This window comes from Camelina sativa, chromosome 8 (genome assembly GCF_000633955.1).
Source record: "Camelina sativa cultivar DH55 chromosome 8, Cs, whole genome shotgun sequence".
Classification (NCBI taxonomy): Eukaryota; Viridiplantae; Streptophyta; class Magnoliopsida; order Brassicales; family Brassicaceae; genus Camelina; species Camelina sativa.
In genome coordinates, this window is record NC_025692.1 from 17,125,265 (window position 1) to 17,197,353 (window position 72,089).

The window sequence follows — 72,089 nt, forward strand, 5'->3', positions numbered from 1 at the left end:
TGCCATGTCGAATATCCTCAGTAGCTTGAGAAATACACACAAATATATCAATAGGTCAATCAAGATCGAACTCTTCACCCTAACATTGAAACTCTTTCATAAAATCCTAGAAGACACCCAGCTCGTCTTAGATAGTTTTGTTCCCTTGATAACATCACTGGAAAAAAAATACAAGGAGAAAACATAATCATCAATGGCTAATCCTAATCCAATTCGATTGTAGATACACATAGAAACTGGGTTTAATTGAATCCAAAATCTCTAAGAAAGAACATTCAACTTACCGCGAAGGGTAAGCAGCGCCATCATTATGGAGAGACAACGAGCTTTAGAGGAAAGAAAACCACCACCCTCGTAGAGAAGAATTATAAGAATGACTTTAATTTATAGATCCAAATTGAGAAGAATAAGAAGAAGAAAGAAGCAAATCTACCTTGTATCAATGAAACGATGAGGTTGAGACCTAAGATCTGAGATCCACGAGAAAGTGCTATGGTACCAGATCTAACAACTTGAGAGGATGAAAACAACAACACAAATGAAGATGAAATTGATTGAAGCAACAAGAGGAGGAGACAAAAGAGAATCACCACACATAAAAATAAAAAAAAAAATAAAAAAAATAAAAAAAAAAAAAAAGGAAGGAGACGAGAAGAAGAGAAAGTCTCATCGGCCAAGGAGAGGGAAAACGACGAAGAGACGGGGAGAAAAAGAAAGAAGGTATTTTGTCCGTTGGATTAAATCAATCAACGGTTGATAGGGTTAATCCTTGTGTTTACATATCATCCAATGAAAACGCTTCATTATTTAAAGAATAATTAATTGCATCAAAACTTTATAATTGGGGTTTTAGATGTAGAAAAATATTATATTTGATTTTAATTTTAAAAATGATTGGTTTTAGGTTTTAAAATGACTATATCAAATAAATTATAAGTAAATAGTTTTGGAAATATTGAATTATAAGTAAATAATAAATAGTTTTACACATTGCTTTTATACATATATAATGGTTATATCTTGGTTGAATGGTTTATGCTTTAATTTCTATATAAAAATTATAAAAGTTTAAATTTTGAAGATTTAGGGTTCAATGTATAGGGTTTGATGAACAAGTTTAAGATTTAGGGTTAAGTTTTGATAAAAAAAAAATAAGATTTAGAAAACTATAAATTTTTTATCAGTGTTAGATTTCATTTTTTGGATGTATTATATTAACTAGACTTTCTTATAAGTATTAAAGCTTGGTTTTATGTACATATATCATAGTGGTTAAGTTTTGGTTTTATGGTTTATGAATTAATTTCTAAGATTAAGAATTGAAAGTTTAAGATTTAAAGTTTTTTTTTTTTGGTAAGGCAGCGGGGAGAGCTCTCCCCGATTTTATTAATTAAAGAAACTTGACCCGGTTACAACAGAAACACTGCGGGACACGCAGGACCCAAAACGTCATGGTGCAACAAAGATGCAACATCACTCGGAACCGAACTAAAGGAATGAAAACCTAAAGCCAAAGTAAAAGCATAGTTCACTAATCCATCGGCAAGACAATTAGCTTCCCTATACACATGTTTCACACGGACTATCCAGTCCCTTGATAACAAGTCATGGCACAACTGCACCAGGAAGGACAGCGGATGAGTCTCTCTGATCCCTGTCTGAAGAAACCCCACCACCATCTCTGAATCAACCTCCAACTCAACCTGCTTGATCCTATGCTCCCAAGCAATAAGAAGTCCGTAGTATACACCCCATAATTCCGCCAAAGGAGCTGAACATCTTCCAATATGTAAAGCAAAACCGCCAGACCATCCCCCGTTCGCATCCCATATAATCCCACCGGCAGCCGCTAATCCTGGATTACCACGAGAAGCACCATCAGTATTTAGCTTACACCACCCTTCCGGCAGAACCATCCACTTTACTTGGATCTCCCGTCGCTCCCTACAGACTCCCTCACTCACCCGTCGAGCTTCAACAGCCTCTCTTGCAGCCTCCTTGATAAACTTCACTCTGTCTCGCCATACCTTGTTTTCCCCAAACACGTTACCGCAACACCACTTCCAAGCCCATCAGACAGCCAGAGAAAACAACACAGAAGAGTGCAAATCCTCAATACTACCCCCACCACCAAGATTCGCAAACAGCCATTCAAGTAATGTCTGAGAAAAAAATAACCTCCGTTTTCGCGTTGGGACAACTCGCTGCCAACCCCGCCATGGCTGGACAATCCCGAAGAACATGGATAATAGTCTCGACCCCCCCCCCTTTGCACACTGATCACACCGCTGAATCAGTCAGATGTCGCCGAGATCTCTCTGCATTCGTCATAATCACCTGCCGTGCAACAAGCCAAAGAAAAATTCTCACCCTCTCCGGCACAGCAGCTCTCCAAATCCGATCATAAAACGTCCCCATATCTTGCTCTAGCACCCCTCTCCTTGTTAACAACGCATAAGCAGATTTAACGGAAAACCGACCATCAACGGTCTCCCCCCACACCATACAATCCTTTGCACCCGTCACCTTGTCAAGGACTACTGCAGATAGTTCAAGCCGACGATCCTCTTCCAAAAGAGGTGTTATCCGGGACCAATCCCACCCCACTCCATCTGACCAGAGATCACCAGCCACAACGTCCGCATTTCCAACATGCAAATTACCTGTACTTGCCTCAAGAAACGAACGATTGATGACCCACCTATTCGTCCAGAAACGTATCTGTCTACCATCTCCAACTGCCCAACTGAGTCGCTTCAAGATTACTTCCCGCAACCCCACACACACACTCCTCCTGGTAGACGACCAGTGGCTCTTCGGCAAAATCCAGTGAGGCTCTCGGATGGTGTCAACTCTGTACTTAGCTCTTACCACCTTAGCCCACAGACTAGTCGTGTCATGAAGTAATCGCCACCCTATCTTAGCGATCATAGCTTTGTTCATCTCACACGCTGTTTTAACGCCCAATCCACCCTCTCGCTTAGGTAAACAAACCTTATCCCAAGCTACCAGATGCACCTTACGCCTATCCAGAGTAGAACCCCATAAGAAGTCCCGAGATACTCTATCCAACTTCTCCAATGTAGATACCGGCAATTTAATCACACTCATTGTGTGTATAGGGATTGACGAAAGTACTGACTTAGTTAACGTAAGCCGGCCTGCGAAACTTAACATCTGACTTTTCCAACCTGCAAGACGGGTTGACACCTTAGCCAGAACATCCCCAAAGGTATCCTTATTGATCCTTTTCTGCAGAACTGGCATACCAAGATACTTCCCCAACATTTTTGTAGATTGAATGCCACTCTCCACACTGATTTGTTGCCCCAAGTCGCGAGAGACATTATCTGAGAAAAATATTTTAGACTTCTCTAAGCTCACCTTCTGCCCCGACGCCAAACAGAATAGCTCCAAAACCTTACGTACCACCCAAACTTGTGTTACAGAAGCTTCAGCGAACAATATCAGATCATCCGCAAACAAAATGTGCGAGAGATAAGGACCACCATTCAACAGTCTGATCGGTTTCCACTTTTTGAGGGCAATCTCCTTCTCAATCAAGTGGCACAACCGCTCCATACATAACACAAACAAATATGGTGAGAGAGGATCACCTTGCCTCAACCCTCGCAGCGGTTTAAAGGATTCAGTCTTCTCACCATTCCAAAGTAAGCTCATATCCGGTCCGGAAACACAACTCATTATCCACCCAACCCATGTGTCATTTAAACCGGCTGCCTTAAGTGTTTCTGCTAAGAAATCCCATCTTATTCTATCATAAGCTTTCTCCAAATCTAGCTTCAAGAGCATCCACCCTTTGCGACCCTTCTTCATCCTCATCGAATGTACAGCCTCTTGCACAACCACAATATTATCCGTGCTATGTCTGCCTGGAATAAAGCTTGATTGCACGGGCCCTACTAATTTAGCAATTACACTCTTCAACCTGCCCACCATGGTTTTAGTAATGATCTTAAACAAAACATTACACAGTCTTATAGGCCGAAACTGTGTGATCCTTTCAGGACGTGCCACCTTGGGTATAAGAACCACAAGCGCATCATTTGTCTCAGGAAGTAGGTCCCCTGTACGAAAAAACTCCAAGACAAACTGAATCACAGACTCACCAACAATTTCCTAGCAATGATGATAGAATACTGGTTGAAAACCATCCGGTCCCGATGCTTTAAACTTTCCCAAACTCTTAACAGTTGTCTCCACTTCCAGATTCGTAAACGGTTTGTTTAAAGTAACCTTCTCCTCCCACGACAAGCTAAAGAAGCCCTCACTCGGTAGATGCACTTCAGTTTACACCACATCATCCAGGTTGTATAGTTTACTAAAGTATGCAATCGCAAGCTGTTCCAGATCCTCCCTCTCTGTAATCCACCTACCTGTATCATCTTTCAGCATATCAATTCTATTTCTCCTCCTTCTAATCCACCTACCTGTAATTCCGGTCACCCTGCACTATCCACTTCTCCCTTGATTTCTGCAGCCATAACACCTCCTCCTGTTCCAAGACAGCGTCAAATTCCTTCAACAAAGAATCCTCACGCATCAACAAAGCATCTTTTTAAATAACCTCAAGACATTCTTGCACTTCTGTAATCTCCTTCATTATCTTCTCCTTACGTAAGTTGATATCTCCAAACACAGCTTTATTCCACTCTCCCAACGTCTTCCTCAACCTTTGTAATGGATCACGAGTATTAAGGTTCCTGTGCCAGGACGCCATCAACAGATCCTTAAAAACCTCATGATGGAGCCAGGCAGCTTCGAACGAAATTGTCGCCTCCTTGCATTGCCAACAACCCCCGGAGTAAGCTGTAGATACAACGGGACGTGATCAGAAGCTAGAAACGGAAGGTGAGTGACCACCGCTTCATGCCATTTTAGCCTCGAGTGAGCACAACAAAGCACACGATCAAGCCGCTTAGCCACAAACGATCTCTCAACCCTGCCTCACTTCCAGGTATAATGATTCCCTCGGAACCCCATATCTATCAAGGAGGTGTCATTGATCCACTCGCCAAAAGCTAGTGAGTCCGGCGACAACAAGCCATTCCCTCCAGTCTTCTCATCCAGAGGTACAATGGTTTTGAAGTCCCCCCGATCACCACCGGTCCCGTAGCCAAACGAACTACATCTCGTAAGCGATCCCACAGTCCACTTCTTCTACTTACTGTGGGAGCAGCGTACACCACGATGAGATTCAGCATTTCACTTCCATTTAACACCAGAGCATGGATAAACTGATCTGAGGATTCGACAATAGTCAAATCCCCAATCTCCGACCGACATAACAACCATAACCCTCTGCTTTGCCCTACAACATCAACACGAAACATATTCTCAAAACCCAAACCCCGACATATCCTTCCTACCCTCTCCCCTCCGGCATGTGTTTCGAAAATAGCTAGAACATTCGTAAAATACCTCTTCAACACATAACGAATTGATCGCCTAAAATTGGGTTTATTTGCCCCCCCCCCTGGCAATTCCACAATAGTGCATTAATCATTTGAGACAACAGAGAAATAGGAAAAACTGGGGCGAGCCATTATTGAGACCCAATACCTCCACCCTCCTCCGACGATGCACACCGCAACACCATCTCCATACAACCTTGCTTCTCAGGTGAATCCACAGTAGGATACTGCGGCAAACCACTATCAGCACCTGGATTCGTTGTCTCATATAGCTCTTTTGCAAACGCATCGCCTGACCTCCCAACCGACTCTGGCTCAACCCGCAAGCGTTTCCCAGTCGAAGTCAGCATCGTATTATCTTCCATCGGACCAAAGATTAAACCCGGCAAAGGCTTTGAAACCTTAAAGCTTTTGGGCCGATTTGTATTTCTTGAGAACCCCTTCCCATGGGCCCCTTTCGGGCCATCATTCTCCTTACGAGGTCCACTATCACGATAATTCGCACTCGAACCAAACACCAATTCCTTCCCGCTCACGCAATTCTTTTCCCCAACTGATTGATTCGAAAAATCAATGTTTTCCTAATTTGCCCCATTTCGCGTTAACCCTTCCTTCTCATGCGGAGATGCCAGATCCACTGCTACCCTTCCAAAACTGTTGGAAATTGCAATATTCGAGGAATTTCTTTCCTTCCTTGAATCTCGAATATTGCTTCCCCGACTTCCAACCACCGACAAAGGAAGGTTTTTCCGTGGAGGATCCACTTTCTGGCCACGCTGCTTGACGGTAACAAAACCATCCACCACCGACGTTTCTTCCCTTACCGCCTCCCGAGCAACCATCATCGCCACCCTGGGCACCACTTACTGAGACTGCACCCTATGGGGGAAAGTATGAAGAAGATGGCCATACAACCCACAACCCGAACAGATTGTATTCAACCCCTCATACGCCACAAAGTATCTTTCGCCATTCACCATAATAGTACCCTTAAGTGATTTCTTTAAGTTAACTTCCACGCAAACTCTAGCAAAACGAGCCCTCTCGAAGTTCAAAGTAGTAATATCCACTTTAATCAGATTTCCCAATCCCCGAGCCATCGCTGCCAGTATCTCACTATGGTAAAAATTCAACGGAAGATTCGAAAAGCGCACCCACACCGGAGTCGTGTCAATATCATCTTTGAGTGGATCAAACCCTGGCGACCATGCTTGAACTAAAAGATAATTCCCGAAAACCCTCCACGGTCCTCCAGTCAAAGCTGCCATGTATATTCCTCATTCCCAAACCGAATCATGAAAAACTGTCGTGGTAGATCCAGGACAGTCATTGCACCACTCGGTTTCCACAACGCTCTCAACTTCCGACTCAGAACCAATATCGGAAAATGGCGCCCTAACACCTTCACCACTATACAGTTTTTCCACAAACCATTCATAGCCTCCAACACCTCTGTTCCTATGGTTACCACTGGCTCACCATCCTCACCATCTGGAAAAGCTAATGATACTCTCTCCGCCACAAAAGTTGCATCCACCACAATATCAGGCACCAACCTACCGCCCGCAGAACTCCCAACTACTTTCTTCACCCACGACCCTTGAGCATCCGGCGGATCCCCAGGAGGTCGAGCCTTTACTCCAATATCCTCCATCGTGCATCCTGGTCCCCTCCGTTCAAAACCCTAGTATCGCCCCCAGAGTCGCCCATCTCGTGCTGCTTTGCTTTTATTTCCTAATTCTTTTTATAGTTTAACATTTTAAAGTTTAAGATCTAAGTTCAAGAGTTTGAGGTTAAATTTTGAAAATTTTAATTTTCTTAAATAGTGACTGATATGCGACTTTTTGGCGACTTTTCACTATGAGTCGCATATTAGTCGCTAAACTGGCGACTTTTACCATGAATCGTATATTAGTCACTAAATTAGTGACTATTTAGCAACTATTTGTTCCGATATGCGATATAGTCATTAAATAATCGCTAAAATACGACTAAAACACCGAATACTATATGTAGTCGCAAAAAAACGAGTAATATACGACCAAATATTTGTAGTCGTAAAATTGTTGGCTATTAGTCGTTACGTAGTCACAAAAAATGGCGACTACAAATATAGTCGTCATTTGTAGTTGTAAAAACCATGTTTTCTTGTAGTGAAATTTAATTCGAAATTTTATATCATATTTTAATGTTAAAGGATCATTGATGTGTAGGGTTCTTATTTTTTTGATCTTTTTGATGATAAGACTTGAAATATTGTATTAACAAAACTAAAATAAGAACCCTTCTCAAACAATTCTGAGGATTTTATAGTTTTGTAAATACAATATTTCAAGTCTTTATCATCAAAAAGATCACAAAGATAAGAACCCTTCTCAAACAATCCTAAGGATTTAAGTTTTGAAATCTTTTTTTTTTCTAACTTTGTATGTAGTATTTTTTCTCTTTCTAAAAGTGATGTTACTTTTGAAAGTGAAACGACCCGACCTGTTTTTTTTTTAAATAATAAATAATAATAATAATAAATAATCTACAGCTAGTGGTCCCATACCCACTAGCGACCTAACCACAATCACAAACAACAGCAGAAATAACCAATATCAATATCCAATAAATAAGCAATTATAATCCAATAATTAAACATAACAATATCCAATATCCAACCAACAAGGAACATAGAACCAGCAACCTAGAAATTTTTCTAATGACTCAACTCTAGCAATCTAGCAATGCCAGATAGCAACCAATCGAGTCCCTAGAACATTCTCCTCTTCATTGCCTTGATTCCACGATCACACTTTGCCTTTACTTGCACCACAACCACAAATTGCAATGCATGAGTATTTTATAAACACTCAGTAAGGCGATCCTCCCATCTACTGGGCTATACACACAAGCAATAGAGACATCTCTAACCATCAATAAACAACCAATAATCAACAATAACAAACCAGGACTCAGCATCGACCGACACCAGTTGAGGGTTGTGTCGACCTACGCAAGATCTGAATCGACCGATGCAAAGTTAACTTGCATCGACCGATGCTCCCATTGCATCGATCGACGCATGCTCGACATAGCACGAAAACCCTAGATTTTATGCATCGTCCTCGCGTTTGCATCGACCGATGCAATGCCGAGCATCGTTTTCTCCCAAAGCTTCTCACCGGATCTTCGTTCCTACAACCACAAAACTCGATCCCAAGCCGCAAGAAAACTTCCCAAAATCCCAAATATAAATCTAACAAGCCTAACAACACATAACAAGCAAATCAAAGATATCTCCAGCTTAGATTAGCCATGGTCATGCACTTACCTTTGTCAAGAAGAATCTGAACCTCAAACAAGCAAGAAGACACTTCCAAGAAGCTCCTACAACGATCCCAACTATAGATCTCTACAGGAACAGTCTCAAATCTCCCAAAATACTCAAGAATACTCAAGAACCTTTTCTCTCTTCTCTTTTCTCTCAAAAACGGCTCAACACGCCTAATGAGACGAAACTCGAGTTTAAGGGTTTTTCCCTAACCCAAAACGCAGCGTTTTGCTTAAACTCGCGCGCCCAGAAACGACCTTGCATCGACCGATACACATAGTGCATCGACCGATGCAATCCCTAAACCGGGATTCCGGTTCGCGGATGTTACAGAAAGGATATAAAATTTTACTATATAGGTTTTTTTTTGTTCACATATTAAAGGTTTTGGTTTATTATTTTACCCCACGTATTTTTTTTTATTATTCTTTTTTCAAATAAGTTTTGCCTTATAAACATAAAAATTGATTTCAGGGGTTTGGAATATACTTTTTTAGGGTTGGGATAAATATTTAAGATTTAGAGCATAGTTTTTAGAGGATTGGTCTTAGTGTTTATGATATAGTTTTTAGTTTTTTATGTTGAATATTTAGTTTTCGTTTTGTGGTATTTTTTGGAAAATAAATCTAATCATTGTATTTTTGGAGAAAATAGATAAGAATAAATTTATGTACAATAGTAAATGAGCAAATAGATAAGAAGTAAAAATCTGTTTCAACTTCAATCTTTCTTTTGTTAACCTAATTAGGTTTACTACATATATATAACAATAACTTATATTCTAACAAAAATGTCAATACAAAAAATTGAATATTTGTGCAAACAATTACCAAAGATGAAGAGCCATTTGTGCTTAGTATAACTGAATAAATGTAAACCATATGTGGAAAATAGGACAGAAAGATCTGAAGCAAAACTTTCTGAACCAGCATTGTAGTATAAAATCAAAACCAAACATAAATAAACCAAATATTAACCAAAAACAAACTATAAATCATGTTTGCTAAAGTAATTACCCTATACACTTAACCGTGAGGCAGTATATGCAAGGTTCAAATCCACAAGGACCAATGGTACACTAAAGATTTGCAAGACTTATAAATAGCTAAAGCGAACAAATGTTTGTTGTTTGGTTTCAGAAATTGTAAATAAAAATGCAAGAAATTAAACAATTGACATATGAGATTAAAACATTAGGCTATAGAGTATTTCAGAGATCAATAATCGATGGGAAAATGAAACAAAAAAATTCAATAGTTAACAACCGTTCTAGAACATGAACACAAGATTTGACTAACCATCTTTCAAGGTATTAATCACTAAATTTTCATTTGTAATCTCCTAATCAAATTTTCATTATCAAACAAGTTTACTAAGTTCACAATATCTACTAACATCAACTTTTGCATGTTAGAGAAATATTGCTCAATTCATATTGGTTCTGGCATTCTATCGAACACTTTTGATGCATAGAAAAACCTAGAATCTAGAACAAGGTGATCAGTCCTATTTTATCATTAAGAGCATATGAATTAAAGAACCACAAAGAAAATAGAATACGTAAGCAACAATTAAATCATTAAATCATTTGATCCCCTACTTAGAACCCTAAAACTCAATTTGGTGACTACTCACACATATTGAAAGCAACAACACAAAGAGATGAAGAAGACATAATTAAATTGATGAAATAAAATGAGAAAAGAGTTTAGAAATCTTCTCCAAATTGTGAAAGATGATGGATCTCTTATCTCCAAAAATGGCTTACAAAAGTCTCAAGGTGCAAAAATCTCAAAAAAAAATAGAATGTGTTGCTCATTAGGTCTTTGGGATATTTAAACCCTTATTAAAATAAAAGTGAAAATAGAAAAATTTAGGAAAATGAAATAAGTGTCTGGAGCATAGGGAGGACGACAATAGACTTCATTAGAGTTCTCTAGATTTTAGCAGATTTGTCTACAGACTTCACCAGACTTGTCTACAAACTTCACGAGACTTCTCCAGAATTCTCTAGACTTCAGCATACTTGTCCATAAACTTCACCAGACTTCTCTAAACTTGTCTACAAACTTCATCAGACTTCTCTAGACTTTCCCATACTTGTCTACAGACTTCACCAGACCACTCTAGACTTCTCCAAACTTGTCTAGACTTCATGATTCAGTTCAACTTGAAGATGTCCAGAAGTCATGTCCTGCTTCTTTATTCCGGTTAAGCTTGAATCCAACCAAAAGACTCCAAATCTAGCACATCGTCTCCACACCTAATCACAACTGAAGAAAAGACCAAAAAGACACAAAACGGGGACAAAGATGCGACAAATGACTCAAAACAAATACTAAATGAAGGAAAAAAGACACCAAAAACATAATACATCAACTCCCCCTGACTTAGATCTTTGTTTATCCTCAACCAAAACAAAATCTTTGCCAAAGAAAGAGGTTTGAAAACGTGAGAACTCACATATCCTTCTGGGGTCATGCTCTCAAACAATTGCCTGGAAACCACTACCACAAAGCTCATATCAAACCGTACTAAATCGTACTTCGCCATGACCATAACAACTTCATTAAATCCCAAGAACACAAAGCTTTACAGAGTCATATAACTTAACCTTTTAACATTCATTAGTAAATGTGTGCACTCTCACAAAGGGGATATCGAACACGCTATGGTCTAGGTTGTAGGGCAATTTCAGGGTGGCTCAAGTGTTTAAAGGTTTCCAGTAACGAAAAAGGATGCATGTTATTATGCAAAATCACAATGAGACACAGACCAACTTGGAGGTACACAACTTCCCTCTAACTCTATCAAACCAACTAATGCAAAATCCCTAACAAAATATAAGTGTCTTAAATGCTTTTATAACCAATACTACATTGACTTTTCAGGTTCCATTATTTCTCCTTTCCTATTTTCTGTTTTTTTTTGTTTTTTTTTTTTAGAATGAGGGAGTGGAACCGGTTCTCGTCTCACTAAAACTGCATCAAAAGAACTGATCATGAAAGCTCGATACATGCTTATCAACATAACTATACAACCACAACTCAATATCAACCACCCAAATAAACTACAACCACAATCCTAACTAGAGGAAAGTTATGTCGGTATTTATACTCCGTAGTTTTTGCACATGAATGCACATGATGATGATGACATAAGAATGCAAGTGGTATGAAGCATGGATATGGTTAAAGGTGTGGTACTAGACTAAAAATGAGTCTAGCCATTCAGAGTTTACTAAGAATGGTAAAACTAATGTGTAGTAAACTCTGAATGTATGATCCATTACTTGATTACCAATCTTCTCAGTGAGATATATAAGTCCATATTAAGTCCAAATAAATAAGGTCAAGCTTAAATCATCCAAATTTCAAAGTGACAGGAATTATAAGAAGTGATCAAGTCATGATTTTTTTTCTAAACTTCCAAGTCATCCTTAAACAATGCGAAATAGTCTCAAGGCAATGAATCAAGAATGGTGCAATTCCCTAAGTAAAGCTCATAGTTCTCAATTAGCAATTTGACTCAATAAAACACACTTTTGACTCGATAAAACAAATTGACTGACTCAAAAGAAAGCAACAAAAGAAAAACAACCAAAGTAAACAAGATTAGTAGACATATGACACCCTCCCACAGACTCGCTTCAAACCGTCTCAATGTTAAAACTAATCCAAAAAAAAATGTCAAACAGATTCAAAAGAAACTAGAAAGAAAAATAAATAGTAAAAGATAAAAATACCTGGTGGGTTACTACCCAAAGCGCTTGTTTTATGTCACTAACTTGACCATTAGATTCATTTTGGTTTTATCTATAATATGAGTCTAAAGTCTAAACCGTTGTCTAAAAGTTTTAACAGATGTATGAGGCTGAACATAATTTTTTGGATTGTTTTGGTTATACATGTACATTTTTGGAAATCTGAATCACGATAAATGCAGAAAAAAAATCTAGAATTTGTTCATTTTATATATGATATGATGAGTCAATACAACTGAAAACTGTTAAAAAAAGATGATTGAGAGTAATCATAATCTTAAATCCAAATTTTTTTTTCTAAATATCTATTATATTAATGGTAGAAACTTATTTGAATATTTTAGATTTTATAATAAAAAGATAAGTTATTTTAATTGTCTATGGTTATATGGATGGTAGAGAATTAATTGTAGATGTTGTCTAGATACATGTATAAGTATTTTCATATTTCATGTTTACCCTAAATGAGCTTACTAATTTGTTAAAAAAAAATGTTATTTTCCGACCTCTATAAAACTATTCTTAATTATCTCAATTTAATTAAGCTTTAATCTTTTTTATAACTCGATTCCAACTAAACAAGGAATTAAAAAAACTGGAATGAATATAGTATTTATGTCAACATGTTTGATAATTAGTTACTTGTTTCATACCGGAACGTTAGTCTATAAACAAACAGAAATACAGGAATATGATCTCAAAAATGAATGCGAGAAAGGATAATCAGGACAAATAAACAATGAAATTATAAAATACAAATAAAAAAGTTGCACAGTTAGAATTCTAATATCTACAAATTGTATAAACATCCATGTCAAAAGCAACGATGTCCTTGACAAGGATCAAGAACAGCAAAGAAACATACCCAATATGAATAAACCGAGAGCGAAAGCTCCATATATAGACTGAAAGGAGAGGGCTTGAGGAACATATAAACATAATGAGGGTTTTGCTCAACCAAGTATCTTGCTTCCTGATCAATGTGCTCGAGACTTTAAGATCAATCAAGAAAACTGAAACTAGTTCAAGAATCAATAATAGTGACGCTAAGCAACATACTTCTTTCTAAGATTTATGTAGAAATCAATACACATACAGCGAATTTAATAAAATATCTTACAACCGGTCTATCAGCATACATCTCATTCTCTCTTGCGTGAACCTTCTCTACAAACTATGGAACAAAATATTGATCCTGATCCAGACATCTGCAAAACTATCTTGTGTGGACAGCGCTTTTTGCAAAAGAAACAAAAAGGACGAGTCATATGATGATTGTTGGGTACTATGCTGACATGTTCCTCTAAAACCCTCCAAGATGAACCAGGCTTCATGTATAAGTCCCGCCCAAGCAGACATTCGACGTGTAGGGTAACACAACAGTACTCATCACACACGTAAAACCGTTGCCCCGGATATATTTTTCCCTCGCAAACTTCACACCAGTTCTTCATTGTACTTATTTCCTGCCCATAAGAAAGAGTCAGCACAGGCTCATCATGCGTATACCTCACCTTTTGAGGCAATGTAGCACATCCAAAACAAAATGCAAAGTCACACTCAAAGCAATTGAATGTTTCATTTGTCGAATAAAAATTTATTTGCTTTTCTTTGCAGACCGAACATATTCTTTGCTCCTCTTTTGGTTTGGATGTTAGAAATAAAGGATGCTTGTGACTTTCATGAACTAACGGCTCGGAAACTGTGGCACACTTGACGTGCAGGTTGAAAGTGCTTCCTTTGTTACTACACCCATAGAAGAATCCAGTCATGCGCAAATGGGTATAGGCGATAAGTACATATCAATAGAACCTAGGGATCTACTTGTAAATATTATTAAACCCTAGACTTTCCTTGTACTATATATATGTTTATAACTCATTCTTAATAAGATAAGAAATATTCATAACATATATGGTATCAGTGCAAACGATCAAAATAACCCTAAAACTTTTCTAAACACAACGTCACCACCATGTCTACCTCTGATCATGTCTCTCCCTCGACAGGTGAAGTCATCACGAACTGAACCACTCCACTCTTCATTGTCAACACTAGCAATGTCACTAAACTCAACGATACCAACTACTTGATGTGGAGTCTTCAGATCCACGCTTTGGTTGATGGTTATGAACTTGTTGGATACCTTGATGGATCTACTACTGTGCCGCCAGTCACAACTGGCACTATCACCGTCCCAAATCCAGATTTCACCGTCTGGAATTGCCAAGATCGTCTCCTATTTAGCGCTTTGCTTGGCGCTATGTCTCCCTCTGTTCAACATTTGGTCTCACGTGCCACCACTGCTGTTGCAGTCTGGGAAACACTTGCTTCTACCTTTGCCAAACCAAGTTGTGGCCATGTACAAGGTATCCGCACTCAACTCAAGGTATGGACCAAGGGCAATAAAACCATTGATGAATATGTTCGTGGCCTTGTTATATGTTTTGATGAACTAGCTGCTCTTGGTAAACCTATGGATCATGAGGATCAAATTGAAAAGATCCTTGAAGGTCTTCCGGAAGACTTCAAACCTGTTGTTGACCAGATCGAGAGTAAGGTCTCTTCCCCGACTATCGCTGCCACTCCAACTCCATTTCCTGTGTCTGCGAATATCGTTCAACACCGTCCAAACAACAACTTCAACAACACGAACAACAACAACCGCTTTCGATCTCAACCACAATGCTTCTCCAACAACAACAACAACCCCCAACTGGCAGTCCTACACCAGCAACAATAACAACACCAACAATCGGTCTTCAAGACCGTACTTGGGCAAGTGTCAACTGTGCCACACACAAGGACATAGCGCTCGACGTTGTCCTCAACTTCTCTCCATGAAGTCTGGTTCCTCGAGCAACTCCAGTCCGTTCACGCGTTGGAAACCCTGCGCCAATGTGGTTGTTGTTGTCGACTCTGGTGTCACCCATCATATCACTTCAGACCTCAACAATCTCTCCTTGCACCAATCCTACAATGGTGGTGAAGACCTGACCATCGCTGATGGTTCTACTATGCATATTACTCATACTGGTTCCATGCTTCTTCCCACTCAAGCTTGATCTTTAAAGTTGGATAAAGTCTTATGCGTTCCTGATAAACATCGGAATCTTATCTCTGTGTATCGTCTTTGTAACGCTAACCAAGTGTCTGTTCATTTCTTTCCTACCTTCTTTCAGGTGAAAGATCTGACTACGGGAGTCCCATTACTCCAAGGCAACACTGAAAATGAACTGTATGTGTGGTCGCTGACACAACCGATGGCTATGGCCATGTTATCTTCATCTGGTCCAAGAACAAGTCTCCTCTCGTGGCATTCACGATTGGGTCACCCCTCTCCCCCAATTCTAAACACTATTATTTCTACTTTTTCTCTTCCTGTTGCTTCTTCTACTTCCAAACATTTATCTTGCTCGGATTGTTTTATTAATAAAAGTCACAAATTACCTTTTACACAATCTTCTATCATCTCCACACACCCTCTTGAATATGTTTTCTCCGACGTTTGGACCTCTCCCATTCTCTCTACTCAAAACTACAAATATTATCTTGTTCTTGTTGACCACTACACTCGATACACATGGTTGTATCCTCTCCAACGCAAATCTGATGTCAAACCTGTGTTCTCTACCTTCAAGTCCCTCGTTGAAAATCGATTTCAAACACGGATTGGGACATTGTTTTCTAACAATGGGGGTGAATCCTTTCTACTCATGGTGTCACTCATCTCACATCGCCACATTATGGAGACCAGTCTCACACTCATGTCGACGGCAAACTTACCTACAGTCCACTGGCCATATGCGTTTGCCACCGCGGTATATCTTATAAACAGGATGCCCACCCCTGTTCTTGGCAACCAATCACCATTTCAGAAACTCTTTCAGACATCTCCCAACTATGAGAAGCTTCGGGTCTTTGGTTGTTTATGTTTCCCATAGCTAAGACCCTATACAACTCATAAACTCGATGCTCGATCTTTTGGTTGTGTCTTCCTTGGTTACTCACTCACGCAGAGTACATACTACTGTCTTCACATTCTGTCAGGTCGCATCTATACCTCTCGTCACGTCCAATTTGTGGGACACACACTCCCGTTTTGTCAATCAATGTCGTCACACACTGATGAGACAACATCAACTCGGAGCTCACTACCCTTGTTGTGGCTTCCTTCCTTACCTCCGGTGTCGTCGTCGCCAGTGATTTCACCACCATCTCCACTGTCACCGACGACATTAACGACGGATGACGTTGCTGGTACTTCGCGACCTCCAATATTGTTCACGTATCAACGCCGTGATAAACATATGGACAATTCTTTAGGCCCATTACCTACTCCTCAGGCCCAAGATCAATCTCAAGCTCGACAAGGTCCAACTACTAGGCCTCTTGAGTCATCTTCTCCGCCTTTGGTTCACCCGTCTCCGACAACCTCCTCGCCGACAACGAGTTTGGACCCCCCACCACAGATCCTCACCCGCGATCATCTCCTCACCCTCAGGTATCGTCTTCTATCTTTATCACCTCCTCCTCCTCTCCGTCTTCTTCTTCTCCCTCAATATCTTCGGAGCCTACTGCTCCTCATGAAAATGAGTTGAATCTCACAACTCAGACTCACCCTCGTCCTCTTGAGCCCACTGCTCGACCACAAAATGAGTTGCAACCCACAACTCAGACCCAACCATCACAAACCCCCCCCCCTCCCCCGCCAAGCCGTTTCCACCCGACCACAGAGCCAAATACAACATGTCGAACCACCACAAAATCACCAAAAAATGAAAACTCGTTCCAAAAATAATATTACCAAACCCAACCCGAAATTTGGTTTCCTTGCCACAACTCGCAACTCTTTATCCCCGGAACCAAAAACAATAGTTCAAGCTCTCAAGGATCCGTTTTGGGGAAGGGCATGTTCAGTGGAATACGACGCTGTAATGGGCAATTACACATGGTATCTGGTGCCTCCTGATGTCAAACAGAATATCGTCGGTTGTAAGTGGGTATTCACTACAAAATTTTTCTGATGGTTCTCTTGATCGGTTAAAGGCACGCTTAGTTGCTAAAGGATTTCATCAACAATATGGCAAGACTAAGCTGACACTTTTAGTCATGTGATCAAGTCTACAACTATCTGGGCTGTTCTTGATGTTGCAGTGAAGAAGAACTGGGTAATAAAACAGCTAGATGTCAACAATGCGTTTCTTCAAGGGGATCTCACTGAAGAGGTCTACATGTCTCAACTGCCGGGATTTATTGACAAGGATCGACCACACTACGTCTGCCGATTATGCAAGCCTATATATGGTCTTAAGAAAGCTCCTCGTGCGTGGTATATGGCTCTTAAACAACATCTCCTTGACTCTGGTTTTACTAACTCTCTTGCAGATGCGTCCCTGTTTATTCATGGCTTCGGGTCTCACCTCACATATGTCCTTGTCTACGTTGATGATATCATCGTCACTGGAAGTCACTCACGCACCGTTGATGTTGTACTCACTGCCTTTGCTGATCGTTTCTCCATCAAGGATCCTGTTGATCTTCATTACTTTCTTGGCATAGAAGTCTCTCGGTCCAAACGTGGTATGCATCTCATGCAATGAAAATACATCAATGACCTCCTGCTCAAGACCAACATGTCCGACGCCAAACCTGTCTCTACACCTTTACCTACAACACCAAAACTAACCCTCACAAGTGGTGCTCCCCTTTAGGCCTGGGCATAAAACCCGAATCCAAAAATCCAAACCGAAATAAGCGGATTAAAACCAAACCGATATTAAGGAAATAACCGATTGGTTTTTTGCTTTCATTATATTGGATATTATGCAATAGATATCCGAATATAACCGAACATATAAGAAATAGTTTGATATTCCGATAGATATGCCTCATATGTTTTATGTATTTGTATGGTTTTATGAGAACTTTGTCATTTACTTAATTTCTTATCTTTTTTATTTTGTTTTAATACTCCATTAGTATGGTTATTTGGGTACAATAAGATTAAAAGGTATTCGAATAAAACATTGTCCAATAACTTTTGGTTTAATTTTGGTTATCGACAATCATATCCTAACCGATCCGAAATCCGAATTATTCGAACCGAAACCGATCCGAATTTTATAAATACCCGAATGGATGTTAGAGTCAATATCCAAAAAATCCAAAATCCAAAAAATCCGAACTGAATCCGATCTGATATCCGAACGCCCAGGCCTACTCCCCTTGATGATCCATCTAAATACCGATCTGTTGTGGGCAGTCTTCAGTACCTTTCGTTCACTCGCCCTGATATCTCCTACGCCATTAGTCACCTCTCTCAGTTCATGCATCGCCAGACGCAGGATCATTGGCAAGCCACAAAAAGAGTTCTTCGATATCTTGCTGGCACTACGACTCATGGTATCTATCTTCATGCCTCCTCTCCTAATTCTCTCCATTGTTTCTCGACGTCTCCTCTTAAACTTCATGGCTTTTCTGATGAGGATTGGGCGGGTGACACTAATGATTATGTCTCTACCAATGGCTATGTTATTTACCTTGGTCGCAACCCCATCTCTTGGTCCTCCAAAAAGCAGTCTGGTGTTGCTCGATCCTCGACTGAAGCTAAGTATAGAGCGGTTGCTAACACTGCTGCAGAACTTCGGTGGTTGTGTTCCCTGTACTCTGAATTACGCTTGAACCTCCCATCTGCTCCTGTCATCTATTGTGATAATGTTGGGGCTACATATCTCTGTGCAAATCCGGTCTTTCATTCCAGAATGAAACACATCGCTCTAGACTACCATTTTGTACGCACACAAATACAATCCAACAAGCTCCGTGTTTCCCATGTTTCTACTCATGACCAATTGGCTGATACCCTTACCAAACCTCTACCACGCGCAAGGTTCCAGGAAGCCTGTTTCAAGATTAGCGTGATCAAGCTCCCTCCATCTTGAGGGCGTATAGGCGATAACTACATATCAATAGAACTTAGGGATCTACTTGTAAATATTATTAAACCCTAGACTTTCCTTGTACTATATATATGTGTATAAACTCATTCTTAATAAGATAAGAAATATTCAGAACATATAATGGGGACACGCTGCACATAGAGTCGTAAAGTCCTGATCAACACTATCATATCCTAGAGTGAGCGGATGTGGATGTGTAGGGTGATTTATTTTGCGAGAAAGATTTGCACATTCTTCATGGAGAATGAAATCACATTGCATGCATGAGTAGAAGTTACCAAAATAAATTGGTGTGATGCATGCTTGACACCCCCTGTTCTCATCATAATCTCTGGATGTGTTCTCATCGATCCTTAGATGATGATGTTGATGGCTGAAATGCTGAATAATTCCATCGCTAATCCTCACAAACGGCTCAACTTCTTCAGTGTCTTCTTCTGGCTCTCCCTCAAGTTCTTTACCATCCCACACATTTTTCTGTGTAGCACATCTTGAATGAACCGCATACAAACAACCTTTCTTGATACAAGAGTAACCCCCATAATTATTGTCGATATTTCTGCGACAAACACCACAAAAAAAATCTCCTTTTTCAAAACAATAGGTAAAAGAGATACGATGGTAATGACGTGATATCCTTATTACTCGTGGTATATTTATGCACTTTTGATGGAGGACGAAGTCACAAGGAGGACACATATAGATAGGAGATCTTGCATCAGCCATGCCGCAGAGGTTACAAGTTAAGAAAGCTTGTCTTGGAAACAGAGAAAGAGTATGCTCATGCCACTTTGGTTTGTCTATAGAAAAGACTACCTCTTTCTTCAGACAAGCATTATTCATAGCAAAATCGCAAGCCATGCACCAAGAAAATGTTATGAACCTCTTTTATTGCTTGAGATATTAAGAATGATATGAAAGCTTAGTTCCCTCTTAACCCTATTAAGGTTAATTCTTGGGGCTTGATATTCTCATTAGCATAAGAAGTCCTTTTATAGACTCTAGTACAATCGACCTAAACCTTAATAAGTAAATATTCCATAGCCTTAATCTAATTATGAAAAGGAAACCTAATAATCTAATAATAAGTTAAGCCTTGATGGTCTACGTGATATCTTCATGAGCCAAGATTTGATGACCGAGTGGCTTGAACTTTAACACGAGCATTACGTCAATAGATGAATGTTGTTCCATATAGTTAGCATAGAATCGTAATATGAGCTCCGACAACGCCTCCGGCTGGGAATTCAAATCGATAATAGAGTTGAAGGCAGAGATTAATTCAGTAATGAGTGACATGAGCTCTGAGTTCGGTTTCGGCTGCCAATTCAAATGTATTGAACTGACCAAAGAAAATATTTGAGTAATAACTAATAATATATATGGCCTTGAGGTCCCTTTCCCAATCGAGAAACAATAGTTGAGTAATGAGTGATATGAGCTCCGACTCCGAATCCATATAGTTGCCGATAGATGAGACATCTGGTTCCGGCTCCAAAGAAAAGATTTTTCGAAAGAGTGACTTGAGTTGAAACTGAAGCCTCCAACATGAACTCGAATTCATAGAGTAATCATAGAGTAGCGATATGAGTTTTTGCATCAGCGGCTTTGGCTTGGGATCCAAATCCAAAGAGTTGAAAACAGAGATTGTTAGAGTGATGAGTGACATAAGCTCTGATTCCCGCTGCGAATTTAAAACCGATGAGCTTACCAGATCATTTATTTGAGCAATGAGTGATATGAGCTCCAAATCCCCATCAGGACCTTGAAATAATTGTTGAGTAACGTGTGATATGAGAAGCTGCACATCCTCATCAAAACTTTGAAATAACTCCGAATCCATAAAGTTTTTCTAAGAGAAATTATCTGAGTAAATAGTACGAAAGATGTCCCCTATATAATAACTTTTTTTTGTAAACTATATAATATGGGTTATAAAATTAATTATTTGATTATTTGATAGGTTATAGGTTATATGGGTTGTAAATCTCCACAGAATATTTAATTAACCATATATAGGCAATAAAATCTCAAAAATTAATCACTCTTCTGCATATTAAAAGTGATTTTCGATTTTACTAGCAACTATATATCAAAATAACAGAAATAATGTTTATTATGATTGATTTGATAAATTTCAAAAAATTAGGGTAATCCGCATAACAATAATAAAAAATCTTAAAAAAATTTAAGTCCTCATATTTAACATATGATTTTATTGCATAATGTTTTATTAACAACAATTTTAAAAAACAACCACATAAATTAGATTTTATATAAAAATTATAATATAAATAAAATAAATTTCAACATGTGCTTTAGCATGGATCCTAATCTGGTACTATATCTATTTTGTCTTTGATAAAGCATTAAACGATCAGCATTGAATGATCATCATCACATGGGTCGTCTTTTTGTTCTAACGCTAACTAGATAAGATATTGCACGCTCACGAGTGCATTGACAATAAAAAGTAAACGTACGATAATTTATTAATTTAATTCGGAACAGATTATTGTTACTGTAAAATACTGTTAAAAATTTCGATTCATATGTTTCCAAACAGACTTTTTTAAGCTAAAAGAGCACAGTGAAAGAGAAAGACTTCTTTTGATGTCTTCAATTCAACATCAATGCGTACTTCCGAAGGACAAAAAATTATATTTGGTGTTGAACACACAACTACACAAGAAAGGCTACTTCACAATTCTCTAAAGCTGTTTATCGCTTGATTTACTACCCGAAAACTTACCCCATCCCCTAACAAAACTCACTAATTAAACAATCTACCGAACCTAAATCCAACCTTTCCACAGAGATTTGCCATAATGACATCATAAATCCTGTAACAGAACCTTCCCACCGAACCGCCAACTTCAAATCAAGAAAGAATAGAGGTGTCCTCACCGTACGTAAGAGTGAGGAAGACCAATGCATTTTTGCGGAAAATACATCAACGTTGTGCTTTGACCATTATGAGAATTTAGGCATCACAAATCCATATCACTCGACATCTCAGCTGTTTGCGTGTCAGTTTCACTTCTTACTCTTCGGTAGAAAAGAACATATGCAGCTGAGTTTTTAATTTCAGATTCATTTACAGATGACACATGACTGTCATCAAAATGATACCATTTGTTGTCGTCAATCAACTGCAGGAACAGTGAAACTATATGATCAGATATGATGATACAGATTATGATGCATTTATACATATGTACAAGTAAAAAACAAACGAAATATATATTGAGGCTGATCAAGTCACCAACCTTAGCATAGGCTGTGTAGTGACCACCACCAAGTCCACCGTAATGATTACTAACGGCATATAATTCATATACATATGACTGGCCATTATTGTTTTTCACGTACTTCCTCAAGTCTAGATCCTGAATTGGAAAATTCACAAACGTATCAATCTTGTTCTTGAGATATCTGCTATACGTGAACCGTTTTAAATGGAACACAAGAATATCTGGCAATTTCCACAGGTCTAGCTTTTTGTTCGCTTGTCTGTGTTCTTTACAGCTCGGACAAAACCTGGTTCATAATGGTGAGATAGATGGTCAAAGCTAAATCCTCAAATGATCCTATCAATTTATATGACTTTAATGTTTAGGCTAGGAGCTATACCACATGTCATCCGGTCCGAGAGGTTCTTCTGCTAAAAAGGCCTCCAAACACGAAAACAGGGATATAGCTTCTTGCCTTGTCTTCTTTGCTGAGAAACTTGTTTTATGAACCTCAGGAAGGTCAGTCAAGTAGTTGGAATCATACTTTTCATGCTCACCCTCATTCCACTCGACTAAAACTCTTGTAATGATACCAGGGGTCACAGAAGATTCAGACTTAAGTGGTTTAAAGTTCAAACCACGTTCATCTGTCAAGAATATCCTGAAGGATAACTCTCGATCAGATGCTTCGTCTTTCTCGGTATCTGGGGATGATAAACTTCCGGATGTTTCGTCATCAGGAGCATCAGCAAAGTGGCTGTTGTCATTTCCGTTCTGAATATTAGATGGGGCATGCACCCTGTGCAGAGGTGACAGAAATCCAGAGATTACTGCATCAATGTCAGTTCCACTTAGTGGTTCTGTGTTGACATAAGTCACAAAAGGAGTTCCGAACACTTTCACGTCTCTGACTCTAACACTCTCCTGAACAGCCCTGTGGAACCCAATAATTATGATCCATAAAGCTTAACCTAAAAGGAAAAAAAGAAGAGTTCTTGTGTAACAAATCAAACCAAGCATGCTTACCTTTCCTTCCCTCCATGAAGAATTTCAAGTTTTGCTTTTGTTGATCCTTTCGGCATTTGATTCAACCGATACGCCACAATATGTTCATCATCTTTTATCGCACTTAGTGACTCCAGGTGATTCTCAAAATATCTAAAGATCTTGTGATCATATACCTGAGAGGACAATTCCACCAATCGTCAGGGATTTCAGCCCCAAAAAACAGGATGAAATATATTGATACCAGAACGGAACCAGCAAAATCATACCTCTGCAAGTAAAAGGCTCTCATTATCGGCTAAGCAGCAAGCAGTACCTAATGCAGTAATGAGATCTCTACAAGATCCATGTTTAGGAACTGTTACAGTGTATGGCATCGGAAGACGACTTCCATCCCAATAAAACACCGTAACTGTCATAGGTCGCGTAAGTGTTGATGGCAAAGGTACAGACAAGTACATGAAGGGATCAAAAGTGATTGAGATTTTCCCGCAAACTGGACAAACCAGAGTTGACTTGTATTGGCCCTAAAATATATTAAATACATCATAAGAAATGGTCAGGAAAATAAAATAAAGAAACCTGTAGTACTTGTATGAAAACAAGAACCAGATGAACATTCAATGGAAAAAGTGATTAGGAAAACGGTAAGAGATACTTACTTGACAAACGTTAACTATTACAGAATCATTTCTGGCCTTATGATAATTCCAAAGCTCTTCAGCAACTTCATCATCCGGAAGACTGTCAGAATCTTTAAGTTCAATGTAAGGTTTTCGTTTTACCTTGTTCAAATCTTCATGCAACCCATCCAATAAGAAAGCAAGCAGTTCCTGAGACAAAAATTTAATACATCATACACAAAGCAAAACAAAATGAAATATTCTGGCAGCGAGGGAAGCCAAAAACACAACAATGTCAGGAACAAAAAATTTGCTTAATTATGCACCATCACACATATTAAAGAAAAATTACTAACTTGAGAATCGTGCTGATTGTAACCACTAAACTGTGGAGCAAATCTAGCCAATTTTGTCTTAAAAGTGCGTGGTGCAACTGCGTTCCTTCCTGATGACCATAATTTCTTCAACAAATCACCAAATGCGATAGCAAGCTCACCCTGGATAATTAAGTGTTAGAATTATATTCAGAAAGCACGTGAGTACCTTCACAAGAGGAAATCGAGAAGATATTTAAGCATCAAGAACTTACACACATTCCCAACGGATTATCTCTATTTATGTCGTCACTGTAATCTTGCAAGAAGTATTCAACAATTGGAGGAGTGTGAGCCAAACACTGAAGAGCGCTATTCATGAAGCAGGTATTTCCCAGATTACTCAATCCTGCTAATCCTCCCTTCTCTCCTTTTCTATGAATACTCAAAGAATCGCCGCCATCGTCTTCTGAAGATATTCTGGGAAAGAGACTAAACTTGGACGTGGTGGAATGACCATTTGATAAGGTAGGCCCCCCAGCAATTGTAACACGCGACCTTGATGGTTCCAGAGGTACCAACGCTAACTCATTTCCTGCCGAGCTCATAGCATATTGAGATGAAGACGACCCATCAACTTCAAGAAGAATCTGCATGGGATGCACCAGTCATTGTGGAACAATGAAAGCAAGTGAGATAAATAGGGTTTGTTTTCCAATGATAAAAGGACTCAAAAGGCATGCATTATCAAACAAGTTCCTCTAAGACAATGACCGAAAATCAAGTTAAGAAAAATTGTAGTGCAAGTTGACATAGGTGATTCTTCAAGACAATTCTCTAGATACTTACATCTTGGTCCATCTGAAGCCTCGACTCTTCCAGGCTCTTGTTAGATGAAGGATTCAAGAGTCCGTTTTTCCTCTTATCGAAGTAATCCCAGATTTGAGCCTGTTTATACATATCAATGTAAATTAGAGAACACATCTCCATATGAAACAATGCGTATGTCATCAGAAAAAATAAAGAAACAAGACACAGAAAAGAAACAATTCAGACACACACCTTTTCTTGCGCAACACCTGTCATAGCACAAACCTTCTCATAAAGTTCCCTTACAGAGGCCTGTAACACAAACAATCCTTTTAAGAAAGTGACCAAAGTAGGGCCTAATAGTGAATACACAAAGACTCTTATGATATGCATAAACACAACAAGTAGGTCGAGGCAAAACTGAGAGCCTGAGTAGTGTGATGGAGAGCATCTATACCTGTTTTCCCAACCGTATTGCATTTCTACTTTCATCTCGTCCGTCTGTCAACATAAGGCAGAGTGGGTAAACCTCTACACTATAACTCTTACTGAAAAATCCTTGACAGATCATCTTCCTTGCTATTGGAGGACCCCCACTATACCTGAAAGAGATATAAATAAAACCAAGGTTATGCCTGTGAAAGCATATTTCATCAATGGAATAGTTATGCAGCAAAATAATAACATAAGAAAAGCTCACCAATCAACAAGTCTCTTCCAAACTTCTTGAGGAACTAAAACGTAGTCTTCTCCTTCCACCAAAAATCTACGAAGCTGTGGATCCTTAATGTCGCCCTCACTTTCGATAATATCGCTGTTATCAATCGGTCCAGGCCTCGAAGCTTCTAAGGACTCTCCACTCGATTGGTCAACATATTTCTGCCAGCTTGTATGCCACCTACACTAACACAACCATTAACCACCACGACTCAGCATCACTCACAAGACGATCCTGAACACAGATACAGAAAACAAAAAAAAATCTACATATAGATTTGAACGAAGAAGCACAACGTTATACTACTTAGATCATCATCAGCTAAGTAAGGAGAACAACCTTTTAGAGATGACGAAATATAAGTTCTCTTCCTTCAAATTGTTATCCGATTCGGTAGTCAGCTCCGAAACGATACGCTTCTCTTCGTCAGGAGTGAACGGCATATCACAGACTCCGTTCTCAATTACGAAATCGGAATTAGGGATCGTCATATTTTCAATAGATGAAGCGATCAATGCCAAGATCCACCAATTTCAAACGAAGTCTTAGAGAATCGGAGAGGATTAATAGAAGAAGGAAGGAATTGAAGGAAAGCCTAAATTGGAGGAGAAGAATAAGAAAGAGAGTCAGAGAAAGGTCTTTTGTTTGGTTCGATCCTGGATTTGATAAACCGTGATTAGGTGCTTAGGTTCGTGTAACTTGGAAACACTAAACCGTGATTAATTCGGTTTGTATAATTTGGAAACACTAAACCGTGATTAGGTGATTCGGTTCAGTTTTGATTTGATTCAAAACTCTGTCCGGTTATCATTGTTAAAAAAAAAATACGGCTTTTAGTTGGGTTGGGTTGCAAATAAATACTAAACCCGAATGTTTTACTTATTTTTTTGGATTTTAAAAATGATTTTGTAGTAATTGACTGGTTAAGTTTGGTTACTGTTTCATGAGATGATTCATGCACTGTGTACAACTAATCCCAGTTGTAAAGGGAATTTTCATGGCTCTTAAACGGATTATGTATGGGTAGAGAGTTGGATTATGGCATGTGTGAGAACGGTGACGTATCTCCTCGATGGCAGGACTCATGGGTTGGTCTTTCCCCTTTTATTTTTATACTATGATAAGCAAACCAGAGGCAGTCAAGGAGACTGATAAGCTACCGTGTAGCCGCTACACTCATCCGTGGTTTAAAGGAAGTGGTGAGCCCTTTACAAGAGTAGTTCTTTGCTCTTTTTAATTTGGTGTACAAAAAAAAAAACAGGTTATATTGATGCTTAAAGAGCTTGGTAAGAGACTTAGGCTTGAGAAGCGCCCATTTTAGTTAGCTTCTGTGCGACCAAAGGGGATGCCGAATTTAAAGTTGAGTTAACCCAAATGCTAATAGTATACATCGTTAAGTTCATCGAACAAGAGTCATTGATTGCTGTTTTTGGGAGGGTGTCACGTGCGAGAATAGATGTAAGTATCTAATGAGGTGATTTCACTGGTTTTTATTATATTTTAAAATCAAACTTAAAAATCTTCAAAGCCTATCCCTTACCGGTTGCAATTGCTATGGAGAGATCCCTTATTTAATTGGAAGCCTTTTAGTCTCAAGAGGCTTCATATTTCAGATAGTGAATTAGGTCATAAGAATTCACAAAAAATATTTTCCGTGTTGAACATCACAACAAAGGGTACTTCATAAATCTCTACACTTCGAAAGCTGTTCATTACTTTTACTACCCAAAAATTACCGCTTCAACTAAAAAAAACTCACTAATCAAACAATCTTCCGAAGAACCTAAATCCCACCTTTCCACAGAGATCTGCCATAATGACATCATAAAACCTGAAGCAGAACACTCCAACCGAACCGCCAATTTCAAATCAAGAAAGAATAGAGGTTTCATCACCTGAGTGAGGGAGTCAAATGCAACTTTGAAAAAAATGCTATCAACGTCGTGCTTTGTCCATTATAAGAATATACGCATGACTAATCCATATCACTTGACATCCCAGCTGTTTGTTTCTCAGTGTCACTTCTCACTCTTCGGTAGAAAAGAACATATGCAGCTGAGGTTTTTATTTCAGATTCATTTGCAGATGAAACATGACTGTCGTCGAAATGATACCATTTGTTGTCGTCGATCAACTGCAGGAACAATGACACATGATCAGATAAAGAACTCATCAGAAGAACTACTAGCAAGCACAGTTGACCAACTGTCGTGTGGATATAAATTATAGTCTATTATATGATAAAAATAAAATTATGCTGCATAACTGCATATGCACAAGTAAAAACAAAAGATATAGATAGCGAGACCAATCAAGAAACCAACCTTAGCGTAGGCTGTGTAGTGACCACCACCAAGTCCACCGTAATGATTACTAACGGCATACAACTCGTATACATATGACTCGCCATTCTTGTTTTTCACATACTCTCTCAAATCTAGATCATGAATTGGGAAATTCACAAGCGTATCAAGCTTGTTCTTAAGATATCTGCTATACGTGAATCGTTTTAAATGGAACACAAGAATATCAGGCAATTTCCACAGGTCTAGCTTTTTGTTCGCTTGTCTGTGTTCTTTGCAGCTCGGACAAAACCTGGTTCAGAATAGTGATAAAAATGATCAAAGCTAAATCTTCAAATTATTCTATCAATTTATGTGACTTCAGAGTTTAGGCTAGGAGCTATACCACATGTCATCCGGTCCCAAAGGTTCTTCTGCTAAAAAGGCCTCCAAACACGAAAACAGAGATATGGCTTCTTGCTTTTTCTTCTTTGCCGAGAAACTTGTTTTATGAACCTCCGGAAGGTCACTCAAGTAGTTGGAATCATACTTTTCATGCTCACCCTCATTCCACTCGACTAAAACTCTTGTAATGATACCAGGGCTCACAGAAGATTCAGACTGAAGTGGTTTAAAGTTCAAACCACGTTCATCTGTCAAGAATATCCTGAAGGATAACTCTCGATCAGATGCTTCGTCTATCTCGGTATCTGGGGATATCTCAGTATCTGGGGATGATAAACTTCCGGATGTTTCATCAGCAGTAGCATCAGCAAGGTGACCATTGTCATTTCCTTTATGAATATTAGATGGGGCTTGGACCTTTTGCAGAGGTGACAGAAATCCAGAGATAACTGCATCAATGTCAGTTCCACTTAGTGGTTCTTTGTTGACATAAGTCACAAAAGGAGTTCCAAAAAGCTTTGCGTCTCTGCCTTTAACACTCTCCAGAACAGCCCTGTGGAACCCAATGAATATGATCCATAAAAAGCTTAACCCAAGACGAAAAAGAAAAGTTCTTTGTTGATCCTTTCGGCATTTGATTCAACCGATAAAGTAACAAATCAAACGAAGCATGCTTACCTGTCCTGCCCTCCATGAAGAATTTCGAGTTTTGCATTTCTTGATCCTTTCGGCATTTGATTCAACCGATACGCCACAATATGCTCATCATCTTTTATCACACTCAGTGACTCCAGGGGGTTCTCAAAATATCTAAAGATCTTGTGATCATAGACCTGAGAGGACAATTCCACACAATCGTCAGGGAATTCATCCCCAAAACAGGATGAAAGAAAAATATTAATACAAGAAAGGAACACGCCCAAAATCATACCTCTGCAAGTAAAAGGCTCTCATCATCCGCTAAGCAGCAAGCAGTACCTAATGCAGTAACGAGATCTCTACAAGACCCTTGTTTTGGCACCGTTACAGTGTATGGCATCGGAAGACAACTTCCGTCGCAATAAAACACCGTGACTGTCATTACTCGCGTAAGTGTTGATGGCAAAGGTAAAGACAAGTACATGAAGGGATCAAAAGTGATGGAGATTTTCCCGCAAACTGGACAAACCAGAGTTGACTTGTATTGGCCCTAAAAGAAATTAAATACATCATAAGAAATGGTCGGGAAAATAAAATACAGAACATTACATGGAAGAAGTGAGTAGGAAAAGATACTTACTTGACAAACGTTAACTATTACAGAATCATTTCTGGCCTTATGGTAATTCCAAAGCTCTTCAGCAACTTCATCATCCGGACGACTGTCAGAATCTTTAAGTTCGACGTAAGGTTTTCGTTTTACTTTATTTAAATCTTCATGCAGCCCATCCAATAAGAAAGCAAGCAGTTCCTGAGACAGCAATTTAATACATCATATACAAAGCAAAACAAAATGACATATTCTGGCAAAGAGGGAAGCAATGCCAGGAACAAAAAATTTGCTTAATTATGCACCATCACACATATTAAAGAAAAATTACTAACTTGAGAATCGTGCTGATTGTAACCACTAAACTGTGGAGCAAATCTAGCCAATTTTGTCTTAAAAGTGCGTGGTGCAACTGCGTTCCTTCCTGATGACCATAATTTCTTCATCAAATCACCAAATGCGATAGCAAGCTCACCCTGGATAATTAAGTGTTAGAATTATATTCAAAAAGTACGTGAGTACCTTCACATGAGGAAATCGAGAAGATATTTAAGCATCAAGAACTTACACACATTCCCAACGGATTATCTCTATTTATGTCGTCACTGTAATCTTGCAAGAAGTATTCAACAATTGGAGGAGTGTGAGCCAAACACTGAAGAGCGCTATTCATGAAGCAGGTATTTCCCAGATTACTCAATCCTGCTAATCCTCCCTTCTCTCCTTTTCCAAGAATACTCAAAGAATCGCCGCCATCGTCTTCTGAAGTTATTCTCGGAAAGAGACTAAACTTGGACGAGGTGGAATGACCATTCGGCAGGGTAGGCCCCCCAGCAATTGTAACACGCGACCTTGAAGGTTCCAGAGGTACCAGAGCTAACTCATTTCCTGCCGAGCTCATAGCAGCTTGAGATGAAGACGACCCATCAACTTCAAGAAGAATCTGCATGGGATGCACCAGTCATTGTCGAACAAAAAAACGAACACTGAAAATAAGTGAGATAAATAGCGTTCGGTTTTTTATAACAAGTTCCTCTCACCAAAGATTTAAGACAATGACGAAAATCAAGTTAAGAAAAATTGTAGTGCAAGTTGATAAAGGTGATTTGTCAATATAAGTATTACAGACAGTTCTCTAAATACTTACATCTTGGTCCATCTGAAGCCTTGACTCTTCCAGGCTCCTGTTAGATGAAGGATACAAGAGCCCGTTTTTCCTCTTATCGAAGTAATCCCAGATTTGTGCCTGTTTATACATATTAACGTGAATTAAAGAACACATCTCTGTCTGGAACAATGCGTAAAAAAATATAAAAGACATAGAAATGAAACACTTCAGACACACACACCTTTTCTTGCGCAACACCTGTCACAGCACAAACCTTCTCATAAAGTTCCCTAACAGAGGCCTGGAAACACCAACAACCCATGAAAGAAAGTGAAAAAGTGGGGCTTAGTAGTGAATACACAAAGAATCTCTGGCTCATAAGCAAAACTAAGAGCCAAAGTAGAGTAAATTGGGGCACCTAATACCTGTTTTCCCAACCGTATTGCTGTTCTACTTTCATCTCGTCCGTCTGTCAACATAAGGCAGAGCGGGTAAACCTCTACACTATAACTCTTACTGTAAAATCCTTGACAGATCATCTTCCTTGCTATCGGAGGACGTCCGCTATACCTGAAAGAGATATAAGACCAAGTTACGCCCTTGAAAGCATATTTCATCCACAACAGTTATAGTGTCCCAAAGAGAGTCTTCCCCTTTAAACACAATTCAATCAAATGATGGAAATAATAACATAAGAAAAGCTCACCAATCAACAAGTCTCTTCCAAACTTCTTGAGGAACTAAAACGTAGTCTTCTCCTTCAACCAACAATCTACGAAGCTGTGGATCATTAATGTCGCCCTCACTTTCGATAATATCACTGTTATCAATCGGTCCAGGCCTCGAAGCTTCCAAGGACTCTCGACTCGATTGGTCAACATATTTCTGCCAGCTTGTATGCCACCTACACTAACACAAACACATTAACCTAATCTTAGAAATCTATAGAATTCAATCAAAATATCAAAACAATAGATCAAGATTCACAAGAATGTTCTAAATCTAAACATTAGATTTGAACAGAGAAGCATTACAACAGTCAAATCTGTGAAGCAATAATAAACGTTCTCATGCATGATACTACTTTGAGATGACGATAACAAAACCTTTTAGAGATGACGAAATATAAGTTCCCTTCCTTCAAATTATTCTCCGATTCGGTAGTCAGCTCCGATACGATACGTTTCTCTTCCTCGGGAGTGAACGGCAAATCAGAGACTCCGTTCTCAATCATGAAATCGGAATTAGGGATCGTCATCTTTTTCAATAGATGATGAACCGATCAATGCCAAGATCTACCAAAATTTCAAACGAAATCGCAGGATTCAACGGGGATTTGTGTGAGAGGAAACAAACAACGGCAAGTACAGAGAGAATCGGAGGAGGATACAAGAAGAAGAAATTGAAGGAACCCTAGATTGGAGGAGTCAGAGAGAGAGAGAGAGAGAGAGACGAGAGGTCTTCTTATTGGATTCACGATTTTATGGTTGTTTTGTTTTCCAATTAACAACAACTGCCAAATTTTCCAAACAAGTAGCAAATTCTTTTCTTTTCTTGTAAACTTGGACAATGGAAACAATAAACCGTGATTCGGTTCGGTTTTGCAATTTTTTTTCTTAGGTAATTGCAAAATAAGAAACAATAAACCGATTCGGTTAAATTCTGTCCGGTTATTATTAAAGTTATTTCGGTTTTTAGTTCAGTTGCAATAGTAAAAGTTAAAACCGTTTGATTATTGTGTTAAATTGATTTTGTGATACTGGTTATGTTGGGTTATTGTTTAGAACATTTTTTTTTAATAGTTATATTTCATTCTCTTTAGAATTGGTTATCTTATAATTCATTCACTTTAGAATTTGTGACATCACTAAAAATGGATGAGGAAAAAAAAAATGTGTTGTGAAAGTAGAGAAACTCGAACGTTGTATTCTCTCCTTCTTCTTATTGATTTCAATAGAATAAGTACATATATATAGTAAAGGACAAAGCCCTAATACAATAGTTTCCTAAACCGACTTAGAATAAGAGAAGAAGGCCGATGGGCCTTGTGGACTTGGACATTGTATGGACCGGTTATGGAGATCCATCCTTAGTGATTTACAACACTCTCTCTTGGATGACATAACCGTGCAAATGCTAAGAGATCACCGTAATACGCTTGGGGACGCTGCCTCATTAAAACCTTACCAGGGAAACCCATTGGAACAAAACCATGGTGAAGGAAAAAGAGTACAGCACGTATTACTCCCCCTGTTCCAAGCATCACTAAAAGTCCTTAAGTCTCCACATCCCAATCTGGTGCATGAGCTTCTTGAACGTCGATGTCAGTAATGATTTGGTGAAGAGGTCGGCTGAATTGTCGCAGGATGGAACTTGCACCACTTGAACTTCTCCGGCCTTTTGTAGTTCATGTGTGAAGAAGAACTTAGGTAAAATGTGCTTCGTCTGATCTCCCTTGATATATCCTACCTTGAGCTATGCGATGCAAGCGGTATTGTCCTCATATATGATAGTCGCTTCCTTGTCATCGACCATGCCACAATCTGATCGGATGTGTTGTGTCATCGACCTCAACCAAACACACTCACGGCTGGCTTCATGCATAGCCAAAATCTCTGCATGATTAGATGAAGTGGCCGCAATGGTGTGCTTCATTGAACGCTATGAAATTGCTGTACCACCGTGCGTAAACACATGGCCGGTTTGAGACCTTGCATTATGTGAATCCGATAAATAACCTGCATCAGCAATACCAACTAAACCTTCTTTGTTATAGTTAGTATAAAATAAACCCACATCCAACGTTCCTTGTAGGTAACGCAATATATGTTTGATACCGTTCCAGTGCCTTTGGGTCGGACAAGAACTAAATCTTGCTAGGAGGTTCACGGTAAAACAAATGTCTGGTCTAGTGTGGCTAGCCAAGAACATTAACGCTCCTGTAGCACTGAGGTATGGCACTTCCGGACCGAGAATCTCTTCATCGTCCTTCTTTGGACCAAATGGATCACTGTCCAAATTTAGGCTTCTCACAACCATTAGGCTAGGCAATGGGTGAGCGTGGTCCATATTAAATCTCTTGAGTACATTTTCAGTATATGTCATTTGATGCACAAGGATTCTATCATTTATGTACTCAAACTGCAATCCCAAACAGAATTTAGTTTTACCTAGGTCTTTCATTTCAAACTCTTTCTTGAGATATTCAACTGTTTGGGCGATTTTCCCAGAGGTTCCTAGGATATTCAAATCATCCACATATACTGCTATGATTACAAACCCTTTGTTTGCAAACTTCTTTATAAAAATACATGGACTGATGGGATCATTCTTATAGCCCTCTTTGGCTAGGTACTCACTTAGTCTATTGTACCACATACGCCCACTTTGTTTCAGTCCATAAAGGGATTTGTTTAGCCTTATGCAATATTGTTTTCGAGAACCACTCTTATCTTTGAGCTCAATACCCTCTCGTAATCTCATATAAATTTCATTATCCAATGGACCATATAAATATGCGGTCACTACATCCATTAGCCGCAAGTCAAGTTATTCTCTTATTGCCAGACTTATTAAAAATCTAAAAGTCGTTGCATCCATCACAGGGGAGTATGTCTCCTCATAATCTATTCCTGGTATTTGAGAGAATCCTTGTGCTACAAGTCGTGCCTTATATCTCACGATTTCATTATTCTCATTTCTCTTCCTTACAAAGACCCGTTTGTGTCCAACTGGCTTTATATCGAATGGTGTCCTTAAGATCGGACCAAACACACGCCTTTTCTTTAATGAATTTAACTCCACGTCAATGGCTTCTTTCCATTTTAACCAATCTTTTTTTTGAGTGCACTCTAATATAGATGTGGGTTCATGATCCTCATTTATTTCAAGTGCTACCTTGTATGCAAATCTTTCATCAATGTCGACATCTTTTTGGTTCCATTGAATTCCAGACATGATATAATTTATTGAGATCTCATTATTATCAATACCTTCAGGACCTTGAGGTTCAGCGTCCCAAACCTCATTCGGTACCTTATTATTTGCCGTGACCATGTCTATGGTTTCTTTAACCTTGGTTTTATTTGCACCTTTCTTAGATTTTCGAGGGTTCTTATCTTTGGAACCTATTGGTATACCACGTTTCAAACGTGCCTTAGACTCTGTAGCAACTTGATTGTGTTCCTTTTGAACATCAATACGTACTGGTGCATTACAAGCTGGTATGTACGATTTTCTAACTCTCTTTAGGTCAACAAAGGAATCTGGCAATTGATTAGCTAGCTTTTGTAAATCTATAATCTTTTGGACCTCTGCCTCACATGCTAGAGTCCGAGGATCTTGCCAATTCAAAGATGTTTGATTCCATGATATTTCTTTGACCAGCTTGTTTGTCTCTCCACCCAACATAGGAAAATCGGATTCAGCAAACTGACAATCCGCGTATCTGGCCTTAAATAAATCACCTGTAGTTGGCTCTAGATACTTAATAATGGTGGGAGAATCATATCCAACATAGATTCCCATCCTCCTTTGAGGTCCCATCTTTGTTCTCTGTGGTGGAGCAATAGGTACATAAACGGCACACCCGAATGTCTTTAGATGGGATATGTCTGGCTCATGGCCCGTTAGTAATTGGGATGGCAAATATTTATGCTCACTAGATGGCCTGTTGCATATAATTTCTGATGCATGTAATACTGCGTGTCTCCAAGCCAACACAGGAAGCTTCGACCTCATGAGTAATGGTCGAGCAATCAATTGAATACGTTTAATAAAGGATTCAGCTAATCCATTCTGTGTATGTACATGTGCCACGGGATGTTCCACACTTACCCCCATGGACATACATTAATAATCATTAAGCGCTTGGGATGTAAATTCACCATCATTATCTAGACGTATAGTCTTAAGTGGAAAAACTCTTTAGTTACTTTGACTGGTGATGGCCTTATAATGAGTTTCCCTTGTGCACATGCTACACACGTGAGATTTTTAGGGATAACTCGTCTCTCTTTAAGAGTGTGCCCATTTGAATTCATAATTAGCTTACGCATCATGTTAGAACCTAGATGGCCAAGTCGGTCATGCCATAAAGTGAATTGTTCATTGAACATCTTGTTCATTGCCATATTAGCCTCTATCATATTAATTTTAGCATGGTAAAGACCAGTGGATAAAGCGGGTATAGTCTCTAGGACTTTCTTATGGCCTTGGGTGATTTCAGTAATATATAGGAACTCTTGGTTTCCTTCACCCATAGTTTCAACATGTAAACCATTCAAACGAATGTCTTTGAAACTCAATAGGCTCCTCTTTGAGCTGGGTGAATATAAGGCATCACTTATTTCAAGATGTGTGCCATTTGGTAAAAGTATATGGGCCTGGCCGTAGCCTTCAATTAAACTTGCTATACCCGTTATTGTGCTAATATTGGCATTTTTCAAATTGAGATTAACAAAATATCTCTTATCCTTCAAAATTGTGTGGCTTGATCCACTATCCACCACAAGTATGTTCTTGTCCTCAGCCATTTCTTGATATGGACAAGAATTATGTTTTAGACATAAAGAATAAAACAAACAAATATATATATTGAAGAAAATAAAATAATTGAATTTAAACCAAAATTATAATTAAAAATAATAATCCAATAAAATTCAAAGCATAAAACATAGAAATTAAATCAAGACAATTTTAAATTTAATTAAGCTCTCCTGGACGATCCGAAGTCTCATAATCCAATTGGTCATCATTCTCATGGTCAAAATCTCATTCACCATCGAGATGAACCAGGTTAGCTTCTGGATTCTTTTTCAAACTCTCTTGATAGATATCAATAAGGTTCTTAGATGTCTTGCACGTCTTAGCCCAATGGTTCCCCATACCACATCGGTGGCAAACCGATTTTCTTTTGTGTTGCGGTTTGAAAATTCGGCGGCCTCTACCCCGACCACGATCGAAGTCGGATCGGTTCCCACGGCCATAACCATCATAGTGGTTTCCTTGGCAATTGCCACAATCACCACGTCCTCTACCACGGCCACGGCTGTGATACTTGTCTCTCTGAACGTAGTTAGACTCTTTAGTTTCTTTAGGCTCTTTCTTGGTCATATCAACCTTATGGGCTTCTGGTAATGGGGCAGAACCAGGAGGTCTCATTTCACTGTTCATTAGCAATAACTCATTGTTTTGCTCAGAAAGTAGCAAACAAGAGATTAGATTTGCATATGTCTTAAAGCCCTTTTTACGATATTGTTGCTGAAGCAGTATGTTATTAGTGTGAAAGGTTGAGAATGTTTTCTCTAGCAAGTCTTTCTCAGTAACCTCCTTACCACATAGTTTCAAGATCGAGACTATCTTAAATAGCTCTGAATTATACTCATCCACAGATTTAAAATCTTGGATTCTTAGATTTTTCAAATCAAATTGAGCATTTGGTAGGAGCACCGTCTTTTGGTGTCCATATCTGTTTTTCAACTCTGTCCAAAGGTCAAGAGGATTCTCAATGGTAAGGTACTGGTTCTTGAGACTCTCAGCAAGATGATGGCGTATTAGCAAAATCGCCTTGTACCTACTCTTTTCAGTACAATCATTATCATCCTCAATGCACTCACATAGGTCCTTTGATTTCAGGGTAATTTTAGTGTCCAATGCCCATTATAAATAATTTTCTCCAGAGACATTAAGTGCAGTATATTGGAGATTGTTGATCTTGGACATCTATAAGATACAAAACATGCACCCGATTATTTTCATGCAGTATTTAAGACTGAACAATGCAATCGTTTTGGATTATGCCATGCAGTATTTAAGACCGAACCATGGAATTAATTTTGTCTAGGCCATGCGGTATTTAAGACCGAACCATAGAGTTAATTTCGTCTAGGCCATGCGGTATTTAAGACCGAACCATGCCAATTTTAGTAAATAATTTCTTGTCTTTTAATATATAGTTTTTGTCTTTTAATATATAGTTAATATATGCATGAAACAATCCTAGACAAAAAAATATAATCTAGCATGGACGAGGAAATATGCAAATAATTTTAGGTTTTCAAGTTTTCCTTTTCTCTAGATAATATTTCGTTTTCTAATTAGGATTAAGACAAAAGTTTTAGGAAAAATATTTTCTCTAGTTAGGATTTCTTTTTTCTTTGAATAGGATAATGACAAGAGTTTTAGGGAGATAGATTTCTCTTAGGGTTCCGATTTTAGGATTTAATTTTAAGGTTTCATGCAAGACATAGAACAATTCCGATTTTAAGGTTTGATTTTAAGATTTCATGCAGTCGTTTTTAAACAAGCAATCAATAACAATCGGCTTAGATAAGGCACAATCGGTTTAATTGCAAACAATCTAAACAATCCTAAAACCTCGTAGCAATCGAATTTTAAAGTTTTAGTGTTTTAGGGTTTTGATTTGTTGATTGTGTAATTGTAGATTTTAGGGTTCTAATATAATTTAGAGATCAGGTTTGATATATGTGTCCGATGAGTTCGATTTATTTACCTGACACCGTTTGGGGTTGACTGGAATTGATCCGGGAGCTAAAGACCTCGGATATACCTTGAGCTTGATCACGAACCTCGGACTAGTCACGAACAAAACTTGATCACGAACAGAATCTGACCACGAACGCGGATTGATCACGAACAGGAACCGATCGCCGAGCTTGAACGAATAAGAACTTATGTGCGGCGGCGGTTTAGAGTTTTAGGGTTAGGGGATTTTTCTCAGTTTGAACTTAGAGCAAACTCGTGCTGATAACGTGTTGTGAAAGTAGAGAAACTCGAAGGTTATATTCTCTCCTTCTTCTTATTGATTTCAATCGAATAAATACATATATATATATATATATAGTAAAGGACAAAGCCCTAATACAATAGTTTCCTAAACCGACTTAGAATAATAGAAGAAGGCCGATGGGCCTTGTGGACTTGGACATTGTATGGGCCGGTTATGGAGATCCATCCATAGTGATTTACAACAAAATGGTTATTTTGCGTGACGTTGGCCACTGGTCCGCAACAGGCCAGCAGCGCTTGCGGGATGACTTGCTAGTTAGGTAAAAAATCATGATCTAGCATATTGTGGCCAACTGATGGATGCTCGTTGGTTGTTTGTTTGGCCAATACTTCCATTTTGCCTTTTTCATATCTTTCTAGTCCAATCAAACCATTTTGAATCATAGTACTCCTAATGCATTACATAAAACTTAGGACTCTACAATATAAATGATGAAAAAGGACCTAAATGCAACAAATCAAACATCTTTCTTTACTTATCTAACTCTTTTCTAATCTTAATGATTCCTCTTTTTTTTTTTTTTTCTGTTCAAAACTTTTTCTTTTCTCTGTTCAAAACCTTATGATCCTTTAAACTTCTAATTTAGCATTTATATCATTTATCACTAAAATTTAGAAGTGATCAAGTCTCATTCTTGTCTCTAGAGTTTCTCTTGAATTAATATAGGGGCGAATCCGGGCGTAGCCCGGGTAAATTTGACATTTGATATTTTAGTATATTTTATTTTTATGAGACTCATGTGATGTTGTATTCAACATTTTAGTATAGAAAACATAGATGATTTTATTACAATTATTTATATTTTTTGTTTATGTTATTCATATTTAAAATTTTAACTCATGTTTAGTTTGTATTTGTATTCTTAAAATTATATGATTATATCTTTAACATTTGGGATCAATTATGTCTATGCTAATTATATATATCTAAGATATCACTCGTAAAATGAAATTTCAAAGGTTAAAGATACTTTTTAGTTTTAACAAAAAAAAAATTATTAGTGTTTACACATTTTAGTACTACTGTCACAACTCACAAACTTGGTTGCTTATTTTACAGGGAAAACGTCATATTTCCCCATCAAAACTATCGCATCGTACTAGATAGAGACAGAATTTTGACCTCGTCTTAAACTCTGCACAAATGTCTCTCATCCTATATCTCTCCAAATCCAAAATTTTATTCCTAAATCTCCCTTAATCCATAATTCTCATCAATTTCCACTTAAATATAGGTTTAATTGGTTTATTGGTTGTCTTACCAACTAACAAAAGTTGTAAACCGATTTCAACCTGATTTCGACCCGTTTATATAATTAAATCACCAATTCTTTTTTTTTTTAAATCTCTTTTCCCCATCTCGACGAACACTATATCATACTTCCATTAACGTTTAGCCAGATCATCCACATCAAATAACCCAGAGAAAAGAAGAAATAGACAAATACATTTAAACAAATATGACCAGATCTCAAAAGTGTTAAAGTTCGATACAAATAAAGATAAAGCAACTGTGAACTTCTAAAAGCCCAAAAAAAAAAATTCATCTTCTGCTTTTGAATGCTAATGAAGGCTGCTCGGATGAATGGTCCGTCCAACCCAGAAAATCTACTGCATCCAAGAAAAATCAAATAAACAATTCAACCAAATTGACATAAAAGATAAATCATAATTTCTGTATATAATGGAGATTCACGTGGTCCTTTTTATAGACGATTACAGCTCTAAAACTCTTAGTTGGGTTTATTCAAGTTCCGGTGATTGGAATCATGGTTCACTGAACCAAGAACACATCAAATCCGATTAGAGATGAATTACAAATTTTATTCAACTCCAAAATCAATTAAGAACACAAATGATTACTGGGATGTGGAAGTCACGACGACTTCTCTTGGCGCCAGTGGTGGATAAGTGAGAGTTTGGTAGGAAATTAGCTTATGTACCCACCTGAAACATATTGCCGCAATGCAAGAGAGGATGTTCATGATTTTAGAAAATGATGATTTTAGGGTTCTTAGATTTGACAATTTCTGATCAGGTTATAAAAATTCTTAGACCGGGTCGGGTTTGTAAGGTCAATCGGGTTTTTAATTATGTTTTATATCTGGTTTGACTGGTTTTCTAGCGGTTTAACTTGTAAATCGATTAAATAAAAAAATATGGAGAAGTAAATGAGAACTTTCCATCTGAGGAGATATAGATTGAGAGATATTATTTTTGGGATATTTTGTTTGGCAAAAAAAAAGGATATTTGAGATGAGATCAAAGTTTTAGCTGCATCTCATACGATGTGATAGTTTTATTGGGAAAATATGACGTTTTCCTATTTTATATGATTTATAGCTTTCAGATGCTCTAGCTAAATGCCTCATTTCTCCATATATAAATCTGTGTAATATAAGATTGTTTCTGTTTCTTTCACTATTTTTCTGTTTCTTTGTAATTATCTTATGTCTTATATATGTTTCTAGGGAGACGGAGAGTTGATCTATTCGAGTCCACGACCAAAAATATCTAGGCATAGATGTTTTTTTTTCTTTGGCTAAAGAAATCGTGAATCATCTTTTAAACTCGAAATCAACATTGAAGTATGATACTTCAAGTATCATATCACACACACTGATCAACCTTAATCCATAAATAGGTTTGTTTTTTTGAATTGAGACTTTTCTCTTTATTATTCTTTGAAAGTCTGACAAATAAATGTCTTTCTCTTTGCGTACTCATTTATGTTCCAAATTCCCGCTACATAACTATTGCATCAACATCAAATCGAAATAATCTATATTAACATTTTTGAAGTACATTTTGGTTTATGCCCTTTAAGATTTACTTATTTAATCAATTTTATTTACAACATTAACCCCTAACTATTTTCTTAAAATAACATTTTCTGGAAACTCAATTAATGGAACTATATTAATCGATCTAATTTTGTTTCCATAAATACTTGACAAAATCTATACATTTCGATGTTTCCAAACACAAACTCTACACATTTAATTTTTAAACAAGATTAAAATCTCCAAACTTATTTTAATCCCTTATCTATATATACATTTTTAAGTACATTTTGGATTATGCTCTTTTAGTTATAGTTATTTAAAAAAATATTTGCAATCTTAATCCCTAGAAAATTGCACAAGAATCCAATTACTAAAACTACTAAAATCGACCAATATGACCAATAATCTATATATATATTTTTAAGTACATTTTGGATTATGCCTTTTTAGTTATAGTTATTTAAAAAAATATTTGCAATCTTAATCCCTAGAAAATTGCACAAAAATCCAATTACTAAAACTACTAAAATCGACCAATATGGCCAATAATCACAATCTTTTTGGCTCCAAATCCTCAGCAAAACATTAATTAGAATATCATAACTACATCTTTGACTTATACAAATATGACAAATTGAAATCGTAGATTTACTACTAATATCGGAATATAACCTACACATATTCTTCATGATTAGCATATTCCATCAAATATTTCTAAATCCTACTCAACCATTCCAAAATTGTGAGATATTGAATATATTTTCAACTTGCTCACCAAGATCTACACTAACTCACATCTACACCATAAATACTTATTCACCACATCAAAAACGATAAACACAAGCACAACAAAAGTTACATAACTCTATTCGTCCTTGCGAAACCGTGCATGTGACGGGAAAATCCTTCACTCATTGTTACTCATGTTTCAAGAATAAACGGCAATGTGATTATTTGTTACTTCTTCTCTGTTTATTCTTGAAACTGATATTGTTACTTATTTTGTTTTCCTATTTTCTTCTCTGATATGGTTTGTTTTTGTACCACAGGGTGTTATCCATGCATCTGTAAACAAAATTTTTTTGATTTTACACCGCTCACTTTTAAAAGGTATTTTTTCTTCACTTTGGTTCATTACCAAACAATTATTTTATTAGAAAGAAGCATAGTAATGAAATCATATTTAATTATTTTTTCGACTCTAGGTGAATCATGTTTAATGGAGGATGCTTGGGGTTGGGGATGAAACGGCGGAGAAGAAGATAGACTTTGTCTTCTTTTATTTTTATTTTTTTTTTATTTTTAATCATTGAAAAGAAACGTTAAAACCTTTTTTACAACTATAAAGATTTTGTTTGTATAGACTTTCGGTAGAAATTTTTGCTTTACGTATTTTGATTGTAAAACTAAAATGTAGATTTAGTTGAGCTAATACTGAATTTAAATTAATAAATACACTTATTTTTACTTTAAATTAAGTAAACTATACATTATACAAACAATAATAGTATTCTCTTTAATAAAGACCAAATATTGGGTCCTACTGGTAACCATTAGAAGAACAAAAAGAAAAGGAATAAAAAGAACAATACAGAATGGAATAAACAGTTTTTGGGGAATGAAAGGAAAATCTGCAGTGAATGAACTAAATAGTAAATGGTAATCAAACAATAAAAATATATTTTTAAATATAGTAAATATTAAATAAATCAAATTCAATATTAATACTACTACTACTTCTAATGTATATACAATGAATTTTTCATTTTTTTTTTAAATTGTAAATTAAATTTTAGATATGTCATATTAAATATTAATATTTAACATTAACCTACAATACAATTTTAAAGGTAATTTATCTTTTTTGTAGTTTTTATTTACGATATAAACATGAGTCTTTTAAATTTATTTTACTATTCATATATGGTTTTCAAATAGCCTTAAGATTAGTTCAACATGAAATTCATATCAAAATTATTTTTTCTGTCAATACATTATGAAAATATGAAAATTATTATATTAGAAAATTGAATATTATTAATAAACTTATTTTTTATTTATTTTAAAATATAAAAACGAATTTTAATATTTGTTCTTTTTTCTGTTCTATTTGTTCCTCATCAATTTTGGAGAAGAACACTTTTGTTCTATTGTTCCTTATTTTTTTTAGAATGTAGAGGAATGCAAAGGAAAAATTATTACTATCAAATGGTAAAAAAATTGTGGAATAGAGAGGAATATCACATAATGTTGTCACCAATTGAAGCCATTATGTAAACAATGTTCCTTCGGATTGGCTTGTTTGAACCAATCTCGTATATTTTGTTGTCAAAAAAAAAAAAGACCAAATATTATTCTCATTAATTTTACATTATGCAAACAGTTATATTTTATAATTTTAAGTGTTTATACTGATATAAATTATAATATTTTTAAATATAAAAAAAACACTAAACATTAAAAATTAATAATTTTACTACTAAATTAAATACCGAAAAAATCTAACATTATAATAAATAAAACTAATTAATTGTCCCATGGTGTTTCTATGATTTGAAGTATATTTGGTGTTCTACGATTTAAGTTATCTATATTATTATTTTTGAAGTAAATTTTCTGTTATGCCCTTGAAGTTTTGGTTATTTAATTTGTTTTATTTACAACATTAACCCCTAACTATTTTCCTAAAATAACAATTCCTGGAAACTCATTTAATGGAACTATTTAAATCGAACTAATTTGATACATTTATTGTCATAAATAGCTTGACAACATCTATACATTTCGATTTTTCCAAAAACAGCTCTACGCATTAATGTTTTAATCCCATAAAAATCTCTAAACCTATTTTAATAGATCTTTAGAGACTGTATTATCTATTAAATTTAAATGACACAGCCGAGTTTGAGTAACAAATGATTATAATCGCAATAATTATTATAACGTTAATAAAGTTCATAAAAACGAGAACCCAACTTTAGAAACTCAATAATCGGGTATATTTAACTTTAGCATCAAGAAAAACATTTAATATAATATATATCGTGTTAAGAAACTGAATATTATTCTACAATAATGTTATCAACTCAAATAGGAAAACACTAAAATCTCTCTTTTATTACTATGAATAGTAAACTCCTTGCTCATCAAACATTTTCCATGTATAAATATCAACTTCACAAACGAAACACAATACACAACCAAAACCACTAATATGACGGTTTTGAAACACGGGTTAAACCACTAATATGACGGTTTGTTGTTATATAGCGGGACATGTTATTAACATGACGGTTTGAATTAACATTAGTATAAATATAAAATATTATTAATTCAGTTTTGAAACACGGGTTAAATGTTTCTTTAATTATTTGGTCAATACCACTAATATAAGAATATTAGACATTTTATATCAGGGTAATTTAACTAAAATTTTGTAAAACAGTTAAATTATTGGTAAAATTGTGACTTAATCTGACAATAGCTTATAAATTACATATTTATGTATTTATTTCCCCTATTATTGTTCTAATAATTGACAATCCAAACAAAATTATTATTTAATTAAACAAAACAAATTAAATATAAAAACAAAAAAAAATATTATTATTTTTTAAAAAATTGTTTCGCGGCGTACTGCGAGTTCAAATCTAGTTAGATTATCAAGAAAGGAGCACAAATACTCAATAATGATAGTCTAGTGTCTTTCTATGTTTATTTTGCTTATCTATGTTACATCTTGTCCTATGGTTAATAATTAATACTCGTCTTAGAAACTGTGGGGATTAACCATTGAAGCTATAATGTGAGTATTAATTAAGAGGCCAAATATCCTTTACTCATAGCGCAACAAATTGTTGAGTTGATGGCTCCCTTGTATTCCATTCTTGTTTGTACCATGAAATCTGAAGTCCCCTGTCTAAGTTATGTGCTAAGGCATACTATGTAGTTTCTTCCCATCTTTTTCCAACGATGCTACCAAAGGATGAATGAAAAACAGATTACGATGTAAGTTACATGTACGGTATGACTACGACCTATACTACGCAACCATCAAAACTGAAAAAAAGATATAGTAGCTAACATGAGAAATTGCATAGGTGGTTGTAAAAAGTGCAGGATCAACAATTGAGACACATTATGAGAGATAAGAAAAGTGAAAAGTATAGAAGGACATTTAAAAAAGATGAATTGAGTAAGGTTTCTGATTGTACATTTCATGTAGTGAAACACTTTCTTGCAAGGGATACAGAGACAACAACTACCACCAGTGGTGTTTTATGTTGCTTTGGCAGATTCAACAGCTCTCTATGCGTGGCATCCTCTTTCCTACATGCATAATCTTAAGCTATTTACCTATATTTATTTGGCACCTTTGTATTATTAAAAAATGAAATTGAAAGCAAACTGAAGTGATAAACAGCATAATGTTTCTCTCGCATTAGAATGATCGAAACTTCCAGTAAATGTTGAGATATGGACGCATAAAGCAAAAGCAGCAGCGGTTTTGCAATTAACAGAAGAAGAAATCTGCTCTACAATCACTGATCCAGATAGGTTATCCAAAATAAGGAAACTTCTTCGTTATGTGCTTACAAGTTGATGCAGTGGCAGAAGATTATGTCAACCGAAAACCATGGTGTCTTATGCTCTCAATGAAACTCACATCTACTTATATAAAAAAAACAATGCCAATTCTCATAAATACCACTGAAATAGGTATTTTTTTTTCCAAAAAATACCACAATTTAGTTTTTTTCCAAAATACCACTAAAATATAGTTTTTCTAAAATTACCAAAAAAATTGAAATAATCTTTTTATACTAAAAATTAATTCATAAATTCTAAATAGTAAATCTCACCCCTAAAAACTATACCCTAAAACTAAACTTGTCAACCCAAACCTAAATAAATATACGCCCTTAAAAATAATTTTTAATGCTTGTGGTATTTTTGGAAAAGAAAAAATTTCTGGTATTTTTGGAAAAAAAACTAAGAAAATATGTTTAGTGGTATTTTGAGAAATTTTTCAATAAAAAAAAAACAAACAGTTATATCCAAGTAGGTATTTTACGTTATTCTACCAATAATAAAAAGCATAAAAAAATCAACAGAGTAGATGTCATTAAATTAAATCAACTCCAAAATTAATTAAAACAAAACAAAATAACTAACAGTACTAATGGTCCTCCAATATATCCTAATACAAAAAAATAAAACTGATTATATTTTACAATTACATGACAGTAATAATAATAAAAAACCAGCTAAAAATAATAACAAAAGCCAGAACAACATAAAAAATAACCAATGAACATTTGTCAAAAAATATATTAATAATGATTTTTAATTACAAACAACACCATACAAAAATAATCTAAAAGTAATATAAAAAACAGAAAAAATCCCACGACGAGTTTTTAGTATGTTCTATTTCAGTTTCCAATTTCCATGTTTTTATTTTCCTTTCTCTTTTCATACTCTCAAATCACAAACCATGTAAATCAACATTCCAATTACGGTCAACTTTACTATTAAATTAAATCACAATTAATAAAATTGATTTCCATTAACTGCAGTTTATTGAATCCCAAAACATATATATGTAATGGATAGAACTATCTGATATTCCTAAACACGAATTTGAAAAGAATCATATTGGTTAATAACCTTATTAATCTTGTGCATGGCTCGGATCATCCTCTAGTACTTCGTTATTTAGAAATCTGTTTCAATGGCTTCCTTCTATTTTTTTTTTTTCATTTTAAGTGTATACACTCTAAATTATATATGAATATTAGGAATTCATCATTTTTACTTAATTAGAAAAAAGTTTTTGTAAAAGACGACCAAGTCTAAGGCTTTTAACAAATCAAATGAGTGGAAAGCTAAATCGGAATTTACGGAGATCGATAGCTTAATATAGTTTTTGTAATGTGTGATACACTCAATTTCTTATATATTATACTTTCTTCTTTCTTTTTAAGTTTTAAAACAAAATAAATTTTCAGAGTTTTTCTTTTTTTTTTCAAAAATTTAAACCATCTGTCAAAAAAAAAAAAATTATCAATCTAAAATGAAGACAAAATTTTTATTCTCATTCACCGTTCTGGCTCTCTTCCTCCTTTTTGTGATAGGTTTGTAATCATTTTAAATGTAACATATATTCTTTTTATGAGAACAAAAATATGAATACCTTACATGTTAAAAAAACTAATTTAACTATGGTATATAAAACGTTTTTTGGAATTTAATTGCATCATCTAATTATATTGTATCGGTTTAGCTCTTTATTTAAAATTCATACTAGACATAGAAAATTCATCTACAAATATTTTATGCTAGACATAGATAATTCATCTACAAATTTTTATGGTAGACCTAGACAACTGAAACCCAAATATATGTTTGAATTGAATCCTTCATTTATAAATATATATGTTGTCTTATTATTTCATAAAAAAATATTTTAATATAAATTGTTTCAGCATATTTCCATTGCTTTTCATCATCAATAATTGTGGTCTCGTGACACATAGATAATGTCAAGCCTATAAAAATATTTTGTTTAATAAATATCAGCATTTTGTAGTTTTTGGGTAAATTTATGTGACATTTTAAAAGTACCTCATTATAATTTTTTTTAATACATATGTATTATTCAAAAAATAATCAATGGATTTGATAATTATGTCAAGCTATATTTCTTTTTTACTATTTTTACTATTCCTCCATTTCTAATTACAGAAACTAAGATTTGATGTTTTATATTATAACAGTAACAGGAGTGGTTGGAGATGTAAAACCAAAAGTACAAAAGAAAAATATATGGTGCTCAAGGCCTTTACCTGATCAAAAACCTGGGAAATGTGTCATCAAAGAATGTGAGTCTAAATGTAGGGAGAAGTGGAAAGGGAATGGTACAGAGGCTTCATGTCGTCCCCAATGCAACTGCCGTTTTCGTTGCCCATGGCTTCAGGGCCAGGCCTGACAAATATGAGTGCTAAATTATTGATCTGACTGCAAATGTTGATTAAGAATTTAAGTTTTGACCTAACTTATTTCATTATGTAATTGTTGACCCTTAAAATTTTATGCTTTATTTTACCTTTTCCTAATTTTGTTTTTAATTTTTATATAAATATGAGTCTTACAAACCTTCTATATATCCTTAATTTTATTTCCTTGGCCCTCCAAAATTAAAGGCCTTGTACGATTTGTTTTGTGCTTATATCTATGCTGAAGGTCAGATTTGCATGGTGTGTATGTTTTTTTCCTTCTTCTTCTATCATTTATTTGGCCACAGCAGATTGATGCATTAACTTAATTCATTCTCTTTAAAGAGAGAAAACTCCAATGCCAAATGATATAGTGCTTGTTCTTTCATTTTTGTGGAATTATGGATGCCGCTAGAACTGGTTACTTCTTTTCTTCTGTTCAATAAAACTTACATCATCGATATATCGTATACTGATAGTGTACGTCTCATAATGCACGTCTTGGGGCATCAATACAATAAAAACTGGATGTGTTTCTTTCTAGTGTTGACACCTCAGCTCTTTAGTTGAAGGAGTAGTTGACACATCAGTTGAAACAGTTAGTTAATCAAATTATAATGATTAATACAACTCAATATTTTTGTCTAATAATAATCCTTCTCCATTCCACATTATTCCTTCTACTTTTTGTTACGGGTTCAGCCCAATTACAATGGTGTCCAAGAAAAACAGTAAAAGAACCCAAATTAACCTGCGTATGGCAACTGAGGAAGGTGACGAGCAACACACACTCAACACCATAGGAAAGAAAGAGAACATCGAAACCCTAATTGGATGTCATCCAAAGAAAAGAACAATAGTATCAAACCATGCTTGAAGCAAGTAAAGGCTATGGGTCTCTCATACTTGATGCTATGTTTCAGATTTGGCTGTCAAATTGAACCTTAATATTCCACTCTTTTTCTATGTAGAAATTTCATTTCTTTAGTTCTAAAACTCAAAGGAAGATTTAGATCAGACGAAGCTCCCAGCAAATCTAACGAGTCAACGACGATCCAACTTAGCCCCATAGTCCACCAACAAAGTGTGTGTTTAGACTCAGTAGGCGAGATCTGATCCTTGTCGCCATCAGAAAACTCTGAACCGTTGTTGTTATGAAACCTGGTGCTGGTGGGATCGTGGCGGTATCAAATCAAAAATATAGTGGTAGTAGTTCGAGTGAGTCAGCTGTGGAAAAGACTGTGTTTAAGATAAAATTGAAGTCTTTTGATGATTAGGCTAAGGGAGTCGAGAAGTTTTACAAATTTTGATTTAAAATAAGGTAGAACATTGGTGCAGAAGACTCTTGGATTTGAAAGTTAGATTATGCGGCATATTGCGGGTTTTATCTATAAAAAAAATTATAAAAACATGTTTTACCATGATTATCCTATGAATTATGATTTTAAATGTACAAAACAAAAAAAAATTATAACAAAAAAAACATATAAAAACAAACTCACAGCATAGCGCGGATACTAACCTAGTTTTTATAATATAGAATGTATTGCTGACAGTGCCAAAACACTAGTTTTTATTATTATTATTATTATTTGTTTATAAGTTTTATACCGTAAATTTTTACAATTCTATAGATAATGGTGCATATATGATATATATTAGTTTCTGTCTCGGATTTGAAATTTGAATTTTTTAAGGTTTGAGCATAAGATCTATTATAATGAGTATATAAACTAATAAAATGTTTATTGGAGTTTGTGGCCTAATGAGTGACTTGTTACCTGTACCAGTCCTCATTTTGAGCAAGTTGGAGACTTGGGGAGCCCATAAAAATGGAAATGCTTCTGTCTTACATGCATTACCCTCGTGCTCTATCTAATGCCCAGCTAGTTACAATGTAAGGTAGAGTACCTTTGCCTTGACCCTAGCTTTTAGATGTTATATATCTTCGTCCATGTACCCCTAGTTACCTTTATCATTACGAGGTGGGTTTGAACATTTCTCATCATCATGTTATCAAGTGCATTCCACCAAAAAGCTATTGCTTTGACATCGGTGTGATCTTAAATAAAATCTACCAGGACATTAAACCAATCCCAATTAACTTACGATCTCATGAGCAATACCAACTATTGTAAGTATAGCTCGAACAGTGGGCCTGTTAATAGAAAGAATGCCCAAGAAAACATGTGCCTACCAAAAGACTCCAAACCAAAGCTCACGAAGTTATAGAAAAACAATAGAACATAAACATGTGTAGACTGCCACGTGCATGTCAAAACCATTTCAGATGATAAAGCTGGCTAAGGTGCAATGCCTTTCAACGTGTGAGAGGTTTCTTATCTATTTGAAATTTATCAAGGTGAGGATTTTTCAGGGTGTACAACTTCATCTATGGAAAAGAGGCCAGGTGAGACGAGGCGTGGCTTTTGGATCCTCCCAACTTCCCATATCTTGCATCCCTTGTGCAACGTTGTCAAGTATGTGCATGCAGCCTTCGAGGACTAAGATTGACAAGGCTTTACTTGCTCTTTATTGGTTATTTTTACCTACAAAACAAAGTTATACCAAAGCTTCAATCGGTGACCACATTTTAGGAAAAGAACAAGGAGGAATGTGATATTCTTCTCTATTCCACAATTTTTTTACCATTTGATAGTAATAATTTTTCCTTTACATTCCTCTACATTCTAAAAAAAATAAAGAACAATAGAACAAAAGTGTTCCTCCCCAAAATTGATGAGGAACAAATATAACAGAAAAAAGAACAAATATTAAAATTCGTTTTTATATTTTAAAATAAATAAAAAATAAGTTTATTAATAATATTCAATTTTCTAATATAATAATTTTCATATTTTCATAATGTATTGACAGAAAAAATAATTTTGATATGAATTTCATGTTAAACTAATCTTAAGGCTATTTGAAAACCATATATGAATAGTAAAATAAATTTAAAAGACTCATGTTTATATCGTAAATAAAAACTAAAAAAAAATAAAATTACCTTTAAAATTGTATTGTAAGTTAATGTTAAATATTAATATTTAATATGACATATCTAAAATTTAATTTACAATTTTAAAAAAAAATGAAAAATTCATTGTATATACATTAGAAGTAGTAGTAGTATTAATATTGAATTTGATTTATTTAATATTTACTATATTTAAAAATATATTTTATTGTTTGGTTACTATTTACTATTTAGTTCATTCTCTGACAGATTTTCCTTTCATTCCTCAAAAACTGTTTATTCCATTTTGTATTGTTCTTTTTATTCCTTTCTTTTTGTTCTTCTAATGATTACCAGTAGGACTCCAAAAGATCGATAATAGATAGAACATTCACTTTTTTTTTATAGCATATATTTGGATGTTGAGTATCCTACAACTGTTAGTATGGTTAAGAATACCAGTGAAAAAGTTAGAAGAAACCTAAACATTGACAACATGATAATTATCCAAAATTAAAGCAGATGGATCACTAGTTGCTTATATCTGCTCCTTATCCCACATTACGTGTATGAACCTCATAATTCTTTCTTCCCTGAAGCATTCAACAGCAACATTACCGGCTGCATCACCACCAACCAATCTTCATAGCAAGTACACTCTATCAATGGGTTCTCTAAAAACACTTTCCCCTGTGGATCTTTTTCCGCGTGAGCTTCTGATAGCGGGTCGAAATACTAGTAATTCAAAAAATAAACTTAAGCTTCTATAAAAAAAAAAAAAAAAGAAATGTTGGCTGTGAGACACATCCAAATCAAAAAGCCTTCGGATAGCTTTTGTAAAGGAAGAACAGTGATAAGTTCTGCTCACAAAACAACTGTTTTCTTATCACCATCTTCCTCTTTAGCCTTCTTATTTGCTTGGTCTTCAAAGGCTCCGGGCAAATCTTTTCTCCGCTTATTTGTACTCAAACGAAGAAGCAAGCTCTTCTCTTTGTCAACATCACTCTGATGAGAATGTTTAATCTCAATGTCTCTACAACCCCAATTCCTAGCATCCTTTCCCTTACCATCCTCCTTCTCATCCCAACAAGGAAACTCCCTATACTGAAAACTAAACTTCTTAGGCACATAACCAGAACAACTCCAAAGCTGACGACTAAAAACAGACGAAACACATTCAAACAGAGCCAAATCACCACCAGGGACTCCTTGTACATGAACCCTTTCTTCAATTGGTATCTCTGAACAAGGCTTCAATATTGGAACAGTCTCACTCTGAGTCTGAGTAGATGATACATTATTCCCCATTCTAATTGATTTAGTAACCGGTGGTAACTTGGACAATTCCGTGTCATCGTTGTTCATGATCTTGCACTTGTGACAAACAAACAAATCGTCTCCTTTAACATAACGAGAACACCATGTGTGAACCCAAACACCACATTCATCACAATCAACCATCTCTTTACCATCATCAAAATCCACACCACAAACACAATCCACAGTCCATGATTCAGATACCCAATCCTCGTGTGGCTTCATATCAAATATCCCCAGGAAAATTAAAAAAAAAAACCCCTAAATTTCTCTGATTCTTTCAACCCAGAAATCGCCCTAAAGTTCGAAGCTTTATAGGAAAAAAAAACCCCAATTCGTCTATTCTCAACGACGATTTCTAGTATTTACGTGAAAGAGCTTGGAGATTCCCAGTAGAAGATAAACCTAAATTGAGGTAAATCTATGGTTCTTCTCGCTCCGATTTCTGAACGAAGAAGACGAAGATTCAACGGAAGATAAAAGAGGGATGATGATGAACTGTTTTCCACTATAGCGTTCATCGATCGGTAATGGGCTTTATTATCAAACTATGGGCCGGGATTAAAAGATAGATATTAAAAGAAACTAGGTTGTACCCGCGCTAGTGCGAGATTAGCTTTTTTAACGTTATTTTTTTTTGTCATATTTTTCTGTTTTGTTTTCTTTGATTCATAATTTAATATATGTTATTTGGAATCAATTCATAAGTTTTTGATAATTTCAATAGTATTTTTTATTAATACTATTTACATCAACATATGATAATTGAGTTTTTTATTTCATAAATTTAGTTTGTGAATAGATTTTAAATTTGATTACCAAATAAGTTTAGGGATTACAAACCATTAGTTATTGATTTGTTTCTCACTCACAAATCTTCTAGAACAGTAAGACATATTACTCTTTGATGTATACATTTTAAATGTTCTTGATGGATCTCTTAGAGTACGTTAAGTTTAGGCACTTTAACTTTTGTCTCATAAATCTGACATAAACCAAAGATGAAGCTTTTAAAATTTACTAAGATCGAAAAGGAAATAAAAAATGATAATTTTCACATATAGAGTTCTGGAAGTAGTAGTAAGTAACATGTATTGTACTAAACCTTGAAAAAGAAAACGTTCTAATCCAAAGCAGCAATTTGCTCAATATCATCTTCATTTAAGAACTAAGTCACCAAAGAAGAGGTGAGTTAATTTACACAAACACTAATATTTTTTCTTGAAGCAACCCAAAAAACTTGAATAAAAATGACATATTTACCTCGATTGGACATGCGATTCTAGAAGAAATTAATGAACTTTGTCATGTCCAAGTTGCTCTTTTGTGAATTTTTTTAATCTTTTGTATATAAGACGACAATTGTATGGTTAGGGAGGAGCTTACATGAGGAATTGATATCTCTATGTCTCTCTTCTCTTCTTCCTTCTTCTTCACATCACTATGCGTCTCTCTTTCTATTCTATCTTTTCAAATTTCTTTCCTGTCCTAATTTTTAACCTCGCCTCTTCTTCCAAAAAGTTCATGATATATAACCGGAGAATTTGATTGCACAATATGTAGATTTTGTTGAAATTCTTGTTCGAATTAATCAAAGTTGAATTTGGTGAGATTGCTTTGCCTCTTTAACAATTGACCTATGCTTCTTCCATGTCTCTTGCCGCACGAGTCGTTTGTTTTCTTCTCTTAATGTTTGTTTCATCGAAGGCAAAACTTTGTGACGATTATTTTGTTTATTCTCTCTAACTGAATTCAAAAGCAGTCTTTTAGTGTGAAGGAGAAGAACAAACAATTAGAGTCTTCGTGTTTTTTTTATTATTATCTCGGTAAGGGTTTATGAAGTGAAAGACAATGATATGTGGCACATAGGGTGTCAATCGGGCTGGCTCAGCCCGATCCATCCCGAAATCCGCAAAACTCGCATATATTTGAGCCCTTCTCGGCCTGTCCCGAAATATTTCCAAGTCTATATTTCAAAGCCGGTCCGGCTCTAAGACTAACAGGGCTACATGAATTTTTGGGCTTTTTCAGGTTTTTCCAGGCTTATTTTACATATCAAAAATTCAAACTTATAAGTTAGTTTATAACATGTCTTAAAAAGCAATGTTTAAAGGTGCAATATAAAATAAATCAATCAAATTTAAATAACTCATCTATATTCACTAAAACCAACTTAATCTAAAATAAAAGTAAAAATAAAAAACCAAATAGATTTTTATATTTTAACGAAATAAAATATATATATATAATTCATATAAAATATCACAGATAAAGATTTAAAAAAATATTAAGTAAGGTTATTAATTAAATATAAAATTAAGATTAGAGTTTTGAACTTTATTTACGATAAATTATAAAGAAATATTGCAATCAAACAAAAATGTTAACAAAAACGTATAATTATATTTGTATAAGGGTTGTTGGGGCCGGTCCGAGCTTGATCAGACTAAGCCCTAAAAACTCTAAAGCTCGAACGGGCTGAGTCCAAAAGGTCCAATTTTTCTGGACATATATTTATGTCCGAGTTGGGTTTTTTTCAAAGCCGTGCCGGGCTGGGCCAGTGTGCAGGCTTTGGGCCTAATTGACATGCCTAGTGGCACATAGTTTTTTTATTTGTTTAGAAATCCTAGTTGTATTAATTGAAATGTTTTTATTGGCTATTGATTTGAACTTAGGTGTCAATACCAACTTCAATGTTGAGGCTGATGTGTCACACAAGGAAAGCAACACATCCTTCTTTTATTGTATTGATTGATTGATAGTGTATCTATCTATGCTTTTCTATCTTATCCTTCCTCCACTTCGTCACTAAATCTTTTTTTTAACAAATTAATTAACATTATTAACATAACATAAAATTTAAAGTTAATACATTAATTAATTCACTAATTTCTATAATATTTTATTATTATTAAAAGTAATAATTTACAATAACTTAAACTAAAATATAAACGAAAAACGATATCATGAAAAAAAAATTACAAAAAAAAACAATTTGTTAGAAATACTCCTTTTGGGATATTTGTTTTGAACAATTTCAGTTTTACCCTATTTTACACAATTACAATATGTTATATTAATTTTTAGAATTTTTTTTTTTAGGTTTGGGTTCTCAATTTTACATTAAGAATATAGTTTGAGGGGTTAGGGTTTAGTATTTGAAGTTTAGGGCTTAGAATTTAGTTATTATATACATAGAAAAGAGATATTTTTGAAAATAGATACCATGAAAGGGTATTTTAAAAAATGACATAGGAAAAGGAGTATTTTTGAAAAAGTCCCCCCAAAAAAATATCAATGTAAAATATGAATAGAGATTACATGAATATAAAATTAGATATTTCTATCATAATATATAATAAAATAGTGTAAATATTTGTAAAAAAAAACTAGAAAAGGGGAATATAAAGCTATCATATATTTAATGGAATAACAATTACTTTCAAGAATTACAATTATTAGGATAAAGAAAATAATAATTTTTTTAAAACATCCACAAAAATTTAAAAGTTTTTTAAATCAAGAGGTTATTTAATTCTTGGTGTTAAATTATAAATTCATGTTACCGATTAAAAGTCGGTAACATGAATTCTTGATGTATATTATTATTTTCGATTATAGTATAAGATAATTAACTAGATTAGGACCCGCTCAATGTGCGGATTTTAAAAATGTCTACTAAAATAAAATTTTAAAAGAATGTATTAATAATTTATTGTAAGCGTATCTATATAGCTGTAAAGCTGGTGATGGAACTGCTTCGAGTACCGTACGAATTTGATGGTTAGTTTTTAGGCTGAACGGTAGTTTTTAATATTTACCTGCTATAAGAAAGGTTAATACTAAATTAACTTGTTAGGCTGAACGGTAGTTTTTCTGAAACTTGTAATGTCGTTGTCATTGTCTGTCGCCTGTCGGCAAGTGATGTTTTAGTTTAACTCATGTTTATCCGTCTGGGGCCATTCGACTTTTACAAATTTTGATTCTTTTAGTCTTTTATCACAAAAGAAAAAAAAAGAATTGATTCTTAGTCCTTGGATTTATGAAAAGTAAATAATTATGTACAAAGGGGTTTATTTGACATTTTTGCAATACAATATTTAAAGAGATTTATTGAACCAAAAAGGATGAAACATTGGTCTTTTCATATAAGATTTTAAATCGGCTAATCATAAATGTGGTGGTAAATAAAGAGAAGGGGGTGTTATGTAAGTTTCGAGTTCTTTAGAGAAGAGAAGTCATATGGATTTTGTTTTCAAGAAAAAAAAAATTATGTAAATATTTGTGAGTTTGAGGAGTGTAAAAAGGTGATAATGTATACAACTTCAAACAAACATGTACGTATATATATATATATATATATATATATATATACTGTAAGGTGATAATGTATACAACTTCAAACATGTACGTATATATATACTATAACAAGTAGAATTAGAACCAAAACCCACACGTTACCAGAACTTGTAGTACTTGTAGTGACGATGATCCTTAGCTGCTAGTCAACATGTCTTGTTATCGCAATGCACATAAACCTTCCACCCGGTCTTTGGTTATATGAAGGATGTAGTCATGTAGCACTTGTACTTGAATCATCAGATTACTGCAAGATATAAAAATATTCATTTCTATATAATATTGGGCCCAAGGTTTACTTGATGCACAAGTTAGATTCTATTGTATAAATATAGGGTTGTAATCGTATTCTATTCAATAAAAAAAAGAGAAGTTTATTATAAACCTAGCCGGTTCTTATTCACATGGTATCAGAGCTAAAAGCTTGAATTTTTCGTTTGTTTTTTCTTTGCTTCTTTCTTCTTTCTACTATGTTAATTCTTTGTTCAAAGTTTTTCTTTCTTTCTTCGTTCTTTGATTAAGATCTAAGGAGAATTGCGATGTCACGTCAAGATNTATCGCAATGCAAACCTTCCACCCGGTCTTGGTTATATGTAGGATGTAGCATTACTGTACTTGAATCATCAGATTGGTGCAAGATATAAAAATAAATAAAAATGCAAAATATTCATTTTTATTTAATATTGGGCCCAAGGTTTACTTGATGCACAAGTTAGATTCTCTTGTTTAAATAATAGGGTTGTAATAGTATTTTATTCAATATGATAAAAGTGAAGTTTATTCTAAACCTAGCCGTTTCATGTTTCACATGGTATCAGAGCTAAAAGCCTGAATTTTTCGTTTGTTTCTTCTTTGCTGTTTTCTTCTTTCTACTTTGTTTCTTCTTTGTTCAAAGTTTTTATTTTCTTCTTCGATCTTTGATTAAGATCTAAGGACAATTATGATGTCACGTCAATATAATTTGATTGTTACATAGTTCGTTCTGACTCGTCGATCGAATGTAACACCATACACCTTGTTTTCCGGTGATAACCCCGGTTCGATGATCTCCTCCGTTCAGTTGACAAGAGAGAATTATGCAGAGTGGACAACAAAGATGATGAACGCTCTCAAAGCTAAAAAGAAGACTAGTTTTGTCGATAGTTTGATTAAGAAGCCGGAAGTTGAAGGGCCAGAGATGGAGTCGTGGGCAAGTGTGAATTCGATGGTGGTTGGATGGTTGAAAACGTCTATTGTACCTCTTGTACGATCTACAGTGTCCTTTGTCTCTGATGCTGCAGAGGTATTGGAAAATTTGAGATAGCGTTTCTTTGTTGCGAACAAAGTACGAATCCATCAGATCGTGTGTCAGTTGGCTTCGTGTCGTCAAGATGGACAAACTGTGATTGATTATTACGGTCTTCTTGTGGTGTTGTGGGATGAGTTGCATGGTTATCGTCCAATCCTGGTATGTACGTGTGGAGCCGGTGCACGTATTGCAAAGAAAGAGAAGATGAGAAATTTCATCAGTTAGTTATATGGGGCTTGATGAGTCTCAGTTTGGTAATGTAATTTGCCAAATCATTGATGCTGATCCGATGTCGGATTTGGCACAAGCTTATGCGAAGGTGATTAAAGAAGAACATCGACTTGTGGCTGCAAAGAAGAGAGAACAGCAACATGATGTCGTAGGATTCACGACACGTCTATTCAACAACCTGAATATATTCATAACAACAATCTTGAGTCCACAAAAGCTTTTGGTTATGTAACATGATCTGCTCCTCCAAAACCTCTACAAGGTTTCAAGAAGACTAGAGAAAGAAGTTTGTACTCACATTGTGGTCGGACTAGGCATGAAAAAAATATTTTTGGGAGTTCAAGAATGGTGGACAGAACAATTGAGTAGAGGAGGAGGTCCTGGCTCCGGAAGTGGAGGAGGACGTACTTCCAACTATGGAGCCGCTGGTCGTGGTCGTGGTTATGCCACAGTTGCTCATACTACGAGTCATCATGCTTCCGCATATCTATCTTTTACAATGGAACAATGGAAATTTTTGGATCAATTGGCAAAAGAATAAAAGACTACCACTTCGGATAAACTTTCTGGTAAGATTAATAAGGCTATGATTCTTGATACAGAAGCATCCCATCACATGACGGGAAATTCTTCGTTACTAAAAGACGTTGTCTTTACACCGCCATGTTCAATTATATTTGTGGATGGAAGTAAAACAATGTCAAAGTGTATGGTCATGTTTCGTGTTTTCGATGACATAGTACTTGATAATGTGTTTTCGATGACATAGTACTCGATAATGTGTTGTACTCGATCACATAGTACTCGATAATGTTTTCGATGACATAGGACTCGATAATGTGTTATACGATAATGTGTACTTGATAATCTGTAGCTAGTATCGTAGTAGGAGCTTGCTAGGAGCCTTTTTCGAGAGTTAAGATCCAGTTTTCGTCATTCTCAAAGGTGAGTGCGAGATCATGGCTGATCTAAGCGAACAGATAGTTGTTTTTGTGTGACTTTTGAACGTCGTTAGATCTCTACTCTTTCAAGCTCTCTTACCAAACAAGTTTTTGAGAGAAGTGACCCTAACCGCTGCATATCTTATTAATCGCACTCCAACAAGATTTCACCAAGGTAAAACACCATATGAGTTTCTTTTTGACAAGAAACCCTGTTATGACAATTTGAAGGATTTTGGTTGCTTATGCTACGTACATCGAAGGTCTCGTGATAAAGAAAAATTTGGGCATAGGAATCGTTCTTACATTTTTGTTGGTTATTTGTTTGGAAAGAAGGGTTGGAAGGTTTATGATTTTGAGACAAATAAGTTTTTGGTCTCAAGAGATGTGTTTTTCAAGAAAAGATTTTTCCGTATGTTGAAGAGGATAACGAGAACGCTCAGTCTCGTCTTCAAAATCATGTTGATGATGATTGGATTGTTATCCCTGAAACCATATCTATCGTAAGGGGGAGTGAGATTGATGGTGGCACTTTTCCTATTGTTGTTGAAGTTGTGGAAGGAAGTAGTGTGACGAAGACCTCCACACTGTTGGTTGTGGAGGAGTCTTCTTCATTGCCATTAATCACGGAAGTCTTTTCTTCCGATGATGACACACCATCTTCTCCGTTTGTTGATGAGGCTAGTTCTTTGAGTGAGGTACAAGAATTAGGAGTTGGGAAACGAGTGAAATTCCCTTCCTTCAGGTTACAAGGATATGTCACCTATAATGCTCATTGTCTTGAAGAACCACATCACGCCTCATTCGACTCCAGTTCAGCTTTCTCGACATCGGTCCAAGGTAAGACACCTTATCCTCTCACTAATTATATTTCCTATGATCTTTTCTCACCTACTCATCAAGTACTTTTAGCTGTTGTGGTTGCTGTTATTGAACCAACTTCATATAAACAATCTATTAAAGATCCATGATGGGAAATGTTATGAGAACAGTGCTCGACACCCTTGAACGACTTAATTCTTGGGATGTTGTTGATCTTCCACCTAGAAAACTTGCTATCAACAACTAGTGGGTTTATAAGCTTAAATTTCATGATGATGGCTCGTTGGAACGGTACAAAGCGCGTTTGGTAGCTTGTGGCAATCGCCAAGTTGAGGGCAAAGATTATAATGAAACGTTCCCACCCATTGTGAAAATGTCCACTGTATGTGGTCTTTTGCATATTGTTGCTGCAAAGAATTGGAAAGCTCACCAAATGGACGTGCATAATGCTTTGTTCCATGGTGATTTAGAAGAGGAAGTCTATATGAAGTTGCCAGTTGGTTTTCGCCATTCTGATACTAATAAAGTTTGTCGCCTCAAGAAATTGTTATATGGGCTCAAACAAGCTTTGCGATGTTGGTTCGCTAAGGTTACCTCTGCCTTAACCAAGTTTGGTTTTGTTCATTCCTATGCTGATTATTCGTTGTTTACTTATTCGTGTGGTGATATTGAGCTTCGTGTTCTCTTATATGTTGATGATTTGCTTATTTGCGGAAATGATACGCGTATGCTCGACCATTTTTAAAGCTTATTTGGGCAGATGTTTGCATATGAAAGATTTGGGTAAAGCTAAGTATTTTCTCGGTATTTATATAGTTTGGAGCTCTGAAGGTATGTATCTCTCTCAAAGAAAGTATGCTCTTGACATCAATAGCAAAATAGGACTAACTGGTTCGCAGCCAGCTGCAACACCAATGGAACAGAAACACAAGTCGGGGTCAAGTAAAAGTGATATATAGGCATTTGGTTGGGTGTCTCATTTATCTTCTTACCACTAGAATGGAGCTTGCATATTCAGTTCATATTCTTTCTCAATTTATGAAGTCTATGCGTGTTGTTCGCTACTTGAAAGGTTCTCCAGGTCATGGCATAATGTTGAGTTCTAACTCTGATCTCACTCTTACGGCCTATTGTGATACAGATTTCTCTACTTGTCCTCTTACTCATCGTTCACTAAGTGGGTATGTTATGTTTTTAGGTGGTTCGCCTATTTTTGGAAAACGAAGAAGCAGAAAACTGCCTCACAATCTTCCGCTGAAGCTGAATATCACGTGATGTGCAATGCTTTAAATGAAGTGCTATGGCTTAAACATATTGAAAAGGATTGTCATATAGTTCGATGCTGTTCAAGATAAAGTTCTCACAATGGTTCTTGTTCGTACGGACGAGCAGCTTGTTGATATACTTACCAAGGCGTTAAGAGGTGTTCCGTTCACACGATTATTTTCCAAGTTGGACATTTGTAACCTGCATGCTCCAACTTGAGGGGGAATATTGGCTATATCATAGGTTATATTGTATATTTTCGTATTCTAGATAAATAGAACAAGAATAGGAAATTGAATAACTTAATCCCAAGGTTTACTTAATGCACAAGTTAGATTCTTTTGTAAAATATATAGGGTTGTAATCGTATTCTATTCAATAAAAAAGAAAGAGAAATTTATTTTAAACCTAGTCGCTTCTTCTTTCACATATAACTAGTTGGATTATGCTTATGAAAACTACAAATTGTAGAGAAAAACAATTAGTCTGTTTTTTTTAATATATAAACACACAATAGTTCATGATTTTGTGATCACTCAGGTTATCGCTGAGGTTAGTTTCTAAACCATTGGTGTCATTATATCACCAAAGTTGTATATCATAACAGAACAGTCTAACAGTAAGTGGAAGCATCAAAACAAACAGGAATTTTAACGGATAATCCAGTTATCTACAAATTGTATATGAATTAACGGATAATCCAGTTTTCAAGTTTTATATGAATGAAAACTAAGCATATCACATATATCACCAAAATTCCAGATATCTGGTTCGTGCCCTCCCTACTCCGTGCTTAATTAAGTAAGACTTGAAATGTTTCTAAAATCAAATCGAAATATGATAACGAAATATATTAAAAATATCAATTGATCATCAATGGTCATAGGTAATTGTAATTGTATTTTTAAATTGATGAAGTCATATCGATGGTAACTGTTATAGCGTATTGTTTAAGAAAACATATATACTCCGTCTAGTTAGATGTTTAGGATTTTACACACATATTAAAACAGAAGGAATATATGATTAATTTTGTTTTTTTATGATTTTTTTTATTTTATTTATGACTTTTTATGCTTTATTTTTCTGATACTTTTTCACTTTCCCACTTTCTCACTCCATACACTCTACAACATCAGTAATTATTAAAACAAAAATATATTAAACATATTCAGAACATCAACCTTTGAAAAACAAAGATTATTCTCTAAAACATGGAATTAGAAAACTATGCATTTGTTTTATGCCATGTGTCCTTTCAGTCGCCATTCTCCATATCATTACGTTAATCCCAACTCTCAACTACTATATTTTTGTTACTTGTTTACTAGAGTGGGAAACTTGTAGATTACTTTCTTTTTTGTTAAAGAAACTTTTAATCATATCAAGGTTAGTTTTTTTATTGTTAATATGCAAATGTAAATATAATCTCTATTATTCTGTCAAATTAAAATGGGTTCGTATATTGGTGTCATAAATTTATTTATGTCTTGTTTTGGTGTTAGTGACATAAATAAATAATCCCAAAAGAGTACATATATCTTTCTAGAAAATATGTTTTTGGATAAATGAATACTATTAGAGTTTGTAGGGAAAAATGGTAAATTTCAACCCGATCAATTTACAAAGTGTATTATCCTACCTAAATAATAAGATAATGTATTTTTAAACCTCAATCATTAACAAAATTCAGATAAACTACCTGAATTTATTAACGATGTTAAAATTACTATTGACTAATTTAACTATTAGTCAATTGTCAAAAATAATGATGTGACATGATGTGTACGACGAGATATATTATAATTATAGAAATTACTCTTAACAAAATTAATATTATCCTTTTAACCAAATATTATTATTTGAATTAAAAAAAATTAAAATATCTTTTAAAATCATGAAATCAGTAAATTTATCAATCTATTGCAAAATTAAGTCCAATGAATATTTATAATTACAGCTCTTATAAATTGTTACATCATTGATTTTTCTAAACCAAATAATATTATTTGGATAAAAGAATTACAAAAAAAACTTTTTTTAACACATGAAATCAATGATTTATCAACCTATTGCATAATTAATTTCAAAAATATTTCTTAATCAAAACACATAGCCAATGATATTTTTTTTTTGTCAACAACTTTAATTGATAAACTTAAATAAGCCAATGTGAAGGAATATTGTTGTTTACATACTGCTTTTGTTGATAATTTCTAATAAGTTTGATACCATTTATCAACTAATTAAGAAATATTCTTTTGAATTTTTTGAAAAATCATTGATGTAATAACTAATAAGAGTCGCAATTAAGAAATATTCTTTGAAATTAATTATGCAATAGATTGAAAAAATCATCGATTTATTTTGAAAAATATTTTGTAAAACTTTTACGCAAACAAAATTATTTAATTTAAAAATATTAATTTTGTTAAAAATAAGTTTTGTAATTATAATTTTCACGTCGTGTCTTTCAGCCTCCAAATCATGCATTATGAGCGTCCAATGCCTCATCAACATTTTTACAGTTAACTAATGTTTAAATTAGTTAATGCAGATTTTGACCCTACTAATAATAGTTTAAGTAGTTTATTTAAACTTTGTTAAGGATTCAAGTTAAAAAATATACACTGTTATTGTATAAAAAATACACTTTCTAAATTGTTTGTAGGTTTAGGTTTGCTAATATCGCTCTTTGAAACTTTGCAGAGACGTGATCTCTTCTCCTCTGTAGTACGACAGATTTATCTACTTTATCTTTATCCGATCGTTTTAACATTTTCACCGCGGTATAAAAAGTAAAAATTATTAAACTCAGATTTATTTTTGATTTTAATCCCATACGAACCTCGCTAATGTTTCTCATCTAATCAAAACTTTATTTGCGATTAATCCTTTGGTTAATTACTCTTTTGTCCTCTTCTTTCTTCTTCTCTCTTCTCTTTCTTGGTAGCTCTCCCCTTCTTCTTATAGCTACTGTTCCCTTTTTATTCATTTCTCTTCCCCATATCTCTTTACTTTGATCGTTGGGTTTTGTCTTAAAAATCGGATTTTTAATTTCTGGGTTTTGTTCGATTTCTACGATCATGGCGGTCATCGGAGCTGATACTACGGTGGTGGAAGTTGGTGGTTTGATCTCTTCGCCGTCGCCGCCGTCTTCAGTCACCAGTCAAGAATCAGGAGCCTCTTCTAACAACAGCGATCATGGCGGAAATGGAGAGATCGGAGTCGACGTGGCGAGATCCGACGGTGGTGAGAGTTTTAAGCGTGATATGAGAGAGCTTCATGAGCTCTTATCTAAGCTTAACCCCATGGCTGAAGAGTTTGTTCCTCCTTCTCTTACTAAGCCAGTCGTTAATGGGTTTAACGGTGGTTTCTTCGCTGTTAACAATGGTTTTGGTATTGCCGGACATTTCCCTGTTAACGAAGACGGTGGCTTTCGTCGGGTAAGGACATGACTCTTTTGTCTCTTATCTCTGTGGGTTTTTTTTGGGATTTTTATTACAATTACTCTTTAGGGTTTTTGATAGATTTATCACCTTTTTATGTGTTTATAAGTTGGAAAAAATCTCACCTTTTTTGTGTCAAAATGATTTGATTTGAAAACAGAAGAAGTCGTTCGGACAACAAGGGAAAAGGAGAATGAATCCTAGGACAAGTTTGGCTCAACGTGAAGAGATCATTCGAAGAACTGTCTATGTGTCTGATATTGACCAACAGGTTTTAAAAGTCTCCAGCTTTCTTTAGTGTTTAAGTCTCTACTGTGTGTTTTAACTTATTCTATCTTACTCTTTGGGTTTAAAGGTCACTGAGGAGCAGCTTGCTGGTTTGTTTATCGGCTTTGGACAGGTTTAATTAGTTCATCTATAGACTAGTACATCTTTGTTTTTGGTGTGTTGTGTTTCTGTTGTTGACTATATATATTTTGTTATTTAGGTAGTTGATTGTCGTATATGTGGTGACCCTAACTCAGTACTTCGGTTTGCTTTCATTGAGTTCACTGATGAAGGTACCATTAGTTTTCATTATGTAATCTCTTTTTTTTGATTGTGCCTGTGAATGGTTGGTTTATGGTTTGGTCATTTTTTTGGTACTTGTAGTGGGTGCAAGAGCTGCGCTGAGTTTGTCTGGTACGATGTTGGGGTTCTATCCTGTGAAGGTTATGCCTTCTAAAACCGCTATAGCACCGGTTAACCCGACGTTCTTGCCGAGGGTGAGATTTTTTTTCTTGTGTTTCACCATATTCTCAGTGGAAAGTTATGTTTTTTTTTTAGATTCAAGATGTTGATTTTGTAGTCTTGTTTTGGTTTTTTTAGAGTGAAGATGAGCGTGAGATGTGTGCGAGAACTATCTACTGCACTAACATCGACAAGAAGGTGAGTTTTTTTTTCCTTCCTTTGCTGAGCTATTCCGAAACTTAAAAGGAGTTAACTTTAATTAGTTTCACTTTTCAACAGCTCACTCACGCGGACATCAAACTGTTTTTTGAGTCTGTGTGTGGAGAAGTGTACCGTCTGAGGCTGCTGGGTGATTATCATCATCCAACTCGCATCGGTTTCGTTGAGTTTGTCATGGTAAAGCACATCTTCTTACGGTTGTATCAATAGAATAAGCTTCAAAGTACTGATCTTTTACTCTTTCTGCAGGCTGAAAGTGCAATAGCTGCCCTCAACTGCAGTGGTCTCCTTCTTGGTTCTTTACCGATAAGGTCCAAAGAACAAACCAACTCTCAAAACATTCTCTGTATATATTGATTATGAATCTCTGAGCACTAATCGTATTTTGATGGTTGGATTATGCAGGGTGAGTCCGTCAAAGACACCTGTTCGTTCCCGTGCTGTCCCGCGACATCCTATGCATTAACCGTTTAGCTACACAGGCTTTTATATATATTTCTGCTCCTCTACAGACATGTAAAGAATGCTTGTCTGAAATTTTCTTCTGGTCTTTTGCTTTTCATTCCCCTATGTAATGCTGTGAAGCTTGATGATGCTTCTGTTGCCTTTTGCTTTTGGGATCGTTTGGGTAAATCTCTTAGGGAGAGTTTGTGTTTTTTCTTCGATTTGGGTTCCTACGTTTAGATGTTTACCACAGTCCAGAAGAGTAAAACACAGAGAGAGTGAGGCTTTTGAAGAAGATTTGTCTCTGTTTTAATGGGCGCTTTTAGTTATTTATTTTTACTCTTTACCCCCTGAAGTTGTTAAAAACTTGCTTTGTTGCTTAAAATGTTTCCTACATTTTAGAGTTAAACAACTTGCCTTTATTGTCCTTGTTTATATCTTTGATTAAATCGTATTTAATCAAGAAAAGTGTTAGGTACATAGTAGTCTGTGTTCATAGTTGAAAAAGTCAGTTTCTGTTTTCATTTTTTAAATTAAGAAACGAGAATGCTGTTTGTCACAAAAAATAATCAATTATAATTATCAGATAGAAAATTATAAAAAATGAATGAACGTGTGAGTATATCATATTGAATGAGTCTACATTTTTAACAATCAGTTAATTAGGTGTATATGAAATTTAACAAAACAAATAAAGACTAATTTGTACGTGTATATTTCTAATATATGTTGTCATGTTGACGTCGAGAATCAAAAAAGTCGTCGCAAGAAATATACAAACTAGAAATATCATAATTCAGAAGCATTTATAAATTTAACAAAGAAAAAAAGAAGAATCTTGAAATTCATTATTTTATCTTTAAAACTTTTAGATAGCAAAATGTTAGATTATTGTTTGTGTTCATACTTCATAAGTCAAATACCCGAAACGAATTAAATTTATGTTTTGGAAAATATCTAAAATTAATTATCAAAAACAGTTTTAAATTGACCTAAAAAAAATTCTTTGGAAAATTGAAGCTGAGTTATTTTGTTTCTTTTTAGATTTATCTTTTTCTTTGTTCTCCTTTGATCAGTAAATATCAGTGATGAGTCAAATGTTGAATTGGTCAGTGTAAATTTTTTACTCCAATTAATTGTCAAACAAGTCAACTTGGTCAGAGTTGCCATTTTTAATCGAAAAAAAACTCCAAAGGATAATATTGTAATTTGCAAGTATCACACGTCAAGCGTATGTGGTGGCTCGTTGCATTAACAACAGTGCTTGATCCATCTTTGCGCTTCTCGAGAGATGTGGTGGCTCTCGTTGCACTCATCTCTGTATTAGCTTTGATACCTTTTGTACTTTTCCAAAACACACAAACAAACAAAAGGTCAAAAGTGTTGTGTAATGATGCTAATGACTTTTGTAATGTAATGATCCTATCTACTTCTATACAAACTTTCACTATATTTAATTTTTATAATCTTTTTATAACATGTAGTATTAATTTACTTGAATACTAATATCTTTGTATTCGTATTGTTATTTCAGCTTATCAATTAGTAGAAGAAACATAAAACTTATATAGCTTTCTTTTAATTTGTGTAAAACATGTCAAAATAACACTATTTTTGAATTTAAATAAATAATTTTGTGATTGGTTCAATTCTCTCCAACTAAAGTATTAAATAAAATTTTGTATAAAATAAACTTAATATACACATTTTTAATTTAGAAGCTTATAATATTAGATAGAGGTAGTAATATACAATCAAAAAGTGACCTTAAAGCAGGCTTGTGGAAGCATGGCCATGGAACATAATTTGCAGCAAGGAGCTGAACCTATATTAAATTCCAATTCGATGGAACTTGAAAATAGTTGCAGAAAATGAGATCAAGCAGTTTTTGATTGCTCTAAATCTAATCCCTGATTCTCCATCTTTTCAACTTACTCCTCAGAGAGGGCTACTAGCCTACTACCATATTGTTTGTTGCCTCTTAGTTCATTGGGTAGTTTTTTTTGTTTAATCAGAATAGGCTTTTGTAAAATGTTGGCCTTCTTGCCATTTTTAGACTAAGGCAAAAATGGTTTACAAGGCACCTCTCAATAACTATTTATATTAGTATTTTTGCAGCAATTTTTACTTAAAAATGTTTTTTAGAAAGTTTTTACATTGAATTGAATGCTATTTAATGTTTATATTCCAAACAAGTTTAGTTAATTTTCTCTACTATCCTTATAACCAAACATAATAAAAATATTTTAATTATTCATATATATAATGTTCTATAATTAATATAGATATTTAGAAGATTTATTCCAGATAAAATAAATTCTTCTTCTATCATCTCTTTTTAATTTTAAAATTTAAATGTAGTGAATCATCATATAATACATAAAGTTAATAAAAAGGTGTATTTTTTTTGCATATATTGTGATTTGAATTTTTAAAAACAAACATATATTATTCAATTAATATAAAAGTGTGTGTTCAATATACATATATAGTAAATTATAAAATTTTAAGAAGTTTATAATTTATAACTGATATATCTAAGCTTAATAAAAAGTTTAAAATTATAAATATTTAAGCATATTAAATTTTCAAAATTACACAAATGAGTTATATTACATGACAAGTTATATGACATTATAAGATTGAATTGATAATACTAAAAAATAAACTATCAGTAATATGATATTTCAATACGGGTTAAATCCTCATTTTAATGTTTTAACAACACCAATATAAAATATGTCGAATCAAACTGATTTAATTAAAATTGTAGTAAACAAAAATATTGTGCGGTATATCACGGTTTATATATTAAATCACTAAAACTAATAAAAGAGTATATTAGCAAAATTATTATTAAAATAGTATATTAACAAAAAAAATTTAAAAACTTACCCACGATACACCACGGGTCATAATCTAGTTTATGATATTATTGAATACTTAAACTTGAGTTCTTCTCCCCCTAAAAAGTGGATTTTTCTTTCTACTCAATGTAACCCAATCAAATAGTGAAAACTAATGATCAAGATCTTTACAAGATTCAAAAATAACATAAATCAAACTGTTTCAATTTTAATTAGCAACATAAACAACATAAATCCAAAAAGGTAGAACAACTCACCTAGAACTTTTATGCATTGATACAACCAACTCGAATTTGGTTTCATATAATCCCTAAAATATCAAGAACGTTGCAATTTTCCGGACTATTGTTTTTCAAAAATTAAATTTTAAGTTTTTCTAATTGGTGAGAGAAAACATATTTTTAGTGGATTTATTGACCGTCAATAAACATCTATAAAAATCAACTCAATAGGAATAAGATTTTTTTAAAAACGATTTTCACTAAATATTAATTTGATCATATATCCTCCTAACTTGTAAAAGAAATTTAAAATCTAAGCTAAATTTTGAATTATTTGAAAATTTATTTACTTTCTATTTTAAACTAAACAAAAAATCGATTAAATTATTAAAAAAAAAACTCAGGTTAAATATTTCCCCCTACAATTTGTTTAATAGTTTAGATGTACAAAACATGAGTACTTTATTTTACAAAACATGAATACTACAGGTACCTTTTTCGCAATTTGCCAAAACTAAAAAACCACTCGTCTTCCTCCTCTCATAGAAACAAAAATAAAAACCTAAATTTTTTTTTTTTTTTTTCTCACTCGTCCCTTCATCGGCGTCGTCTACCGCCAGAGTGAAATGCTTTCTAAAGTAGCGAGAGAGCTTTCATCAACAAAGCTTAAACCTTTATTCGCTCTTCCTCTCTCCTCCTTCAAATCCTCCATACGAAGCAACACAACAAACCCATCTCCTTCATATCTCAATCCCCCTCACTTCACCACTACATCAAAATCTCCATTTCTTCGTTTCTACTCTTCTTCCTCTAATGTGCTTCCGCTAAACAGAGATGGGAATTACAATGACACCACATCAATCACCATCTCCGTATGCCCAGGTTGTGGAGTTCATATGCAAAACTCAAACCCAAAACATCCAGGTTTCTTCATTAAACCATCAACTGAGAAACAGAGGAACGATCTGAACCTTAGTGATCTTGTACCAATCTCTCAAGAACCTGAATTTATAGATTCAATCAAACGAGGGTTTATCATTGAACCAAACAACAGTTCTTCTGGCTTAAACCCTAAAGACGAAGAAACAGAACAAGAACCATCAGATGTTAGACCATTGGTGTGTGCTAGGTGTCATTCACTTAGGCATTACGGGAGAGTGAAAGATCCAACAGTTGAGAATCTACTTCCTGATTTTGATTTTGATCATACTGTTGGTAGGAGACTAGGTTCAGCTTCTGGTGCTAGAACTGTTGTGTTGATGGTTGTTGATGCTTCTGATTTCGATGGTTCTTTCCCAAAGAGAGTAGCTAAGCTTGTTTCGAGAACTATTGATGAGAACAATACGGCTTGGAAAGAAGGGAGACCAGGAAATGTACCTAGAGTTGTTGTTGTTGTGACTAAGATTGATTTGTTACCGAGTTCGTTGTCTCCTACTAGGTTTGAGCACTGGGTTAGACAAAGAGCTCGTGAAGGTGGGTTAAGTAAGATCACTAAGTTGCATTTCGTTAGTCCTTTTAAGAATTGGGGAGTTAAGGATTTGGTTGAAGATGTTGCGGCTATGGCTGGGAAGAGAGGACATGTTTGGGCGGTTGGATCGCAGAACGCAGGGAAAAGTACGCTGATTAATGCGGTTGGGAAGGTGGTTGGTGGGAAAGTTTGGCATTTGACAGAGGCTCCTGTGCCAGGAACTACATTGGGGATAATTAGGATTGAAGGTGTTTTGCCTTTTGAGGCTAAGTTGTTTGATACTCCGGGGTTGTTGAATCCGCATCAGATCACTACGAGGCTTACTAGAGAGGAGCAGAAACTTGTTCATATCAGTAAGGAACTTACACCAAGGACTTACAGGATCAAGGTCTGGTTTTATAGATTGAATGTGTTGTTGGCTTTTTGGATACATGTAACCAAATGTGAGACTGTTAATTGGAGTTTTTTTTCTTTTTCTTTGTTTGCAGGAAGGTTATACAGTGCACATTGGTGGATTAATGAGACTTGACATTGATGAATCATCTGTTAATTCGTTGTATGTAACAGTTTGGGCGTCTCCTTATGTTCCACTTCACATGGGGAAGAAAGAGAACGCTTACAAAACACTTGAGGACCATTTCGGTTGTCGATTGCAGGTAAAAGCTCTGGCTTTCTTTCAGTTGTAGATGAAAG

At 35.3% G+C, this 72,089-nt stretch overlaps 6 protein-coding genes across 8 annotated transcripts in view; 2 read left to right on the plus strand and 4 right to left on the minus strand.

The window, feature by feature from the left end:
• On the minus strand, nucleotides 13,657–20,337 carry LOC109125953. The gene is made up of 2 exons (XM_019228770.1): nucleotides 19,590–20,337; nucleotides 13,657–14,288 (listed from the first exon to the last, which is right to left on the minus strand). Exons 1-2 carry the CDS (start codon nucleotides 20,335–20,337, stop codon nucleotides 13,657–13,659), a joined length of 1,380 nt encoding a protein of 459 aa, XP_019084315.1.
• On the minus strand, nucleotides 22,070–26,810 carry LOC104707341 (ubiquitin carboxyl-terminal hydrolase 10). Of its 3 annotated transcripts, none has more exons than XM_010423667.2 (13): nucleotides 26,519–26,810; nucleotides 26,162–26,359; nucleotides 25,919–26,063; nucleotides 25,714–25,773; nucleotides 25,501–25,599; nucleotides 24,927–25,301; nucleotides 24,694–24,834; nucleotides 24,377–24,547; nucleotides 23,984–24,241; nucleotides 23,736–23,890; nucleotides 23,110–23,643; nucleotides 22,746–23,016; nucleotides 22,070–22,628 (listed from the first exon to the last, which is right to left on the minus strand). In XM_010423667.2, the coding sequence occupies exons 1-13, from the start codon at nucleotides 26,668–26,670 to the stop codon at nucleotides 22,467–22,469; spliced, it is 2,721 nt and encodes a 906-aa protein (XP_010421969.1). In that variant the 5' UTR covers nucleotides 26,671–26,810; the 3' UTR covers nucleotides 22,070–22,466. The 3 variants fall into 3 exon arrangements, with proteins under 3 accessions (XP_010421969.1, XP_010421971.1, XP_010421970.1); XM_010423669.1 differs by having other exon boundaries at nucleotides 26,162–26,364; nucleotides 26,519–26,609; XM_010423668.1 differs by having other exon boundaries at nucleotides 26,162–26,413; nucleotides 26,519–26,608.
• LOC109124458 (ubiquitin carboxyl-terminal hydrolase 10-like) lies at nucleotides 27,815–32,719 on the minus strand. Its single transcript, XM_010423670.1, has 13 exons — nucleotides 32,330–32,719; nucleotides 31,930–32,127; nucleotides 31,649–31,793; nucleotides 31,465–31,524; nucleotides 31,263–31,361; nucleotides 30,684–31,058; nucleotides 30,451–30,591; nucleotides 30,146–30,316; nucleotides 29,798–30,055; nucleotides 29,545–29,699; nucleotides 28,868–29,419; nucleotides 28,504–28,774; nucleotides 27,815–28,313 (listed from the first exon to the last, which is right to left on the minus strand). The coding sequence occupies exons 1-13, from the start codon at nucleotides 32,479–32,481 to the stop codon at nucleotides 28,155–28,157; spliced, it is 2,736 nt and encodes a 911-aa protein (XP_010421972.1). The 5' UTR covers nucleotides 32,482–32,719; the 3' UTR covers nucleotides 27,815–28,154.
• LOC104707344 lies at nucleotides 52,157–53,595 on the minus strand. The gene has a single exon (XM_010423671.2). The coding sequence runs from the start codon at nucleotides 53,315–53,317 to the stop codon at nucleotides 52,640–52,642; it is 678 nt and encodes a 225-aa protein (XP_010421973.1). The 5' UTR covers nucleotides 53,318–53,595; the 3' UTR covers nucleotides 52,157–52,639.
• Nucleotides 64,973–67,267, plus strand: LOC104707345 (polyadenylate-binding protein-interacting protein 12-like). Its single transcript, XM_010423673.2, has 9 exons — nucleotides 64,973–65,445; nucleotides 65,609–65,719; nucleotides 65,804–65,848; nucleotides 65,936–66,008; nucleotides 66,100–66,212; nucleotides 66,316–66,375; nucleotides 66,457–66,573; nucleotides 66,646–66,707; nucleotides 66,802–67,267. The coding sequence occupies exons 1-9, from the start codon at nucleotides 65,086–65,088 to the stop codon at nucleotides 66,860–66,862; spliced, it is 1,002 nt and encodes a 333-aa protein (XP_010421975.1). The 5' UTR covers nucleotides 64,973–65,085; the 3' UTR covers nucleotides 66,863–67,267.
• LOC104707346 (GTP-binding protein BRASSINAZOLE INSENSITIVE PALE GREEN 2, chloroplastic-like) overlaps nucleotides 70,499–72,089 on the plus strand; it is a 2,267-nt gene continuing 676 nt past the window's right edge. Inside the window, exons 1-2 of the mRNA XM_010423674.2 lie at nucleotides 70,499–71,784; nucleotides 71,885–72,052. Coding sequence (XP_010421976.1) covers nucleotides 70,555–71,784; nucleotides 71,885–72,052 — 1,398 coding nt within the window. The 5' untranslated portion in view covers nucleotides 70,499–70,554. The remainder of the gene's footprint in view (nucleotides 71,785–71,884; nucleotides 72,053–72,089) is intronic.

Excerpts from the sequence above, each read along its gene's own strand:
- LOC109125953 (XM_019228770.1), bottom strand. The coding sequence starts at position 20,337 with ATGGCTTGCGATTTTGCTATGAATAATGCTTGTCTGAAGAAAGAGGTA. Across the intron at positions 14,289-19,589 it reads AGCGTGTCCCCATTATATGT|GCATGACTGGATTCTTCTAT; the intron begins TCTGAATATTTC and ends ATACCCATTTGC.
- LOC104707341 (XM_010423667.2), bottom strand. The coding sequence starts at position 26,670 with ATGACGATCCCTAATTCCGATTTCGTAATTGAGAACGGAGTCTGTGAT. Across the intron at positions 24,242-24,376 it reads TAATAGTTAACGTTTGTCAA|GGCCAATACAAGTCAACTCT; the intron begins GTAAGTATCTCT and ends AATATATTTTAG. Across the intron at positions 22,629-22,745 it reads ACTACACAGCCTATGCTAAG|TTGATTGACGACAACAAATG; the intron begins GTTGGTGACTTG and ends CTGTTCCTGCAG.
- LOC109124458 (XM_010423670.1), bottom strand. The coding sequence starts at position 32,481 with ATGACGATCCCTAATTCCGATTTCATGATTGAGAACGGAGTCTCTGAT. Across the intron at positions 30,592-30,683 it reads ATAATCCGTTGGGAATGTGT|GGTGAGCTTGCTATCGCATT; the intron begins GTAAGTTCTTGA and ends TTAATTATCCAG. Across the intron at positions 30,317-30,450 it reads ACAATCAGCACGATTCTCAA|GAACTGCTTGCTTTCTTATT; the intron begins GTTAGTAATTTT and ends TTGCTGTCTCAG.
- LOC104707344 (XM_010423671.2), bottom strand. The coding sequence starts at position 53,317 with ATGAAGCCACACGAGGATTGGGTATCTGAATCATGGACTGTGGATTGT.
- LOC104707345 (XM_010423673.2), top strand. The coding sequence starts at position 65,086 with ATGGCGGTCATCGGAGCTGATACTACGGTGGTGGAAGTTGGTGGTTTG. Across the intron at positions 65,849-65,935 it reads TGTTTATCGGCTTTGGACAG|GTAGTTGATTGTCGTATATG; the intron begins GTTTAATTAGTT and ends TTTGTTATTTAG. Across the intron at positions 66,708-66,801 it reads CTTGGTTCTTTACCGATAAG|GGTGAGTCCGTCAAAGACAC; the intron begins GTCCAAAGAACA and ends TGGATTATGCAG.